Source organism: Lemur catta, chromosome 12, assembly GCF_020740605.2.
Source record: "Lemur catta isolate mLemCat1 chromosome 12, mLemCat1.pri, whole genome shotgun sequence".
Classification (NCBI taxonomy): Eukaryota; Metazoa; Chordata; class Mammalia; order Primates; family Lemuridae; genus Lemur; species Lemur catta.
In genome coordinates, this window is record NC_059139.1 from 61,849,881 (window position 1) to 61,921,969 (window position 72,089).

Below are 72,089 nucleotides of genomic sequence, written 5' to 3' on the forward strand. Positions count from 1 at the left end.
CTATAGTATGGTCACCATGCTGTGCAATAGATCTCAAAAACTTATTCCTCCTCTGTAACTAAAACTTTGTACCCTTTGACCAATGTCTTCCCACCCTGCCCTCCCACCAGCTCTGGTAATCATCATTTACTTTCTATTTCTGTGAGTTCAGATGTTTTAGATTCTACATATAAGTGAGATTTCCCAAATTTTATAATGTGAAAAGCATTGTAGCAGACTAATGGAAGCAATGACAAGCAGTACAGTAATATGTTATTCCTGCTATCATTAAGAAGCCATTTTTACTATTAAAATAAGACTTATGGAAATGAAATGAGAGAAAGAATACAAAAAATATCTTAAAACCATCTAATTGCTTTATTATATGTCAACAGATGATAAAATTTTTAGATATTCATAATAGAAAGAAACAATTATGCAATGGACAAGAAAAGCATCATTATGGACATACTGCTGAGAAAAACAGTGGAAAATAAATCTTGTTGTGGAGAGGTAGTAAGCAGCAGGAAAAGCAATCTAGAGAGAGCACCCTGGGCAATGAGGTGGAAAGACCCATTGTTACCTGGAAGGGCATGGTATGGTTTTGGGGTGGGATAGTTTAGCTGGAGTAGAGAGTTTGCATTGGGAGAAGGTGAGAGTCACAGTGAATTTGGGCAAGACTGTAAAAGGCCTTAAATTCTGGGCTGATGCAAGCTTCAGACTGTTTCATGGGAAGCCTGACTGGCCTGCCAAGTGCTTTTCCAAGTATTAATGGGTGAAAAAAAAATCACTCCTCTTTCAAAGTGACAGTGAGTCATCAATTTATGCCATTCATGGGCAGCTGAAAGTTTCAGTTTGGCCATTCTTGCCAATTTAAAAGTGTCAGCCTAACTTGGTCCTTCCAAACTCACCATGTGATATTTACTTCCCTGAATTCTACAAATTATCCATTAAATATATTTACAGGCATCTTGATTTAATCTAGGACTAGATAGACCTCAAAGAAAGAATTTTTTTCTTCCTTTATAAATATTCACATCTATTTAAAAACTTTATCTGACCACTTTGCTTATTTTTAACATCTTTCCCTGTCCTGATTATTTCTTACATTGTCAAATGTCCTAAGAGTTGTACATGACATTGAAGAAGAACAAAGCAACCCAGTGGTTGGGGAGAAAGCCCAGTATGTGCTGTAATTTTCTGCTCTGAAGAGATAAACTAGTCAATGATATGCTACAGTGATTTTACCAGAAAGCTTGTTTATTGTTTTGGCTTTAGCACATTAAAACTAGCAATGGTTCAATAAGAAGGGGTCATGTTAAGAATTTTCTTGCCAACTATAAAGTTCCTTGTTGGTTGCCTAGATAGTTTTCCCCCCAGGAAATCTGTGCTCAAAAGGGAGATTTTTGAACTCAAGAGAAAACATTCTTTCATTTGAAATACTATGAAGAAGCCCACAACACAGTGAATGAAACATCAAGAAAATGTAAACATCTTTATGGTGGTGGAATTCCCTAAATACAGTGCAAGGCTCTGATACAAAACAGCTGTTTCATGTGTATCTACAACCAGGCACAAGGAGAAATGCTGTTCAGGCACCTTAAGTCATTTTAAATCAGTTTAAAGCATCTTTGGCGCCCTTAAATATTAATGAAAGTCAACAATCAGTGAAGACTTTGCCCTACAGGGACTGTCACTGGTCAGCTCTTTGCTGTTTGTTTCTGAGTTAATCAAATTACTATATCATTGGTGCATTTGTCCCTTCCACCATTAATGATCAGTGTCTTTGAAAAAGAGAGGATGTTCTTGGCATAATGGCACATTAATCCTGTGGGAGAAGGGAGGGGGGAGTAAGCTTTTGCCTAGATTGCCCTCGTGTGCGAGGTAGAGGTGTAGATGAAGATCAGTGGAGGAAATCAAGCTTTAATAAGTCTAAAAGCCACTTCACGTCCCATTATCCCAGCCAGACAGGAAGTACACATGCAAAGAAGAAAAAGAATCTATGAAGAGTGCAATGATGTTAATTTCTTAATATGTTTCCTCTGATGTTGGATCTAGACATTAGTATCATTCTTAATATCTGTGGAAGTCACTTCCAAAAAATCACTCCTGCAGTCGAACTCATTGTTATCAAAATGAAAAATATGTTCTGGGTGATACCGATACTACCTATTTGTACTTGGCAAAACATATCTTTTTTTCCAGCATCAAAATGGTTAAAACGAAGAAGCCAGGTTATTACACATTTCAATTCCAGAGTCAAATATAAAAATTTCTATTATAGGGACAATTAATTACATCTCAAAATGGCAAATGTGCATCCTTGTCAGGTAGAGTGTACTCTAATGGCCTTTCCTCAAACACTGAATGTGGAGATTTGATCTCTTCTAATGGTGCTGAGAAAAGGGTAATTACGCTATGGTCAAAGCTAATTTGCTTTCTGCCAGATGAACTGTTGTATTTTATTGTACGCTGACATTTTAAAGTAATTACGGCACTGTTGACCTTAGACAATTCCAGTTGTATCGCTGTCTACAGCTGCAGCGCTCGGTCTACCTTTGGCTGGCAGACAGTGGCTGTAACGAGGTAATGACACGGACAAAGAGCACCATATGGGGCTCCTTTGAGATACACAAAGCCCAGTGAAAGGAAACAAGAAAATTTTAACATCATCATTACAGTCACACATCTTTACAGCCATAAAGGATCCTGTCCACACGTGCTTGTGCACATGCACGAACATATACAGGCACACAAATAATCTAAACACTTTGCCTGCCTGCCTCTTAGGCATGGGCATGGGTGTGTAGGAGCGTGTGTGTGTCTGTGTGTGTGTGTGTGTGTGTGTGTTTCTTTTGTAAATGGCAGCATGCATCAAGAAGAAAAAGAGGTCAGGTAGAACTGAACGTGACGGACTGGTCTTCCACTGACACGAGTTCAAAGGCTAAAGACTATTGATTGAGATAAAAGCCCAGGTTCTTATCTAATGTTAAAGACACTCCTTGTTGTCTGAAAGCTATGCACATAATTAGGCAGAAAGAAGAGCACTTCAGCCAGAAAATCACTATGAACTGAGCTTCATTAAACTTAGATATTAGTTCATTTAAAGGAAGAAGTTATTATTCATTGATATATTTTAATGAGCTATCTGGCTGTCTTTTCTATGGTAAGAAATAAAAACGTGTTCAGAGTTCGGCCTGGTTAATGTATCCCTGCAAAGATAGCAAAATAGATGAATATCTCTCGAAAAGAATAATGCTTCAACCTCTTCAAGTAAAAATATGTAGGATATTGAACTATGGAATTATTGTCAAGGAGAGGTGAAAGAAAACTGAGATTTACCACCGTGTTAAATATTTTATTTTGTTTATTAGGGTAGGTGAAAAAGCACTATGGAAATGTGAGTTCACTTACAGTAAGCCACGAGTGTTGCCTACATCATGGCTTATGGCCTACTTATGTGACAATTACATGTTACATGACACAAAGGAAAATCAATTTTTTTGAATTACATTTTATCATTCGGAGTATTTTTTAACTCCCTCAGTAATTATTGGAAGGGTGCATGTGTCATTATTTCACTGAGGAAAAAATTTAATACAAATTATGTTACAGAAGTGGTAAAGATTCCTCTAGTGTTCTCAATTTAATTTAAACTGTGAGGTTTCTTTTTCCCCTAAAGTTTGTTTCCTGGGCTTTTTTTTATTTTCATGAATATTTGGAGATCTCTATGCCAATAGTTTTTTGGCTTTTTAAAAAGCAGAGTTGATTTGACAGAGTCACTTAAGAATTCCCATTCAAAATTGGAATTTTATGGAATTAAAATATCTATTAAAATGATCATTTCTGAAATGCTTACCTTAGGTAGTATGTCATTGAAAATTTACTTTGTTTGTAACCCCAGTAAGAAAGAAATTCTATAGTAGATGCACTAATCCCTTTTTAAGTTTCATTTTATTTTACCTTTAAAATTTAGTATAAACTGATTTACCTATACTAATGCTTTAAAATATCCTCCTTTAACTATTAAATTCGAGATGAAATTCCTGTTATGATTAGAATGACTTAACTATTCTGGCACTGTTATTTGGAAATAAATACATCCACTCGCAATCATATATTTGAAAGAAAATATGACCAACATATTTTAGAATGTGGAGGAGTAACAATACGAAAACATTCTAAGTGTATGAAGTAGTACATGAAAAAACTTAAAATCCCAATACTTTTACTCTTTGTAGAGACAAATCTGAGTCCAACAATAGGAAATGTAACTAGAAATATAAGCACCCAGCCTACATGTAATCTAATTTTTTGTTATTAGAGACAATACCTCATATCTAAGAGCTACTTGTCAATCTGTAAATATCCTTGATTTAAAACCAGCACTGTATTTATTAATGAGTAATAGCATGGAAGTCTGTCATTTTATACTTTTGGAAACAAAATATATTTATTTCTTCAGGAGTGTACACAGTGATAGGGAATTGGTATTTTACTCTCTAATTTTATCCACTCTCCAAGTCCTAAAAGGCTGAGAAAGATAAAGAAGAGTTTCTGAGAGATGCATTTAAAGTAAAAAAAAAAGGAAAGGAAGAATCTTGGTCATATTTCTCAAAGAGGAATGGAGTGAGGGAGATACATGAGGCCAGAGTAGTTACAGAAACAGGAAACGAATTCTGATAGATTGAGAGTGAGTGGGAGAAAGAAAGAGAGTGACAAGAAGTAAGAAATCACTTCCTTGAATTAAGAGTGAGCGATGTAGCTGGAGAAGCAGAGAGACAGATATATGGAGTTTCCTGCACAGATAAGGAGAGAGCTACAACACGGAAGCAGGAGACTGTAAAAGCCCATTGCATACTCAAGACGGTGCATTGCATGAAAAATGGAACATCCATGGTGATTTTGGTGACTCCACCCTATCAAAATCCCAATTAGTTTGAAGCTGATAGAATACTAATAAAAATAAATGAATGAAAGAAGCAAAGCAAACAATAACAAAAAGGAAGAAAGACATATATAATGGCTCTGGGTTCTAATCCTCACTACTGATTTTTTACTGTTATTTATACAAATCTCTCAAAATGATATGGCAACATCAATTCTTCCATTCTATTTTGTGAAATGGGATAGACAAGAAAGCTGTGAAACATTCTGAAATAACTGCAAGACAGGGGCTTTAATACAACATCTCATTAATTCTGCTGATTATTTAAAAAATCAGAATTTTTTATACTGATAAAAAGTGACAGAGAGATATTTCTCACCTGTGCAAATGAAGGTTGTAAAACAAAACCAGAATTGGCAAGGAAAAGGACAGCTTTCTGGAAGGTTGAAATTTTAAAGCAGGCACTTAAAAATCTTTGGAAAAGTTTTAGGGATGTGTTGGAAGCAAAATGATTCTCCCAACTCTACTTAAAATGAGCTAGTTTTCCATGCAAAGCTATTTTGAGCTATAAAAAGACAGTAACTCTAATCAAGTATATAGATTCATTAAGGACCATACTAGATCGAGGTCAAATATGTGACCCTCCAATCTGGGTGCACTTAGCTGAGGCAATACTATCTCATCATTACTATCTTGAATTTATTGTCCATGAAATAGGCTGTTGCCTGCTTTTCTATCAAAACAAATATAAAGACTAATCCAGCACGTAAAAATGTAAGTCAGGCTATTGAATCTTTTTAGCTGGACTGGATATACTGCAGAGCAAAAGAAGTCTGCATAACATTTTTTAATATCTTCCATAAAATAATGTATTTTCTCTCCTAAAGATCGATTGCATATAGTGACTTTCATTTTAATTTCAGGAAATGGAAACCAATCTTTGTATATCTGCCTTTCTTTAAATGTCATCTGTGGAGAAAAGTTTTAAACAGTGTCAATTTTTTTGCCTGTCCAGATCAAAATTGGGTCTGAACACAAGGGCACAGGTTTCTGAGGAAAATACAACAGATTAAAACACCAATATTGTCAAAGAGCCTGGGTGCAAAGGTGAATATTAATGGTTTGGAGAAAATTTTTAGCATAGCATAAAAAGAAAAAATATATATTAATTTTCTTATGTTAATTATTAGTTTATAAAGGTTTAGGATGAACAATCCTTTTATCAAGAAGATTTCCTTTAATAAGTGATGACTAAAAATTCGTTTGACACTGCTTTAATTAAAATGCTATCGGTATATATTTAGCATTTTCAGATTCAATGTCTTCACTGGGCATTTATACAAGAATGAAACAGAAAAGCAATTTAAGATTATTAAGAAGTTAATTAAATTAAAACAAATCTTCAATTACTTTTAATTTCCTTTACTTATATGAAGTTTGGCCTTCAGTAAAAACTTTTTGACTTTTCTATCACAGGTGAAATATATCTTGCTGTAATTTGGACTGCTGCAATTTGCAGTTGTGCCAAAAAACTGTTCCTGGGCTGGTTACTCTTAGATAATGTGTTTTACATACATTAGCCTAAATTAAGAGTCAGGAAAAAAAATCTTTCTTTCGTTTTTTTTTTTTTTTTTTTCCTGAATGATGAGTAACTGTCAGTGTGTGGACACCTCTTTTCAAGGAATGTGTGAAGCTGTCACCCTGCTACACCTGCAGGACAATCCAGATGTTACACAATATTATATCTGGATCTCAGCATCATGATGATTGTCAAATGAGAACAGCCTAATTGTATGCCCAGGTCTCAGTAAAATGACAATTTTTGTAGAGTTGAAGGATGCCAATATCTTTTAATAGTTGAAACCAATATATTTCCTCTGTTAAGCTTGCAATATCTTTTTCTAGGGTAATAATAAAAATATTTAAAAATCTACTTTGGAAGAGAATGGGCTATATCTTATGATCAGATTTCATTAGTACTTATAGAGAAAGAAACATTCTTACATTTTAGAGGTTTTCTCTAATCATAGCTATCGAGTCTGAGGAATTTGGATCTGAGGACAATGTACGTGCCACACTGGCATCAGAACCTGTTTATGCAGGTAATGGCTGGTTTAAGATACCTCTGAACTGTCACGTACCATTTGAATTAATGAGGCCATACAGGTCTAAGGTCTCTAAAAAGGCCTCTCTAGATTAGGGTCTATTAAACCTGCCACAAGCTACTTAGTGTTATAAAAGTGACAACAGTGGGTCTTTTGGTTTAGCATTTTGTTCTTTTCTTTTTTCCGTTTTCCTTGTTTCTTAATATTGAAAAATATATTTTCCCATTCTTCAGTAAACACCCTGCTAACTTACCGTGGAGAAATTCCTATAGATTTATTTGACATTCAAAAATCTTTAAAGAATACCAATATTTAAAAAAAAAATCAAAAATAAAGATTAGATAGAAAAACATGTTTAAGAAACTGCATGATGAGTTAATAATTGAGGCAGTTAATATTGTTTTGTTCTGTTTTTAAGATTATTAAATGCAGCTAAATTTTAGAAAATTACAATAATAGAAACTGTAATAAACTGGCCTATTTAATCAAGAATAAGTAGAAACATCATTCATTATCTCTATGTAGGTATAATTCAATGTTTAGTTGAAGGAATAAAATATCATGGTATATTCATATGAAAAGCACAAAATCAACAAATAAAGAATGATAATTAGTATTCTTTAAAGATCACATTTAATATCATTCTCCAACAATAATTTTATTGTCACAATATTGGCTTCAGATTTTGGTGTGCATCCTTTGTTTGCCTCCTATATGTTTATAAAACTCTCAGATGACTGCAGTTTCTTTGGACCATGAATATTACTCCATTAATAGACTTCTGTTTTTGCTTAGAAAATTTTGAGTACAATATCAATTTAACATTCCCAAATCTATTAGGTGCTTAGCCTTTAATTTGCTGCACATTAACATGAAATGGTCAAAATATGAGGTTATTTTTGGAGTGATTATTATGATGGTGATAAGGCCTGACACTTGCGCCACTTCAAACACGCAACCACCAACAGTTCCATTACAACAAAAGAGCTCCCAGCATAACACATTTTAATAGTCAGAAGAGTTGTGAATTCACAGCTTTGCACAGCAGGTGTGGCTGCACATCTTTGCACCCCTAAATACACTTGCTCATCTAATCTGACAGATTAGACAATGGCACAAAACCCCCATCACCGATGTCTAAACAAAGACTTCATTTCGGAAGAGACAAAGCTTTATGCAGACTGTGTTGCCACTAATAACTTTTCTAAGCGGAAAACAATGTATATTTTATTAATGAAAAACAGATTGCAGCAGAGAAGATGAATGTCTTGGCTTTTCTGACATTTTAAATAATTTGCTTCCCCTTCCCTTTTGTGCCTTTAATATTTACCTTCATATCCATCTTTATGCAATTTTGTTAATTAGCTATAGTGCTGACAGCGGAAAAACGGAAGGCGTCACAGTCCAAGACCTTAAAACTCATGTTGCAGGGGGAAAACAATTTTGCTAATTTTTTTTTTGTGTGTGTGAGTACAATATATTAGAAACCATCACCTTTAATTAGAGCCAGAGGTAAGTTGGACTTTGAGGCACCCACACTGTAGTGAAAAGATACTTGGAAAAGGGTTGTAACCTGATTTTCTATGCAACTTCATCACAGCTGAACATTAAAAGTGGGACTGGAGATGTGCATATTTACCATAAGGGAATGGGCTGCACGTTAATGGGCTCGGGAGGCTTATTTGGAGGCAGCTGCACTTATCATGAATCAGGAAGAGGAAATAGCAGCCCTGGTGTGCTGTAGGTCAGTCACAAATGTCGACTTGAGAGATTCATAAATCTCTAGCATGACTTCAGCCAGTGACTTGCAGAACCTCCTTCCAGCGTTTTCCTATAATTTAAAGATTATGTAAGGTATATCGTGTGTTCGATGAAAATATTAATTTAGAGATAAATCCTGTAAGTGCTCTGAAGCAGCAGCTTCTGCCACGCAGTTACACTTCAGACAGGACAGGCTGCTAGTTTTGTCAACAGTAGGAGGTCATGGAAGGCTGCCAAAGAAAACAAACCTTTTTCAGTAAAGCTTTCCATGCTAAGTAGTCACAGAATATTTCTTGTACTATTTTATTACTAACATTTAAACTTTGATATATTGTCTTTTGCTGACAATTTCTTGAATCAGAAATCTTAATCAGGAAATGAATGTGCTACACACACCAGAAAGACAATTAATCACAGCAAACTCTTTTTGGCAAGTTCAAATAATTTTTTGGTGTTTTTGTTTTGGTGCTGGGAGAGGGGAAGCGTGTGTGGCAGAAGGGAGTGGTAAAAGTTACAGTGTAAACTGTGTCTCTGTCTTTTTTGTAGTCATTTCTTGAAAGACCTATGACATACGCTCATAAGGAAATTCCTGAGCCTTTGAGAAAAATGATAGAATTTCTTCAATAAAGGAACAGTTTTCTTAGTGATAATAATAAGGGATCATGTCATTTTCATTTATCAATATGGTATAATTGACCCTAAAATAAAAGTATTCTGCATCTGCTTCTGTGTAATTGGATAAAAAATTTAAAATATGAGAGAAAATGCACAATGATATTTCAATTTGTCATACACTTAATAGCCTAAATTGTAAATTAACACATTTAAAAATATTGCCCAGGTAAGGAATGGTGAAAGTTGATGTAACTGATTTCCAAAACCACCTCTCACCTTTAAGGCAAGCATTCTGCTGAAGAATCAGTTACATTGCATTCTCTGACTCTCTTTGATTTGCAAAGATGCATCTTTTGAAACTAGAAATCCATTAATGACCTTCTATCCTGTGGTTGGAAAATAAAACACACAGTGGCTCTAGTTATAAACACCAAATTCTATTAAATGAATACAGGATACTACCAAGTACATATTCCATTTTCATCCCTGTGATTCATAATGAGATTTTTGTTTGACTTTTTGATTTTTACCTGTATTATTCAATCCCTAAAGATAAATAAGAATACATGCAAATTAAAAATAATATAAATGAGGATTTCACATAATCTTTATGGTATCCTGGAGTTGTAAGATACAATTAGCATCATAGAGTGGCTGGAGTATCCACACAGAAACAAAATGAGAATTTAAGTCTCAGCATCACAAGAGCGTTGATGCAAAATTCACAAGTATCTCTTTCTCTCCGTCTCTCTCTTTCTCTCCCTCACTCCTTATTTTCTCAGAGTATGGTTCAAGTGTTTTAATACTTTTCTTGGTATCTTGACTGGTTTCTAAAGTAACCTGTGCGTGGAGAACTCTGACACCTGCTCCGTGCATTACCAGCACAGTGATATATGTAAGCCATGCATGGCCACATTTATTGTTTTACTGTTTTAAAAGCTATATTCCACTTTAAAATTGCATTAGGAATATAAATTTCAACCTCAAAATTATGATTCTGTACAACAGAGGCAGAATGTATGCTTTGTAGCACAAGATCCCTTTCATTTAATATTAAGCATTCATCCTCTCACATTTTTCTATTTTTGAAAACCATTTGAAATGAATAGACATACACCATAGGATTCTAGACCCTGTAGAATCCTAGGGCCTGTGACAGACTGAAGCCTAGCAGCCTCTTGTACAGACACTGCCTGCAGAATATTTGAAGTTGATGCTGCTTAGGAAGAGGCTGATCTTCACAGAAAAGCCAGAATTTCTAAAAAAAAAAAAAAAAGAAGTTTTTTAAGCCATTTTACCCCTAATCATAGACAAGCATTAAAGATCTTAAAACATGGCTATGATCAGGCAATTTTTTTTTCTGGCATACTTTTTAAGTGAAGACTACTGTCTGCACAATTTAGGATGAAGGCTTGATGTTCTTATACATGATAGTCTCCTTTTGAAAGCTCTCATCTATACGATGTTCCTGAGTACCAGCCTGTCCTATTCGTTAATATGGCGAAAATTAATGGAAACGTACAGAGATTATCCTGAATTGATGTGAAATATGCCTTGGCTCAGCTGTCCTGTGACATGGCTGGGGTTGGCCATCATGTACTCACACTGACCCCTTCATATTAGTCTACATAGAAGAACAATCTCACACTCTTTCTTTTTTTTTTTTCATAGCCATCATTGCTTACTTCTAACCACACACATGAAAAAAAAGTCATCACAAGGTATTATAAGGAAACAGCGACAATGAGAGATAACATTCTTGATCACTGGTTTTCTTTCACTGAGTCAGTTTAGAGTTTTAGCTCAAGTTTTAGCAGTGAATTGACTCTGCTTAGAGTTTTACGGTACAAAGGAATTATTATGTTTCTTATTTGGTTGGCACAAGATACAGAGATCTGATACTCATTACTTAGTATTAAAGGTATTGATTCCACAAATTGAAATCTAATCTGTAACTGTTTACCATTAAGAAATACTATGTGGCTGTGATGGAAAATAGAGTTTGGAAATGAGAATGAAGAAACATTTATGCTACAAGTAGGCTGTTTCTTCTTAGGATATTTTCATTAATACAGCTATAATACCAAAAATCCCCCCTGGAAAGACATTGCAATTATTAATTTGATAGTTCCTTAGTATTCTATGATTGCTATCCCTTGACTGTGTAAATACTGGGCAACAAAGAAAGGGACAGCAGAATGCAGAACTATAGTGTGAGAGTGTGAGGTTATAGTTGGCAGAGTGAGAAAACAAGGAAGTTTATTTGTCTGTTGATGCCCGTGAATAAGAATCAATAATTGCTATTGTCATCTTATGACATAGATCAGCATTTCTGCATACATTAAATAGTTGTAGATCTTAATTAGAGTTGAGGTATTATGTTAATCTGCTGAGGTTACTGAGCTAAGATATGTAGTCCTTGCATTTAAGAGAAACCACAGTTTAACAGGAAAATTCACGGCATTTGTGACCCTGTGTAGTCATGGCTGGCGATCTCAGTGAGGTCCACACGGCTGCCTGGTAGCTCTTTGATTTTTCTGCTCGGCTCTCTCACCCATTGTTCACAACCATTTCCAACTCAGTCTCCTCTCTCCAAACCATTCACCCTAACCTCAATCCTTCACTCTCAGGAAATAACCTTTTCTCCCACTCAGTAGGGAAAATAGAAGTCATCAAGAGCCAGCTCCCTCAACTTGCAGACCAGATACCTTTCCCAAGGCTTCTATCCCCACTCTCTTGCCACTCTCATTACTCTACCAAAATTGCTGCCACCAGGCTGCGCATGGGTAAGTTTCAGTCTTTCTCTTATTTGACCCCTGCATAAGTTGACACTAGCAAGAACTCCACTGCTATTGAAAAGTGTTCTGCCCCCTGCCACCTCCTTTCTCCCAGGCTTGTCTAAATACTACACTTTTTTCAAACTGCTTTGATCATTCTTTCTCTGGGAATTTTGGAATTTTGCCTGGTTGTTTCCTTTGCTTGTCTCTTAAATACAGATTTTTAATGTGTTTCTATCTTTAAAATATATGTAAGAATTATTATTAATATAATGCCTGGCATAGCAAAAGTGATTAAGATTTTTGTTTATTTTGCTCTTAATGAACAAACAGATAAAAAAAAATCTTGTCACCTTGTCTCGTGTTTTTCACTGTATTTCAATTTCTTTCATAGTCAACCACAATATTCAATTAATGTCCATTGTATACAAAATGTCAAACTATAGAAGAAAGTTACACAGACTTTCAGCTCTGTCTACCAGATTAACTCTATTCTGTGCACTGAGGCTCACACTAAGCCTTTGCAATCATTACCAGCATGTAGGAGTTCCCACCTGTTGTGCAGCACATAACTTTTGATTTAGAACAATTGTGGATCATAGTTTGTGCTTTCTCCGTAAACTTTTTCACAAACTCTCCCAAGTTTTATGACATGGGTACATCCACTACCTCAAGAATTTCTGTAGACTCTTTCAAAACTATTAACTCCTAGTGTTTTTATAAAAACTAAAAGATAACATAATGACACTAATTAAGCTCATTTCAACTGCAAAAGTGGGTTAGCCTGAAAAATACATTAAGTATGTGTTACATGACCAGGCTTTTTATATGTTTGGCCCTTTTCCTCAGGTGCAATATTAAATATGCCACTTCAGTGCTTCATATTGAGGCTATACTGTAGAGGCCATTGGAACTGGCATAAAATCCTATAGCACAGAAACTAGCATAAAAGCTTTAATGAGAAGGTGTGCATAATGGATTATGAAGTATCCTAAGTCGTCATTGGATTTTTACTTCACTCATGAAGATAGGAGTTTCTTATAGAAAAACAAACAAAACAAAACACCCTCACCTGCACCTTAAAAATTAAGACAAGGAAATGCAGATTTTCAGTAACTTAATAACTGTATGCTGAGAGCATCCATGGCACCCAGGGCGGTTTGCTAAATAAATAGGTTTTACTCTTGTACTCTGGGGACTTTCTCAATAGATTCATCATCAGAGTTATTTATGCTGCTCTGTGACAGCAAAATATTGAACCGTCAGTGTTAGTGGAAAGAACATATGTCGGAGAGATCACAAAAGTGATGGCTGTTCTTTTGCAGAACTGATGTTCTTGTGAATTGTTTCTCTTAAGCAAAATAAGGGTGGAACTATTTTCTATTAATAAATTAAGGATGAAAAAATACAATTAAATTAAAAATGAATTTGGGATTTCATCTTCTGAAAATTTTTTAGAAATGGAAGATTCACCCACTTGTACATGGTCCTCTCTAGTTGATGAAGGAAGGTCTTAGAATCGCATGCCGTGACGATGGAGAGAAAAGGAGACTCAACTAAAATCCCTCTACTCAATCACTCTACCCTTTTACAGCCAGTACCTATGTTTTACTCTCATTCACCAGGGCCTGACAGCAGAGGATGGAGCTGGGGAGGTGGGGGGCAAGGGAGAAGTAAAGAGATAACCTGCTGGAATGGAGGTATAGACATTAGAGAATGTGTTTTCCTGTCTGTAGTGACATTTGACAGAGAAATTAGAGCAGGCACCATCTTCACTTTTATCTTTCCCCTCAAATAACCTCTTGTCACACTATCTTCACAGGGTATGGGGACAGAATAAAGAGGATGCAGGATGGTAGTGATGGGGGTTGGACGGGATTTTGCTAGAGCTCCAGATATCAGCTTCACAGATCTTGCTGCTTTGCCCCCTTTGAAGATCTCTATTGTACAAAAGGCTTGTCAGTATCCCTGATAACTACCAGGTTGATCATTTAACCTTCTTATCACTTAAGAGCTATCTCTTCCTTCATTGTTGAATCATCACAGTGAGCAAGGATGAAACATGCCATGTACATGGAAAGAGGACACAATAAATATGATGTTTAGAGGGAGCCCCTTAGAAAATAGGCAGTTTTTATTGATCTGTAGACTTAGAAATATAGACCTGAAAGAAAGAAAAAAACAGGGACAAGGGAACTTTATTTTAATTGCTACAAAAATTGAAATGTGGTTAGAGGCTGAACAAGTTACATTGTGAGTAGAGAAATCTACTGTCTCAGAAAGAGATTTTTAGGCATAATTTGGCAAATAAACAGCACTCTGGATAATTTAGGTGTTTATAAATTTAAATTATAGAGTGTTAGAAATGATGTAACTGGGTTCATTATACAAATAAGAAAACTGACACGAAGGGAACAAAGTCCTCTGACAATCCAATGCTAGAGTTGAAGATACTTTCTTCACAGAGCACCATGTCACAACACCTATTTCGAAACCTCAGTCAGGTGCTGTCTGGATTGGACCAAAATAATAACCTTTCTTTAGGAATAGATGCATAACCATAACACCTTTTACATAGGGTAGCAATAAATCATTTCATTTTGATATTATTTTTTATCTTTTGATGAATTACTGTCCTACAGTTGAATGCCTTCAGAAAGTGGTTTTGTAGAGGCATAAAAACTCTAATCCACCTTTAAAGTTAAAGAAATAACTAGAAATAATTTACTCTTTTGTACAGAGTACTATGTTGTGAGGAGCTATGAGAGTTTGGAAAAAATATGAGGTCCCATTTTAAAAATACTCCGTCTGCAGCATAAGTGTAGTATAGCAATTTAGAGAAAACTGTGGGGGGTACCTTATTGCTATAGTTATCACATAATATTATTGAAAATGTCATGTTTTCAACTAAAATAATTGGGAGGCATGCAAAGAAACAGGAAAGTGTGGCTCAGGAAGTAAAAAAGTAATCAATAGAAACTGTCCCTCAAGAAGCCCAGACATTGGACTTACTAGATAAAGACTTTAAAGAAGCTACCTTAAATATTTGAACATTCAAAGACTTACTGGAAACTATGTCTGAGCATTAAATAAAGGTAGGAGAATGAGATATCACCAAGTAAAGAATATAAAAAGATATATATAAAATAGTTATGTATTATATATAGAAATAATAATATATAAAGAAAATAACCAGTGTTGGTGCGTATGTGAAGTTATAACCACATGCATTGCTGGTGGGAATGTAAAGTGGTGCAGCTATGGAAAACAGTTTGGCAATTCCTGAAAAAGTTAAACACAGAGTTACCATATGTCACAGCTTTTCTACCTCTATGTATATACCCAAGATAATTGAAAATACACCCCATTCATACAACAATGAGTGCACAATTGCTCATAGAAGCATTATTCCCAATATGCAAAGTGGAAACAACCCAAATTTCTATCAGCTAATTAATCAATAAATAAAATCTGATATATCTATATATAAAATATTATTTGGCCTAAAGGAATATAGTACTGATACTTACTAAGACATGGAGAAACCTTGAAAATATTATACTAAGTGAAAGAAGGCAGTCATGAAAGACTACCTACTTTATGATTCCATTTATGTGAAATGTCCAGAATAAGCAAATCCATAGAGACAGAAAGCAGGAAAGTGTTTGAGAGGAGAAAGGGAGAAGAGAAATTGGGAGTCACTGTTAAAGGATATAGTGTTTCTTTTAGGGGTGTTGGGATTAGTGGTGATAGTTGCACAACATTGCAAATATACTTAATTGTACTCTTTAAAATGGTGAATTTCATGTTATATGAATTTTATCTAATTAAAAAATTTTTTCTAAGATGAATTATGGAACCTCCATCCACCTGGATTCCCAAGTGACTATGAGAAGCAAAATCTTCCTGCCAACCACATGTAGAATAAGGGAGAAATGAACTTTGTTTTGAGCCACTGAAATTTGAGATTGTTGTGTAACCACAGCACAAACTATTCTAGCTTACCATTGCAGCCCATAAATAGGAAATGTTTTTTTAGATTTGTATTAGCCTACAAATTAATTTAGAATGTCCTTGTTTGACTGTAGATCATAAACCCCTATTCCAGAGAGGGCCCTCTCCCCACCCGGAAGGAAGTAACGCATGCTCAGAGGCCAAGAAAAATTTCAGTTTATTAGTGCTATATCATAACCTTTTGTTCAATCATATTTCTACACAGCTATCTATACTTTATTGAACCAAAGTATAAAAATGAACAATTTCTCCTGTATCTTTGGGTCTTCATTCTGAAAGCTCCCATTAAAATAGTTATGCCTTTTTTTCTATTAAAAAAAAAAAGAAGGTCCATGCCTTCTTAAAATCTCTAGACAAAGTTCAATCATCTGACCTATATCTGATTATAGATTTCTTAGCCTTTTGGAAGGGAATCTTCGTTTGAAATACATCTCTATATGTCACCAAACATAACTATTTAAAAATGCCATGGAACTTAGTGACGACCTCAAAACTTAAAAATAGTCAGAAAATATATGGAAAATAAATTTATAACCAAATATTTGTTAGATATTTCCAAACTTTTATTACATTTTTCCCCCTATGATTTTACTTTCATCATCACCTTAGAGGGCCAAAGCAGAAAGATTAGATATTAGGTAATTACATTCTTTTACATCAGAAACTTTCCTTTTGCAATATTGAAAATTTAACCTCCTTCAAATAATTCTAATATCCTTAATATTGATATATAAATGTCACCATATCACATTTAAAGTGAATAAAAATTGGTACAAAGTGAAATTGCAGAAGATTTATTGTACATGCATCTGCCAAACTTCAATTTTTGAAAATCACTTCATGATTTCAAAATACATCCCTTTTTTTTCTATTTTCAAAATATTTACCTATCAAAAAAATACTATCATCACACTATTTATTTAAATTTTTCTAGAAATTATCATACATGCAAATGTGTTTATGTTAATTATGTAAGATTTACGTGTGATTCATTTCATGTCTTAATTTTCCTTTCAAAGCTCACAGGAAGATTTCTCCTAAAATTGTATGTATGTAAATGAGGATCCTGTGGCTAGAGAAGATCAAAATTATATCCCAGATTTCTAATATGTCCTTGAAATGGCTCTGCCAGTAGCACAATTTTCATGCCCAATAGAGTAGAATTTTCAATATCTTCCATTAGTATCCTAAATTAGTATTATTGTCGTAGTTCTTTGTTTGCCAAAGCAACTATAAGGGCATATTTATTTATTTATTTATTTATTTATTTTTTTTTTTTGAGACAGAGTGTCGCTTTGTTGCCCTGGCTAGAGTGAGTGCCGTGGTGTCAGCCTAGCTCACAGCAACCTCAAACTCCTGGGCTTAAGCTATCCTCCTGCCTCAGCCTCCCGAGTAGCTGGGACTACAGGCATGTGCCAACACACCCGGCTAATTTTTTCTATATATATTTTTAGTTGTCCAGATAGTTTCTTTCTATTTTTAGTAGAGACAGTGTCTCGCTCAGGCTGGTCTCGAACTCCTGACCTCGAGCGATCCACCCGCCTCGGCCTCCCAGAGTGCTAGGATTACAGGCGTGAGCCACTGTGCCAGGTCTATAAGGGCATATTTAAATACAAAGGTGCAAAGAATTCCACTTGCATTACTTTTTTCCTAAAAACACTTCAGTATGCTTAGACTTATTTCCACAAAGCTTAACATGGTTTACTCAAACCTACATGTTCTGGTCTCTGCTTGTACTTCTGATTTGACCTTCTCCTGAATCGTGAGCTCATTCAAACCTGAGGGCCATCCCTTGCCAGTCCAGATTTCACGGTACTGGCTTCTCTTCATCTTTGTGATCTCACAAATATCACCTCTTCAGAGAGGACTTTTTCTAACAACCAGAGCAAAAATAGTCACATCACTTTAAATGACATTATCCTGTTTTATCAGCTTTATAATTAGTTCATTTGTTTATTTTTGGTATTATGCCTCTAGAATAGATGCTCCATGAGAGCAGACGACGTATACTCAGTACCTACAAGAGTGCTAAAGTTGTGGAATGAATAAAAAAAATGAATAATGCCTTAGTTAAATTTGACATGCCATGTTATAAATGATGTTTGATGTTTCCCATCCCCCTACCCAATACATGCACATCTTTGCACACAACTTTCTCCAAGTGTTTCAACTTCTTTGCCAAAATTAATCTTGGACATTCTCAGATTAAAGGAACTTCTGCAATCAGTCACTTCTAACATATATTAATAATCATTCATTTGTACCATTCATTATTGTGCAAATAGTGACAGAAGCCTGATTTGGGGCCATGGGTTGCATGACATGTGCTTGTTTCCCTCGACCTCAGTGAGTATTCTCTGTGTTTGTCTAAGGGCAGGATTTGGCCATGTGTGGTTAGTTGATTACAACAAACATATGGGGAAAATGGCTGAGAATGCTCAAATATTGAAACCATATGTTACTGCATGGGAAACTATGCCTTATTAAAAAACAAAACAAAAACTGAGAATCCAGCTAGAAACATACAGTTCAGAGCTTTTGCTTTCAGAGCTTAACAACACTCAATTTATTAGACTAGACTTTCTCTTAGATTGAACACAATCTTCACATCTCAGACCTGCTACTTGTTAAAAATATTTCTTTTGACTACAGAAGGTTATAAAGTTCAAAGATTTTGCAAAATTTAAAAAATCGTCTAACAGTGTCTCCAATCTTGTAAGATTTTTTAAATTGTATTTTAAATGTCACGAGGACTTCATAGAATTTATATATACTATTTATATAAATGGATGTTTTAATTCTCAGTTAGTATCATGCCATCTTTATAGGGGAATGGTGCAGAGTAGGAACTTAAATTTTACACTTATATTAGTCTTATAATTAAAGACTAAGAAAATTCAGATCAGGATAGCATTTGTATCAGTGTATTTGTATTTGCCAGCCATCAGTGAAAGACCTTAGACTCACACATATTTTCTTCTGATTCTCAAATGAACCTCACTTATTGTCTTTCACCAAATCCGAGGTGCCATCAATTATAAGATACACCACCACTAAGAAATAAAAATGCTGCCGATTTAACTATAATGTAATGCTAAAATATATTTTTTGAAGAGTTTACAATGTGAAAACATATGCATGTTCAAATTCAAATAATATATGGTATTTATACAAAGTTGAATTTTGCTTTAATGTCCTACAATAAAGTATCAAATCTAAATCACTTTAAGAAATCCAAGAAATTTCTTGTTTGTGGCAGTAAACTCACGTTTCCTTTTACATTTTGGTGCCTTGTTTCCTTAGTAAGGAGCTCAATGATGTTGCTTTGCCCCCTCCACCCAACACACACACACACACACACACACACACACACACACACACACAAACACACAGACACACGGCCCTGCCAGCAGGTAGTCCTTTGTGAACTTTGCATTCCAGGTAGAGCCAATACTCAAGACTTTTCCATCCAACTTCTTCCCTCTTTCTTATCACTGTTATATATTGATCTGATAGATTTCTTTGGGCTAGGAAATTTGATAGTCAAAGATGTTATAATTTTAGCAATATTGCGTTTTAACTTTGGACTCCTAGATTCACAAATTGTAGCCCAAATAAATCAGTGTCTTACAGTGGATGTTGAACTATAATTACAGGCCATATTTTGAAATATAAATAGACAATCCACGCAAATTATATCCTGATTTCTATTCATATATAAAGGGAGGCAATATATGGTGGTAGAAAAAGTATTATCTTTGGGATTCACTAAGACCTTATTCTAATACCCCTGTGTGATCTAGAGCTGCTTACTGTATCTTAATTTCATTTTCCTCATTGACAAAATTAAAATAGTAATAAATACATTTCATAAATTTTATAACCATTAACAAGATATAAATTGTGTAGGTTATTTTCTAGTATATAATTACACTCCAAAATGTGATATAATATATAGTTATATAATTATCTGTTATAATATATAAACATGTATATCAAATATACATGTTTATATGTATACTATATACATATGTTATAGATAAATATATCTTTTTATGCATATATATGGTTGCTTACTTTTGAAACCTCCATCAAATTGTCAAATTAGGCCTAAGTAACATTAAGCACCCAACCTATACTAACTCTACTGTAAACCACTAGCTGTCATTCTTGATGGTTTCCTTTCTAACTTTGCATGTATTGTGTAGATATTCTTGTGTACACATTAAAATCTTTACCTAAGGATCTAGGCAGCTATCGAATTATTTTATATCATGCCATTTAAAAAATATTTTTTTTGTTTTCATATAAATGAAATTAATACCATATATCACTAAGTATTTTTTAAGATTTGGTTATGATATTTCTCTATGTAATTTTCTTTTTTGTTATAATTAAAAACTGTATCACTTTAGTAATAGCACAGACTTACAATTAGACTGGCAGACCTTTTATGTTTGTTGGTTTGTACATTTCTGATTATTCACATCTTTCCTGAACTGCCATTTTTCCCTTTCCCCTTAATTGTATACATCTTCTGTTTAATTTTATCTTTTCCTAAAATTAGAACTCTCTTCTTGCATTATCATCACTGCTCTTCAAGCTCCTAAAGTTTCTTCTCTTGCTCCAATCAGATGGTAAATCCAATAAACATGTACTTATTTCCAGCTTGAATTTTTTCAAGATAGGAATGAAAATGCACTTATTGATTAAAAATTAATTTATGATCCTCTCCATACTTACTTGAATCTTTGTTGATTATTTAAAAGGTTCTATAAATATATTATTTTTCAGTACATTTAAGTTCTCTGACTTCAAAATTTTTCAATCAAGTACAAACTCTAAACATTTTTAAAAACGCAGAAGGTCAACTCTAGCAAAATTCGATTGCATAGAAATCCTGCTATCCACTGAACAGGTTATCAGACACAGACAAAAGGGAATCACTGAAAATGAGGGCGGTTGATTTTGACCAGAGATCACAATCAGAGTTCTCCCAACAAAGCTGTTGCTTAATCACTATCTTTGGAGTTGGACACAGTCAGAAGAAAGCACAGGTTTAGAGTACAATTTGACGGACATTCTAGCAGATATGGAGATGATGTGACATTTAAAACAACTAAAAGCACCAACAGAAAAATGTGAGTATACATGTAAATGTGTGTTTATCCTCAGGTTTTACCATCCCGCTTTCCTAAAGTACCACTGATAATGTCAGCCTCAAACTAGTAAAACAGGCTAACTAATAAAAAAGAAAAATAGCTGGGTATATTTTATGTATGTTCCTTAATCTAGATAGATAAATAAAATGTTTTAGTTTCCATTGTATCCAAAACAATATTTGCTAGATTATTAGATATTTAAAAACACCTCTGGAGAAAAGTATAAGTCAGAGCTTATTCTTCTAAGTGACATCAGACTCTGTTTGGGAAGACAGGACATATCATTCTTTAAACATTGTATTTTAAAATGTTGAAATTAATATATTTTCAGTAAATTCCAATATATGCACATAACAAGCAGATAGTGATGTATTACCAGAGCTGGAGTAACAAGAAGACAAAAAACAATTTATGTAGGTTAGGGGGACATATGCCTAGTGTTGAAATTCAAAGTCATGAGGTTGTATGAAGTTTTTAAAGGCAAGAGACTGCAGAAGGATTAACAGGGAGCTGGCAACAGAATTTTGAGGATAATTTACAATTGAGGGAAAAAACATAAGAGAAAAAATAAAACAGTTCAGAGAAAAATAAAAATTATAAAGATAGTATAAACAAAAATCAGGCTTTGTTAAGTAACATTGGAAAGAACAAAGCAAGAAAAATATAAAGAAAAAAGTAGTGCTCATGGTCTCAGATTCTACTGAGAAGTCCAGGAGAATGAAGATTGAAAAAACATAAATTTATTTGTGATTGGTGACCTTGGAGAATTCAATTTCAGTACAATGGTTGAGGTAAGATAATATGCTTAGGAAGTAAAGGAATGGAGGAAAAGAGAAATAAGATGGAGAAAGACTTGATAGTAAAATAAAATCATTTTTAAAAACTGGACAATATTTGAGAACTGTATAGACAGCGTTAAATGTGCCAGTGGACAGGGAGGACTTCAACATTTCAGAAGGAAGAGGGTAATTGATGGAGGAGAAAGGACAAAATTATGGACTTGACAGTCAGTTTAAATGTTAATGGAGAGTTCCTGAGTGTGTAGGAGCAGCTGCTGACAGGAACTCAGGATATGTCAGTTTTAACTATCACCCCTAGGCAGATGAGTCCCAAATACTGTCTCTTGACTTGACCTCTCCCCTGAACTCCAGTTGGGTGGGTGGGCTTGTCACTCAGGGAAACACCACAAATGCAGTAGCTATGTTCCCATCCAACTCATTCTGCTATTATTAGTCTACAGACACACATCTATTTCTGTCTGCCAATTTGTCTCTGTTAGCTTCACCATACCCCTACTTTTCTTTTCCCACTTGCCTTCCAAAAATACACTACTTAATACATTGACACTGTCACTACATGTGATTTGAGACCTAGAACCTAGAAAAGAAAAAATGTTGAATGGATGAATGAACAAATGGACAGATAGATGGATGGAATGAATGCATGGGTGGATGGGTGGGTGGGTGGATAGACGACTGAATTTATTGATCACTTATTATCTGCTAAGTACTATTCTAATCCCTTCTTATACAGAAGTGAAGAAGAAGCAGATTTTCTGCCTTCACTGCAAGATACAGACAATACAAATATATCGTATGTCCATTTGTAATAAGTACTGAGAAGATAAATACAGCCTAATGATAGCACTGAGAATAGTGGACTTCAGGAATCATTTTTGACTGGTTAATCAGGAGAGGCCTCTATGAATATTTTCTGAGATTTGGGCAGAAAACTAAATGAAATAGGAGAACAAACCAGTAAGATATTTGGGGAAAGAGTTTTCCAGGTACAAGGAAGAGCAAGCTCAAAGGTCCTATACTAAGAATATATGTAGCCTGTTTGAAAAGCAGTGAAAGTTCATGGTAGTTTGATTGAAAGGAGTGAGGTGAGGAGGAAGATGAGGCCAGGGAGACAATAGGAGTTGTTTCTCCCATGAGGCATCTTTTTGACCATGGTGCAGGTTTGCTAGATTTATCAAATAAAGATACAGATACCCAGTTAAATTTGAATTTTAGTTAAACAAACAGCAAATATTTTCAATATATGTATATGCCAAATATTGCATAGGACATACATATCTTTTAAAAAAATATTGTTCATTTGAAATTTATATTTAACTAGATAGCCCATATTTATCTGGAAATGCTACCATGGTGAAATCTTTGTATTTTACTCTGAGTGACAAGGAAAGGTGCTGGAGTGTTTTGAACAAAGAAGTAAAATAATTTGTTTTATGGAAAATTAGTCATCGAGTGGTAAGGACAAATGCATAAAGACTGGCTATGGGGCTATTGTTACAGTCGAAGCAAGAGCTGATGGTGGCCAGAGTGGCAGTGGGGAAGGAGGTCAGCTGGACTAGGTGGTGGGAAGTAAGTTACTAGTAGTAGAAGGGACAGATTAGATTTTTAATGAAAAAGAAAGGAGTCAAAAATGATTCCAAGGTTTATTGCCTAAGTAACTGGTAAAACAGAGCTGATGTTTCCTCAAATGGGAGGGACTAGAGGAGAAAAAATTTTGAGGTGTATAGGAGTCAGAGTTTTTTTTTTAAACAACTTCATGGAAGTATACTTTCCCTACTATAAATTCCATCCATTTTAAGGGTGCAATTTAACAATTTTTAGTAAATTTAGAGTTGTGCAAACATCAATCCAATCTAATTTCAGAACATTTCCATCAACCCCCCAAAGACTCATTGTGCCCATTTGCAGTGACTCCTTATTTCCAACCCAACCTCCTGGCACCCATTAAACTATTTTCTGTCCCTATAAATTCACTTTTTCTGAACATTTCATATAAATGGAATCACCCATTGTGTGGTTTTTTGTATGTGGTTTCTTTCACTTACATAATATTATGTTTGAGGTTCATCCATGTTGTAGATTGTGTTAGTTCTTCATTTCTTTTTATCACAGAATTGTATTTCATCGTACAGATACATTGTCAGTCAGATTGTTTCCAGTTTGGGGCCTTGAATATTCACGTGCAAGTCTGTGTGTAGAAATATGTCTTTATTTCTCCCGGGTAGATACTTTGGAGGAAAATTGCTGGGTTGTATGATATATTTATATCAAGAGTTTAGTTTTTAAATAATATCCAACAGAGATATTGAGTAGGTACGTGATACATGTTATCTAGACTTTGGGAAATAGGTGAATGTAAAATTGAAGTTTAACATAATAAACATGATTTTAGTCATTGGAGTGAGTGAAGTCACATAAGTATTAAATGCAGTTAGAAAAGATACAAGGCCTGAGGATTTGCTCCTGGGACACACCAGTTTAAAGGTTCAGAAAATGAAGAGGATTGATGAAAAGAGAATAAGACAGAGCAAGCAGAGAAAAGGTCAAAGCAGATACTTTTTGTGTTCCACGTGTCATATCCCCTTGACCAATCCTTGGGCTAAGCTGAACTGTGGAGACAGTTCCAACACATGCTAGCAATATACCAAGTTTTTCTGCTTAACTGCCTCAAGATTTCTTCCAAAGTGGAAAAACTCCCTCAGCCTTGGGTGGTGTACGGAATCAAGGGCCACACAGGTAATTCTCAGTAAGAAGATGAGACGTGGGATTTTAAGCGCCCCGGTCTCGTATCCTTTGGAAAGTTAATTCTGAGATTAGTTTGACACATGGTCATTATTGGTGATTTTGCTGCAAGCAATTTCAGGAAAAAAAAAAAAAAAGTCTTAAGGGAGTTGACTCAAGGGAAAATAAAAGAAAAGGGAGGAAATCAAGATGTATCTAGGATCTGTTTCTAGGAGTTTTGTTGCAAGGCAGAATAGAGAAGTGGAGTGTAAGTAGACAAAGATAGGCAGTGAAAAGAGCTCAAGGGAGGGATTTGCGTTAAAGATGGGGGATGGCATGCTGTGTTGGTACAGCAGACAGGATGGTCATGGTGCAGGAGAGGGAGGGAGACTTGCAGGAGCAATATCTTTGAGCCAATGAGCGGAGATGTGATTAGGGCACAAATGCAGGGTTTTACCTTATGTGTGCAGGTTTTCATCTGTTTTTAACAGGGGAAGGTAACACTTTTGGATACAGATGTTAATACATTGGTACCTTTAATACTGGAAACATGTGTTTGCTCTTTAACTTGATGAATAAATTCCCTCCAGAACATCTGGATAATGGATAGGCCATCTTGCACTTGAACCTACCAACAACATTGAATTTTTAGATTTTAAAATAGCCCATTCTATTTCAAACAGTCTTGGGGTACCACAGTATCTTCTCCATGATATTGAGCCAATGAGTGTAGAGTGGAATTATAAAGTCTTGGGTACAGGTGGGAGAGGCACATCTGCTGCAAAATAAGGAGTATTTTCAGCGGATGAGGAGGGTAGGGTGAATATCCTAATCTATCATCTAAGACTAAGATGAGGATGAACATAGGTAGGAAAACAAAACCCTGGTGAAAAAGTTTTTGCAGTCACAAGTGTTAACAGACAAATTTAGGTACGAAGCAAGGTACAATGTAAGTTGTTCAGCATAGATATATCAATTTTATTTTATTTTGCATTTGAAATTCTTCTATTATTTATTCTTTTTTGAGTTGGGCACTAAGATAAAGCTCTTGACACACAAATCTTATTGGAAAGGAGTCCCAAATAAAATCACACAGTAGATACAGTGTTACGATAAAGATTGGGAAATCGGTCAATTTTGTTTGATTTCTGCCCACATCAAGCTGTATAATAATTTTTGTCCAGTCTAATGAAAATAATGAACTATGTTAACATTTAATGGGCACGTGCTATGGTCAGATGCTTGTAGGTTCTGAAGACAAAAATGAGTTAAATAGTCTCTGCCGCCATGAAAAACATGAACAATTTCAGCAGAATATGATTTAAAAACTCTAAGAAAAGGTATGTGACAACAAAATAGTATATGATGACTTTATCTAGGAGGAGTCAGTAAGGTCATAACAGAGGAGTCCCAGGAAAAGGATTTTAAAGTATGAAGAAGTTGACTAAGGAAAAACATTTTAGACAAGGAGCCAAAGTGCCTTCACTTCTTGTGGGCTTGCTTTGTGTCTGTATAGTTGGGCTATTATTAGGGCTTTTTAAACTCTATTCATAGAGTCATTCATAAGCCATAGTAGCTGGAAAGAATATAGGAGAGAAAAAAATCAAGAGAAAGAGTAAAGGCTTTTAACCTCTCACTTCTACTTCAACCAGAGATATCTTTAGAAAATTAAAGCAGTTCTATTAATTGTTCCAGAGCTAACATTCCATGGAAGAATCTATGAGTCTTCCTGTATCTATTGCTGTTACTTTATTAACTTCTAGAAGAGAAAACATGTCCTGGGCACTGCAACATAGCTGCCAATTTTGATGGCAAATAGTGGGAAAAGGGTGAAAAAGGAAGTGGTAGTCCTTGTAAGGGGTAAAATGGACAAATAAAAGCATTGATGAGGGTGACATAATCTGCTGAATCATAAGGCAGAAAGGGAGTGAAAATATATTACAGACAAAATGTCTAAGATCAAATTTTGCCTCTAAAATGCCAATTCAAATATTCGAATAAAAGACTATGAAGTTATAATTATAAAATATGTAAACATATATACAGATATTCATATATTTATGTGTGCATTTTATACAGGCATCCATGATTTATAAAATTCTAATAGGAGAGAATAGTGAAAACATATGTAAATGTGTTTACCCATGCCCTCTAAAAGTGATCCACAAAAAAGATAAGAAAAATTATTGTTGATACAATACACTTTATAAAACATATCTAGAAGAATTATTATTAGGGGGTTCTTCTAGTATTCCTTTTATCCAATATTTAATCCAATTTGAAAAGTCAAACCTATCCAATAAACACCTAATATCCCCCATGCCCAGAGTAGTAAACTTCATTATAAGTTGCTTTTCTATTGGTCATGAATTCTCCTTCAAAAAAGTTAGCATTTTATTTAATATCTAATGCAATTCCCAAAGTTGTAAATAATATCACAAGAAAGAAAAGTTATGAAAGCCTCTTTTCTTAAAAATAGGCAAACAACTTTCAGATAAGCCTGAGAGTATGATGTAGGTTTTGCATTGTGTAAACAAATGCCTTAATGTTCTATGGTCTTCTTGTCCAGTTTCTATTTTTGATGCTAAAGCCCACACAGTCTCTTTTACATTAATCAATAAAAAAAAAAAAAAAAGGCCGGGCTCAGTGGCTCACGCTTGTAATCCTAGCACTCTGGGAGCCCGAGGCGGGTGGATCGTTTGAATTTAGGCGTTCAAGACCAGCCTGAGCCAGAGCAAGACCCCATCTCTATGAAAAATAGAAAGAAGTTATATGGACAACTAAAAATATATGTAGAAAAACTTAGCCAAGCATGGTGGCGCATGCCTGTAGTCCCAGCTACCCGGGAGGCTGAGGCAGTAGGATCGCTTAAGCCCAGGAGTTTGAGGTTGCTGTGAGCTAGGCTGATGCCACAGCACTCACTCTAGCCTGGGAAACACAGTCAGACTCTGTCTCAAAAAAAAAAAAAAAAAAAAAAGTAAATTTTTAATGTATTTTTTTAAATCTTATACTTTAGCCTGCTTTGCCTAAATCCAACTGGCATTACTGTATTTTGCAGCAAGGCTAACTTTGTGACTTTGAAAAGTGTTCTTCACATTGCTTTTTATATGACATCAATTTCACCATGCACCAGAGGTGACTGAGAAACATATTTTGTTGGTTAAAAATATTACAGTAAGTGACTGTCCTCCGTGCAATTTTCAAATAAGAATCAATCAAATCTTGTGTGGCCATGTGCAAATTTTTAGTCAATTTTAACTGGTTTGGCTCTTCCGAAGGTTAAGGTAGTTTAATGGTTGAAAGCACATCGAAGTGCAGCTAGCTGCAAAAGTCAAAGGGGAGAGGATGAGGATTTTATTTCCTTTTAGCTGTTGCCGTGTCTGTTTTCTGTCCAATCTGCCTCTTGCTGCCGTTTAACCCATGCTTTTAAAGACAAGAGGGGTTGAGAACTCGAGGGCCTCTGGCTTCATTTTAACAAGGCGTCGCTAGCACTTTGGTACATAATTTGTCATAAATGTCAGAGGTCACCGGGTGTTCGAAACCTACAGCCAGCAGATGGTCATTATGACAGCAGTTATGTTTCAAAGGCAAAGGATGTTTTGTGGTATTTACTTTAGTGTGCTAGTGTTATACCTCAAAGTATATCTGAGAAGATTCTCGTTTAAATCAAGTCATCCTTGTGGTTGACTTCTTAAGAGTCAGTAACAAAAAACGGGTGAATTTTCAAAAGATATTCTACTTTGTTATTCTGATATAAAATGTACACTACATATATATATATATATTGCTTTTTTTCCTCATGCTCAACTACTGAATTTCCCAGTTTCACACTTCTGAGAAGAGCTATAAAAGAAAATTAAGAAGCAAATTATTAAAAGGTGCTAATGCGAGTTTCTGTATCTAGCCAGATCATTGAAAATGTCTCAGATTATAAGAGCTATAGATGAATCTCTGTGCTATAGCTAAATATCATTATCTAATAGCATCATCAGATAGGGCAAATAAAAAGTAATAGATTAGATTGTACTATGCTTCTAAATGTGTTTATTAGTTTAAATTTTAATAATTTGTTCATGATTTTGTCCCATTTTTTTACTTATACCATCTCATACTAAACAATTTTTGACAGGTCCTGACACAATTGAAAAGCAAGACTTAAACACCATCATATTTTTATTAAATAATCCCAGCAAAATTGGTGAAGAAATGTGTTTATGTTAAATAAAGAGGGCCGTGATTTCTCAAAACTAGATTTTAAGAGTATGATTTTTAGCAACAAGAAGCCTTGGCTGTAAACCAGTCAGGTGTGTGTTTCTATTATGTATTTATGATAATGAAGATAGAAACGTTCTTGAGACTGGTTGAAAATAACAAGTGAGAGAACACTAGTGCTGCCATGGTAGACGTACACTGCTGACTGTCTGAGCCTACAGAGAATGTGAACGATGATTTCCTAATACCGGTGATAAAACAGTCCTGGAGAAAGATGCTGATGGCAGCTGTGGGGCCTTGATCTAGCCATATAGCTGGGGGAACATCAACTCTGTTAAAACCTGAACTTCCTGCGAGATTCTTCACTAATGTTGCTGACAATTTTATCTCGCAAAAAATAGAAGGAGCATCAAGAATTGTTACTCCAAACTTCACTTTGATCCATAAGGAAGACTTGTTTAATGGTCTAGAAGTGGCAGCAAGCTTGAGAGAAATTAAGACATTATATAGTTAGAATTAAGTTTAGCTGCTTGCAATACACAACTCAAATTAACTGGTTTAGTGCATGGGATTTGATTCTCTGCTGAAAATGACCAGAGGTCAGCTCTGCAGGGTTACTATAGCGATATCACAAGTTAGTGCTGGTCTCAGCCTCCTTCAGCTTTGCATTCAGAATAGAACAGGTTAAGAGCACAGATAAAGAGTCCGACTTCACCACTTCCTAGTTATTTAATCTTTGATGAGTCACTTCATCTCTCTCTGCCTCCATTTCTATATCTGTAAATAGATTTATAATCACTAACTATAAATTACTTTAATGGAAATTGTTAATTGGAATTGTGGATAGTAATTTGTAATAACTACTCAAAAGTCACAGTAGCTAACATTCAATGAGTGCTTCTCGTGGCAGGATGCTATTCTTAACTCTTCACTTGCTAAGTACAGACTGTAAAATGCAGCACCACACCAGCCGGCCAATGTAGCTACATGATCTCTGCCCTCAAATACTATTTAGAGATGAGGAAACTGAGATCCACAACTCCTGTGATTGTTGTGAAGCATGCATAGGTCAATATGTGCAAAGTTTAAAAAAATAATTCCTACTGCATAGTAAGTGCTACATACACTGCTGGCTGTTAGTCTTAATTGCCTTCTTTTCTGCTACTGCATTTCTGATACGACCCTCTTCAGCCTAGTCCAAGATGGCTTCTAGAGCTCCAGTCATTTCATCCTCATAAAGGAGAAGCTTATGTCACCCTCCTTTAAGGACACTTTTTACATACACATAATCTCTAGTCATATCCATTTGGCCATAGTTTAGGCACTTGAACATGCGTTGACACAAGAGGCTGAAAATGTGTTCTTTATTCTGTACCCTGGTAAAATTTGTGTGGTTTAATCACTTAGGAAAGAAAAGGAAATTAAATATTGGAGAGACACAACTAACAGTTTCTCTGATGTCATCTAAGAGTTTATAAAAGTGTAAAAATTGTCTACTGGAAATTGTCAGACAGATATGTAGCTTAGATGTTTAGGAAAGGATTTATACAAAAATGTGAGAGAGAAAAGTGTAGGCATGACCTGACATCATGTCCTTCACCGCTTACTCCTCACAAAATATTTTAAGGGCAGAACAGTTAAGCAAAACAAAAATTAAAACAAAACCTATGAATAAAGAGGGAATATCTAAAAGAATAAATAAAGAATATCTAAAGAAATCTTAGTGATGGTTCTGATGAGCTCATACTTAGAAATGAAAGGTAATGTCAGCGATCTCTATGGCTAACACTAAGAGGTGAAAGTCAAAGAAGAGATAACGTTTTAGGGATAATACCGAAAACTGTGCTTGGTATACAAAGATGAACAAAAAGGAGAATCATTTTGTGTGGGGAGATGAAAGTGAAACACAGAACTACCCATCTCTTATTCTTTACTTTCAACCTCCAATATAAAGACCCTTCATCTTTAGAAGAGTCTAACAAATATCGTTAAGACAGTCACCTCCACCTGCTGTGTCTTTCCTGCATTGTGCTTTGCATATAGTGTTTCTACTGTTTGGAATATCTTTCCTATCTTCTTCAGTCAGACACTCCCACAAAATCTCCAAGATACTGTTCAAACAATCCTAGAAAGCCCAGAGAGAGTGGGAACATTTCAAGAAGACACATCTGTCAGATGATAGCCAAGATCCTTTTTACACGGGGGCAGGGTAAGGCCAGCTTAGGTTAGCCGGACGGGTCAGACTCAGAATTTTAGTTCCGAATGCCACAGCTCCTCCTAAGCTAGAGGGCCAGTTACAAATAGCACCAGCGCATGAGTAAATGCCAAAATGGAGACAAAATGGGAAACAAAGTCACACATCCAGTCCAACGAGCTGAAAACAGGCCATACGTAACTCTTTACATTGGGAGGAAATACTACAAAAAGAGAGAAATTGGATAATAATTCTGACATCTGACCTTTAGTCGTTTCCACAAATGCCTTCAGATGTCTTTAAAATGTCTTTGGATATCTTAAGTTGTCTTTTCTATTTGTCAGCTTTAGCTCTCTCAGCTGTAAAGGGACTTTCAGGACAAGTTATGACAATTAAGTAAGGTGATGCCTATAAAGCACTCTGCTTTGTTGCTGGCACAAAGTACTGTTCAATACTATGTAGCTTAAAAAATCATGAATGAATTGAGTACCTTTCCTAAAATAAAGAGCAGGAATGCATCAACAGTGTCCTAATTTTTAAAAGGAAAATGGCTTTATCTTCATTTGAATAACTTAAATACCCAAAGTTGAAATAACTGTGCTTCCTCTCACCTAACTCCCAAACAAGGTCTTCCCTCTGACCTCTCTGTCTCTGTCAACGTTTTCACCTTTCTGGGTTACACAGGCTCATATATTTGAAGTCCTATTTGATTCTTGCTACCTCATCCTTGCATTTATTCACTTTTCAAGGTATGTAGATTCTAAATGGTCCATGTCACTCACACTCATTCCCATTAACAGAGTTCAAGTCCTCATTTCTTCTTTCCTGAACTGTTTAAAACCATCCTACCTGCTCTTTCACCTTTTCTGCCTCCCCCAGAACAATGCATCCTCCAGAATTCTTACTGTTGAATTTCACCTCATTTACTTTAACTCATCATTTCAACCTGTCAGTATCATTCAAAATCCTACTTCTGTCATTTACAACTTATTATTCCTTCCTCAGTGGATCTCCCACCCTTGCTTTCTATATCATTTTCCAAATCATATAATTAAAAAGATATGTAATAAGGTGAAGTAAAGAGCTCTCCCCACACAATTTGAAACCACTTTCAAGGTTAATATCAATTCAAACCAATTTAACAAAATAAATATTTTTTTACTTCCTTCCTTCTACAAGGGAGTACAGCAGGTAAAAGTATTTTACAGTCTTGTCAGGAATACAGTCCTGTTTTGAGATTCTATATTTTCATTTAGTAGTAACTTGGAAAGATATTAATATTTTATGTCCACTGAGTAGGGCAAAATGGTAATATTAATGTCTAAATTATGTTTTAATGTTAATAAAACTATCAGTAAAGGCAATCTAGCTCAGTGTCTAGAATATAATGAGTGTTTAATACATTACATTTTTTTAAAAATCAACCATCATGCTAAATCTGCAGAGATACAATACAAAGAGTGAAACATAGCTCCTGTTGTCAGAAAACTTACAGCCCAGTTGAGAGATATTACAGATGTGATAAGTAAAATGCACTAATATTAATACAAAAAAACTGAGCGTGATAAGTCTCAGTAAAAAGCAATTGGATTCAAAGTAGGAAGAGGTTACACCAGTCTTAAGGATAGGCACTAGTTGATTGTTCTTGAAACTGATTTAAGGGTAATTGATTTGAGGGAAATCAGTGAAAGTTTTTGAAGAGGGACTTAACTGACTAGAGCTAGACTTTAATAAGGCTCAACAGAGAGAAACACATAGGTTATATTATAGGTTTAGGGAGAGAAAGCCAGTTGAAAATATATTATTAATAAAATTGCTTTCCTAGCTTACTTGATTCTTATGTTGCATTTGAAACTATTGACCACTACTTCTTTCTTGATCTTTTCTTTCTCTTCTTTTTACTTCCATTTATCTCTCTCTCAAGTTCTTGTCCAAAATCTTTGGTTATATTTCAATCTTATTTCTGACTCCTTTTTCTCTACTCCTGTCTTAACCACTGATGTTTCCAAAGTTCTGACGTAAGTCTCTTTTCATATCATTCCATTTACACTCACTCTTCATGAATTTGTCCAGATTCAGGGTTTCAAATCTTGCCTTTCTTAGCAATTCCCAACACTAAATTTCTTTGCAGAATGCTCTTTTGAACTAGAAATTTTTATTAACATGGCTCCTAAACTTCCACAATTATATATTCAGACACTTCTACCTCAAGTCAAGTTAGTCACTGTTTTTAAAATGAATTCTCATTCACTCATTTATTATAGGCTCAAATAATTTTTACACCTATAATATGTACCAGGTATAGCTTCTAGCATTTGGGCTTCACCAATGAGCATAAATACCGGTCCTCGCAGAACTGACATCACATTGGAATTCACCCTGGCCAGGGATTTTCAGTGTTGTAATTCTGAGCTTGACTCCCCTCTACCAGCTTTTTTCTACTCCTTCAGTTACTCTCCAGTGTCTTCAGGATAAAATCCATGGTTCTCAGAACAACACTGAAAAACAAGACACATTAGTGATCTAGCCCAGGCTTGCCTACTAGGATCATCTTTTGCATATACATTTTGCAATTTATATAATTTGCAATTCATCATTGCAGAGCTCCAGCTCACTCTTAACCATCATCCTTGCTATTTTCTCTATCTGCTTTCTTCTCCTCACCTCTGCCCAGTCTAACTAACGCCTACTCATTCTCTGAAATTCAGCCCAAGTGTCAGCTCATCCATTGTCATTCTTTCATTTCCTTAATCTGGATTAAGTGCCCTTCTCTATATTCTTGTGAACATTTTCTGTTTAGTTACCTTACTATTACTATAAATACTTGCTTTTTTATCTCAATGCAAGTAGTTTCAGAGATAATGGAAAGTGAGTATTTTGTTGTTATTTTTTGATTCCCTATGCCAGTTATCACGTTATTGCTTCATAGTTCCTAATCTATTCTTCTTCTCTCTGCTTTGTAATACTATAGCTGGACCATGTAGGCATTTCTCCCTTACTAGTTGACTTGATGTTAGTCTTGTTAGTAGAGATGTTCAGAGGGACATAGTAAAGGAAAAACATAGACTTTTCTTAGGGACCAGTCTATCCATATCCTCTGACAGTTGTCTTGGGCACTTGTTAAGCCTTTTGTGGGGACCAGGTCTGGCCTGACTCTAGCCTCTAACAAGTTTCTCAATGAGTGGGATATTCCTGAGGCTAAGGGACAACCTGCCTCACCCTTGAGTATTAGCTCCTTTGTGGGTCACTTTTCCCTTCCCTAAGTTTCTTGACCACCAGCAGACCATGAGTTTCCATGGCAGGCATGCTTTCTCCCATAGATCTGAGTCTCAGCCTTTGGGAAAATTCCTCTTCTAAGTTTTCAGTTCCTTCTTGTTCACTCTCCCTTGGCCCTAGATATAATAGCTGCTTTCTTTATTTGCTATTTCATTAGAATTGGAGTCTTTTTTTAATTCTATTTAATAACAATTCTTTTTTTTTATGTCAGCTCATTATGGGGGGGAGGGATGGGTGCATACCTACGTGATGAGTGCGATGTGCACTGTCTAGGGAATGGACACGCTTGAAGCTCAGACTCTGGGGAGATGGGGGGGCATGGGCAATAACAATTCTTTATATTAAATTTTCCCTGTTCAAATGACTAGTGTGGTCTCTGTCCACTGGCTGGACTCCGACTAATGCCAGGTAAGTATTGAGAACCAGATAAATTGTGGTTGGTTTGCTTACATGATGATCAATGAAACAGGCTAAAGGTCTAAACTGCTAAATCAGTTAGAGGGCTAGATGTGAGAACTCTTGGCTGGAGCTTCTGTACCTGACTGCAGATGGGAGAAAGAAAAATGGTTAGATTCAAATACCTGTGGCATGTTCAGGCAGAAAAGAAAAAGAAGAAAGAAAAGCCCATACCTCTGCAGCCTTTTGGGATTATATCAAATATCTACATTTGTGTGAAGTAATCCCAAGTGCTATCACTATACAATGAGATATGTGAGAAATCAACAAAGTCTTCCTTTCTTTTTAAGAGATAGGATTTTTTGGTTAGGGCTTATCATTTGGGATTATGTGTGAAATTAATTAAGTAGATTGCCCTTAAAATAATGGCTCCGTGTGGAGATAGCCAGATATATAACTTAGAAGAGTTAGCTTCTCTGAAGAAATGGGTCCTACTGACAAGGAGCACTCAACTTGTGGATGGCCACCTTGCAACAATCCTTTCCATCATTTCAAGAGAAAAGTCACCTGGTCAAAACTTTATCTCAAATATAACAATAATAACACTTATTGAAACTTCACTATGTGTCATACCATGTCATGAGTGAAATACACGGATTATTTTACTTAAGCCTCACAACTGCCATGAGAAATACTGTTTTAGTCCTCATTATGACAGTTGAAACTGCACGTTTTTCAATGTTGGGAACAGATATAACCTCAAATCTGTATTCCTCTTGAGCCCCTTTTTTTTTTCTCCACTTAATGCCTTGTTCCACTGTAGCTTGTAGAGACTGTCTAGGAGAGTTACCACTTGGGGACAAATTGTAGGGGGAAAAAATGTCACTATTTTTTCTCTTGAGAACATGCTTTTGGTTTTGCAAGTAAGAATGCAAAATTAATTCCCAAAAGATATAAATAAAAGTTTGTATGCTATATTACTATTATAAATATAGAAGTATTTTATAGAATGAGATCTGATGAATATTTTACACATAAATAAAAATAATAATAGCTGATAGCTATAAGGTATTTACATAGCTTCCCTTTGAATTTAGAATTACATCCAAACTCTCTAAGGAATTTTCCTGTATAACATGGCTCTGGAGCCACATCTCCAAATTAATTTTGAGCTGTTTTCCCATTTGTTTATTGTGCTTTGGTTATAGTGATTTTTTGGGAATATTTTTTCTTCAGATTCTAGAATATTACAAGCTCTTTTCTATTTCAGGGACTTACCATATAGCTGCTCTTTCTTCCTAGACAGGTCACTCTTTTCATTCCCTTCCCTGCTCTTTCCTGTATTTCAGGTCTGACTTAAATTTTGCTTCTGAAGAGAAATTTTTCCTGAACACTTGACCTGGAGAATCTCTTAAGTTGCCTCATAGTATTTATCACAATTTATTGTAATAAATTTATTTTGTATGTTTACTTATTTACTTAAGTCCCTACCCTTAATTCCATCTTATATTTATTCATTCAACAAACCTAGTTAAAGAAAGGATAAGATAATCATTAGAGAGACCTGAAAAGTCACATATTTTAACATATGTAAAAAAATTTTGAACATGTTTGCTCCAGTTTGTTCTAGCTATATAATGTTTTGTAATGACTTGTCTCACAATTTGGTGGCTGAACAAAAAAGCCACTTTATTATATACCTCATAGGTCAGGAATTTGGATGACTCTTGACTGGGTGAATCCATTTTTTCCATGTGGCATGGTTGGCAGTCACTTGGTAGCATTCTGCTGGTCATTGTGTGGGTCTGTGAGGTCCAAAATGGCTCTACTTACATTTACCCCCTTGTTGGGGATGGAAGAATGGAAGGCAGGGCTCATCTGGGCATCTTGACTGGATCCTCTTTAACATGGAGGTCTCTGGCTAGTCATACGTTTTTAATATGTAGCTCAAGGCTCCAAGAAAAGTGTTCCCACAAACAAGAGAGATGTGTGGTGGCCCTTTAGCCTTGGAAGTCCTAAGTATCATTTCTAGTGTGCCTAATTGCTCATAGTAGTTGAAAGCCCACCCAGATTGAAAGAGAGGGGAAAGTGACTCCACCACTCCACTAAGAAGTGTTAAAGGATTTGCAACCATGTATTAAAACCTTGATAATATTCCCACTCTCAAATATGATATTAATTGAGTTCTAGATAAACAAGGATCAGGAATTATAGTCTTGCCCCTAAGAGGTATACAAGAATAATGGGAAATTATTCTATAACAGTTACAGTTCAAGGAAAAAATATGTTCCATATAGTGTACATTATCACATGGATATCTGGAACATTAGAAAAAGAACATCTCTTTCCCTGTCTTGTTTACTCATAAAATCTTATCCATATTTTAGGTTCAAGATTAAATTTCAATCTTGTAATTTAATTAAATAATCAATCCAGATTAAATATAAACACTTTTAATTTGAAATCTTCCCCAAATCCACCAGTCAGAACAAATCTACCTTTCTACTGTTCTCCTAGAATACTACGAAAGTATATTTACTATGTGATTTATCATCATATATTAAATAATTCCATGCTTCTTCTGCTAGACTATGTGTTCCTGATAATCATGGTGCCATATTTTGATGTGGCACAGAGTACACACTCAATAAGTGGATATTGAATACCAATTACTTCATAAAACATGAAACAGCAGATTTGATACATGAGTTTAGCACAGAAAACCCGAATCATCAGTTCAACAGATTTTTGTGTACTGGGAACTATATTTATAATAGCATTTCTGTGTGGAAATCCATTTCAAGTTCTAAATTAACAAGTTGGAAACAAACATTTTGAGCTATATCATTGTTTAATTCATATTCTATTATATTTTATCCAGAGGAATTAGGAGGGCCACAATAATTTGTATCCTCTTAGGGGCTTTCAGGAAACCTACAAAGTATTTTAATCTCAAATAGAGGACAAAAGCATGGATCCTAGAGTCAGTCTGCCTTCATTCAAATGTTTTGTTTTGGCCCAGGCTGGATTTGAACTCCTAGACTCAAATGGTCCTCTTGCCTCATCCTACGGAGTAGCTGAGACTATAGGTGCATACCACTGGGCCTGGCTCGTAACCTCATCTTTTTTACTTCACTGCAGTCTTAGTTTCTCTACCTGAAAGTGCAAATAATGGTAACTATTTCATAGGGCTGTTGTGAAAAATAAATGAGAGTAATCAGGTAAAACCCTTAGAGCAATAACTGGCATATGGTAAGCATTTATCAAATGTACTCTATAGTTCTTTGTATTTCAATCAGAACAACTGGCACACTTACATATGAATATGTTTAACTTCTTTCCTTCTATATTTTGAGATCTTGTAGTTAAGTAAATTTATCTCATGAAAATGGCTTTTATAACATTTTAACAATATTTTATAATAACAATTTGTATTTTGGTTTACAGAGTTCTTTCGTGTTTATCATTTATACTGTTTTCATTTCAATGACCTCTGAACTTTTTATTGGCCTCTTGCTCCCCTCTGCTCCTGCCACCTCAATGCCTCAGAACTCTGGTGTTGTTACTCTCAGACACCACTTCGCCGTCTACCTTCCTGTGGGTGGTGGTCTTTTGGCTGGTTTGCATGAAGTTGCTGCTATTGAAGGCATCACTGAGATTGAAGTTCTCCCAGTCTTCCAGCAGACGGCAATAGGTGGCAATCTCAGCCTCCTGCTTGACCTTGATAGTCATCAGGGCCTTGTAATTCTGGGCCTGGCACTGCCTCTCTGCCAGTGTCTGTGCCAGCTCTGACTCCAGGTGCAACAAGACCCCATTGAGCTGCTCCATCTGCATAGCCTCCACCTCCCTCAGGCTGTTCCAAGCTAGCCTTCAGATTTCTCATGGAGTCTAGGTCTAACTTCAAGGACATCTAGGTTCCCATGAGCATCATCTCAGCAGCTCCTATCACAGGGCAATGCGAGGTGACCACCGTGGTCTCTCCTCAGTCTGCTGGGACCAGTACCTGTCCATCTCCTCTTGGCTCTTCTGAGCTAGCTTGTCATACTGGGCCTGATGACTGCCATGATCTTTCTGAGGTCCTGGGATTTGGGGGCATCTACCTCCACAGTCAACCCAACACTGGCAATCTGGGCTTATAGGCCTTTTATTTCCTCATCATGGTCCTTCTTCAGGAAGAGCATCTCCTCTTTGGGAGCCTTGATCTCTGTGTCTAGCTGTGGGCAAGCAACATCAGTGTCATCAGTGACCTTGAGGAACCCAAGGATGTCGCTTTCCACAGGCTGGTGCATGGCCAGCTCTGTCTTGTACTTGACTCTAAAGTCAGCAGGAGCAAGACGGGCAGTGTTAGCTGCAGAATGGTGCAGGCATTGCCCAAAGAATTTCTAAAGATCTGAGCCCTCGGGTCCTCTATGGTCTTGAAGTAATGCCCCTTGTCTTTGACCTAGGGTCCCCTCTTTTCTAGATGTTCCCAGATTTTGCTCTCCCATCTTCGATTATCAGTCTCCAGGCTTCTCATTCTGTCCAGGTAAAAGGCCAGGCAGTAGTTTGGGTCTTGCATGGTTTCCTTCTTGATCTTGTCAGGGTTGATTTTTTTGAGGGGTGGTGCCCCGGTTCTTTGGCTCCTGGCTTGGAAGAATCACAAACTGGGACAGTGCAATGGAGAAATGACAGGAGCAACTCACACAAGCAGCTTCTATTGCAGGCTTTTCAGCATAGAATAGAAAGTGAAAGGATGTTTCCTGAGGGGAAATGGGTCTATCTCCAGGAGTGGAGAAGATGCTGGGGACTTACCACACTTTTACTTTTATGTCTGTACCTTATGATATGCTAAATGGTAGGTGTGATATTCATTATTTCTCTGGGAAAAGGGTGGAAGGTTCTTAGAGCTAAGGGCCTTCCTCAATTTTATCCTTATAGTGTAAATTCCAGCAGTTGCCATGACAATTGTAAACTGTCAAAGTGCTGTTGGGTGTGATTTTTATTATGCTAATGTATGTTAATAGAAAAAGGTTACCTTTGGACATGAGCTTCTGGTTTCTGCATGCTCCTGGCAGGAATAGTCCCTAACCTCAAGTTCCTGCTGTTGGGGATTTGATTCTAAATGCTCATTGGCCTCCTCATTTTTGCCCCACTCCTCTTTTCCTGTGGTTATCGCTGCCAATCTGCCCCTCTCCCAGCCGTCTGGATGCCTACTATTCCTGCTAGGACCTACTATTCCTCCCTAGATCCCCGGCCAGGCCCCTGGAACCACAGCCTCCCCAGAAGCTGGTGGAGACGGACACACAGAGATCCGGGAGCGTAAATCCCCGGCACCTGCATAGAGGCTGGCCAAGTTGCTGGCAGGGCAGATGCTGTGACTGAACACCTGGGAGGAGCCAGGGACCAGTAACTGGAGGAGAAGGTGGTGGAGCAAGGAGAGAAAAGCAAGAGGACGGACTCAGGTTCAGGCCCCATTTATACTCTTTTTTTTTTTTTTTTCTTAGCACTTTTTTTTTAATTTCAAAATACTAAGGGGGTATAAATATTTTTTGTCACATGGATACCTTTTATAAAACTTAAATGAGGGCTTTTAGTGTGCCCATCATCCTAATAGTGTTCATTGCACCTGGTAGGTAGGTTTTTACTCCTCCTCTCCTTCCCCACACTTCCTGACTTCCAATGACCTTCACATCTCTTTGTGCCCACTTATTAGCTCCCAATTATTAGAGAGAACACATGGTGTTTGTTTTTCCATTCCTGAGATTCTTCATTGGCATAATGGGCTCCAGTTCATCCAAGTTGCTACAAAAGACATTACTTCATTCCTTTTTCAGGCTGAATAGTACTCCATGGTGTGTGTGTTAACATTTTGTTAATCCACTCATGAATTGATGGACACTTAGGTTGATTCCACATCTTTGCTATTGTGAATTGTGCTGTAATAAACAGTTGAGTGCATGAATCTTTTTGATAAAATGACTTCTTTTCTTCTGAGTAGATACTCAGTAGTGGGATTGCTGGGTCAAATGATAAGTTTATATTTATTTCCTTGAGGAATTTCCATACCATTTATACCCTTTTAAAAGATGCCTAAAGGAGTGTTCAGAGGTTTGTACCCTCTCAAGATTAGAGTATAAAAGTATCCACTCAAAAAAGAAAAATCTTTTGGGAAATCTATATTGAACAATTTCTAAAGTAATTTCTGAAATTCTGTGATTCTGGGAATTATATAAAAATTTGAATAGGATAGTCATTGAAATAAAATATATATCCTAAAAAAGTCACAAATAACAAATGTCACCTTGATTAATTTTTGCAATTTGAACACAGCTGTGCAACCATAACCTATATTGCACATTGATGAAATTATTATATATATTAAAAGATTTATTTATATGATCACATCTTCTCAAGTGTAAAATTATCTTTGTTTTGGTATTTTATTTTAAAGTCAAAGACAAATGCTCTTCAAAAAATAAAAAGAATTAAATTACTAAAATGGTAAGTGTATCTGCGCTTTCAGTCTTGCCATATGCATAACTAGTGAAGGTGTTTTGTCTTAAAAAATGAACCACTTTTCTTCAAACTTAATTAAACAGCATCAAGTTCCAGCCATAGCTTTTAGCTAGGGATTTCAGAATGTGTCTTGCAGAAAGTACTAGAGAAAGAGAGCACACAGAAAAATTCAGGAATGGTAGGTAGGTAGCCACTAATTAATGAAAAAAAAGCCCTAAATAACTCTAAATATTTGGGCTTGATAATTTCAATGTGCTTACAGAGGTGGCTATTAGCCTGTTTGAAAGATGGCTGGTTCATTCAGGGGACAATGCAGGTCCCTCAGAGGCACTGCTGTGAAGGGGAACAAAGAACTGGGGCAGCCTCACCCTAACCCATTCTCTACTGCAACACCCCTTGTTCACAAAGCCCCTTTCAGCTGTCCTTTATTCTAGATGTTTACTTTTTCTGATGCAGGTCTCTTTTTGCTATCTCATGCGTTGCATTCTCAACCTTCCAGCAAGCTGCACCCCACACACAACCTGCCCACGAAGCCTGCCATAGAAGAAAACAGACCTCAAGCCAAAGATTCAATAATTTTGTATAAATGCTTTGTGAGTTTTCACTTTTCATGAAACAGTAACCAAAGGTACCCTTGTGCAAACTAAAATAAAGTTCTGGGACAGAAACATACTGTAATAACAAAGGGAAAGTTTCATATAAGCATTTAGAGGATTTTTTTCATTGATATTGCAAATAATCAAGCATAGGCAAATACTAACACCCGAGTAATATAAGAATGGCAGAATCAATATCTGTTGTGTTATGAAATTGGCGTGTTTGGTTTTAAATTGGAATTTTTTAGGGTTTTTTGGTAATTCAGAAATTTTCAAATCCTTGAATGTGAGATAAGTGCATATGTATGTGCTATTCCTGTATGACATTATTTATATATATAATATTTCCTGATGATATGTGGTTACACTTAAAAAGTTATACCTGAAAAGGGGTGAGATGGGACTTTTAAATTAAACCTTTTCTAAGTTATTAATCAAAAAAAGAAAAAATTCAATAAATTTCTTTTTTTAAAAAATATCATCATAATAAGGTCAAGAAAATATTTACACTGATATCACCATTTACAGTTGGAAATGTCAAACTTGTGAAGGCTTATTACACAATTCTCTGTGTCATTTGTATGAAATGGAATAGATTCTGTTCATTCTCAACATTTGAGCAGGAACTACAGTATAATTTAAAAGACCCATTACATAATAAAAAACTAAGTAGTAGTAAAATCTATGAGAAAACTTTATTTTTAATTTGGATTAAATTCCAGGTCATTAACTCTAATAAAAAGTACAGATTTCCTATTCCTTGGTTTTATTTTATTAAAAAATTGTTTTGTGTCAATTTGTTTTTAAATGAAAGGCATATTTAAAGCTCTATAAGAATCCATATCATAGTAATCAACATTAATAATAGCATTATACAACTTTAATGTTATGGGGTTTTTCAGATCCTTTGATGTAAAAGTTAAAATAATTTTCTTGTATCAAAGAGAAGTGTTAATACTTCCCATACTGCCACCTTTACTTTAGAAACATGCTTACACTCAATCTATTATTTAAGCTTTTGTTTTCACACCATTTAATTACATAAGATTTTATCTCCTTAATTAGTAATAAAAGAGTTACATAAACACATTTGCAAATTTCACACATTTCCTTTCAGCGTGTAGCTCATGTATGTATTTTTAATTGGGACAATCCTGCTCCTCCAAAATCTCAAATACTTGCAATAAAGCGCATGTGCATGCGAGCAATGATGACCCTTAAAAGCAGTCATAAATTTAGTCGCTGGGAAATGAGAAGGCTTCACAGATGACTTAATTTGCTGTGGGAACCTTCGCTTCCTCCGTGCGTAACCTCTGCATTTTGCTGCCCGTGACCTTCAGCAACATCCACCTGCTGGAAGCCATGTTTGATTCTCTGACCAGGGAAACGCCTGCTTGACAGCAGAATGGTATCATAGGACAGTGTGATGGAATTTTTCTTTCTCTGTCATCATTAAGGGGGTTCCCCCTATGGTGAGGGGAATGAAAAGTACGATTTAATGTTCTCTGGAGAGTGGCGGGGGGAAGAAAGGCTCAAAGCTTCACATGCTGCTTTCGGAGTGGGTCATTTCAGTGCTTGTGGCGAATGGGATGTCCCAGTGGAATGTGCCATAGACTGCTCTGAAAAGAAAGGGATTAAGACCCTTTTAAGGATGGAAATGTAACAAAAGGACCACTTTTATGATGTAGCAGCATAAAATAAGGGCTCTATTGTACAACTGATTGCTAAAGATCTTTGAATTGGGTAGCCTAGCCTGGTAGGCCCTGTTTCCTGTGGGTTTAGAGGCTTGTACAGAATGATATGTCTACACTAGAATCAGAGTTCTGCTCTCATTTAGGGGAAAGTAAGAGATTATCAGTTTGTTCCTACATGACTTTTTTCCACACCTACCGAAAAGTGGCCTGTAGGGAGATTATACTCTAGTGAAAGTTGCTGCTAATTAAAACAAGTAATTAGTGTTCCTCCAGGCTTTGCGGTTTCACTCACTTTTGCCCGCCAGACAGCATTAGTTTAAAAGCAATCCAATTTCTAGCAATAACAGACTGTAAAAAAGTCATTTAACATGTATATAAGTGTAAGGTTACAGTTCAGGCGTTGATTTATCTCTTCTGGGCTATTTAGAAATACTGTAGCAAAGTTGAAGAGAAAAATGTTAAATGGTTTTTTTTTACAAAAAAATTTAACATTGAGACATTAAGAATAGAAAAAAGACCACATGCCTCAGTCCATTTACAAAAAAAAAGAAAAGAAAAGACAACAAAAACTGGGAGCATATAAGACTTCCTAAATTGCATTAGGAAACCAAAATTGGATTTAATGCTGTTTTCTCATAGAACCCTCACTTAGCATTTTGTAAACAGATCATTTCATTAAGTCCTTTTGTTTCTTCTCCCGCCTTTGCTGAAACAGGGACTTTTTATTGACTGATTCTCATTGAAATGAATTGGAGCAGTAGAGTTGAACACAACACGCTATTACCTCTTTTTTTTCACAATTCCAAAATGACTAGCATGGCTTTATTTTGCATATCTTGTGGGAGGATTTAGTTAAAATAGAGAAATCTTGAAAGAGATTAAAATATTTTATTATAAAAATATATAACAGAAATTAATATAAAAAACCATACCTACACTGAATCATGCCCTGCTAAAATTCTTGTCTAATTGCTCAGTTTTTGTAACCTGACATCCTTCTATAATTGCTGCCTTTGCTGCTTAATATGATCTATTTCTGAGGTTGATATCACCAAAGACATGCGTGCTATTGTGCAAGCAATTCAATATAGCTCATCATTAAAATCAGCTGTAACTCTACTTTCCCTCTAAAAAATGAATTCATAATACTTTAATTAATGCAAAAGTTTCAGATTTGTGGGTTTTCTAATGCTATATTTTTTAAAAGAATGATGATTATTTCTCTATAAGACAAAAAACTATGCTATGCATTTAATATAGTGCTACTCATACAAATAATATTGTATATATGAAGAGCCATTTAATATGAACTGCTAATACCACAAAAACATTAGCTTTTATCTCACGTTCAACTAGTGGATTCTGAATTTAGTCATCTTTTTAAATGGATAACAAGTAATGAAGTATTAAGTAGCCTGAATTTGGTCATTTCAGGCTAAAATTAGACTATAGGCCTATCACATGTTAGATGTTAATTTTTAGAATATGAAGATGTATTTTATAAAGTCTGTCAAGTTATTTAAATTAATGAAATAAATTTACATCATGTAAATTATTGAACTCTTAAATATATTTTAGACTTTCAGTATATACTTTTCCTTTCCTTAAATTTATTTTGTGTGATTATTTAAAAAATAAGAGTTTGACCATAAAGCTTAAAAGAAGAAATTTTGCATGTAGCATAGAGTCAATAAGTAGACTTTATCTGAATCTGTGCTTAACTTTTAAAAATATCTATGAGAAGAAAAATTATACTTGTAATAGCTTTGTTTTTTCTAAGAAGGAATGTGTGAAATAATGAAGACTGGTTTCATTACTAAGTGTATTTATCGTATGGATCATTTTTCCAACAGAAACTCTTATCTCTCCAGAAATTCTAAAACAATTCATAATCTTTGCAGAAAGTTAACTGTGGTATATTGAAAATATTTCCTACATATCATGCCTTTTCCCTATTAATCAGAACTATGCTCAATTGGCATTTTGAGATAGTTTTTTTTATGGGGGCGGGTTGTTTTTGTTTAATGGTAGAAAGACTTCTTTCAAAGTCAGTCTTTGATAGTATTTGATTCTCTGAAATTGATTTAAGGCTGTATCTATCAAGTCTCCTTCCTTTTGAGCTAAGAATTTGCTTTTTATTTTGTACCTGAAGAGTTGGAGAATGTGACTTTGGCAGCACAGGCCTACGGCACCAGAGGGCAGACTGTACAGAGACCTTAAGGATGGTCTGAACTCTTTGTGGATCATGATTGGAACTATAAGGAACGCCATAATAGTGCTCATTGTATGTATTAAGCCACATTTGCAGAACAATTCCATTATAATACAAAGATAATCTTTAGAAGTAATTTTAAAACAGCAAATGTATAAATGCTGAGTCTCAAGTAAAAGAAAACAATTTTCCTAAGCCAAATGTCTTTCATAAGACATTTCAATGGTCATTTGATTCTATTTTAAAGATAATTTGACCTTATGATTCACCCATTTCTTAAATGCACGTCTCAAATGTAATTGTTTTCATTTGGAGTTGAAGTTTAAAAAATAAAAGCAGTAAAATAACCCTTTGTGATTTGTTCTGCTTTCCAGTGTGTTTGTCTAACCACAAGAAACTCTAAGCACACAAATATTAGTATTAAAACTGATATCTCCATGAGTTCAATATCAATTTTGTTTTAAAAAGAATACATACTGGAAATAATGGCAATCCATGTCCTTTTTACATTTTTTATATGTTCTTTGCAGTTTAGCTATTTAACCTAAGTTCACATAGCTGGACCATCCAGTCTTTTGAAGACAAGGATGATATGATGTAATGTAATAGACATCAATAGTGTATATGAAATTTAATAGGATTAAATTTCTTTGACATTGTTATCAATGCTTTACTGAAGATACAGTGGTAAATGGCAAACTTTCATTGTAACAATCATTTAGGAGTTTCTATAAGACTCAAAATATGTAAAAGATTGTGCAATCTACTGAATCATGGTATTTGAGGAAAACCAGTCCTGTGTATCCATACCAGGATACACCTGTACACAGCAGCACTGGACAGAAAGAGTAGAATTAGCGTTTATGAAAAGCTACAATATGCCAGGCATCAGACCAAGCACTTTACATATACTGTCTCATTAATTATCACAATTTTAGATGTGAACACTCAGGAGCTAAGAGAGATTAAGTAGCACACCCCACGAAAGTAAAGTGAAAGGGATTTATTTTAAAAATCAGTGTATTTACTGAGAAGTATTTATGGCATATCTACAATGTGCCAGTCACTGTGCTAAGCACATTGTAGTAGCTTTAGACAAGCCACATGAGCATCCTGCTGCCTAGAAACATACATTATAGTAAGGGAAGAGATATATACACATATAGACAAATAGGTAAATAAATACACAATATAATGTTAGATAATGATAAGTACGTAGAGGAAATAAATATAATTTTCAATAATTCATAAACAAATTTGTCCCCAAGGTAATGATGAATTTTTCCATATTACTTTGACTTTTTGATCCTAACTGCAGACCTTTACCTTTATTTCGATTATATTGAGTTCTGTAAATTTTAGTCAGTTTTCCTCAGACTTTACCTTCTTTTGATTCCTGATATTTTTATTCTGTGAAACCTTATGGCCACACAGACCATACACTCACGCCATGCAGAATAAGTAGATTTTTTTTTTTTTTAGCCAAATTGTACTCAACTTTTCTAGGTTCTTTTTATTCTTAAGAAATTTTGAAAGCTACTTTAACATTCTCTCTAGAGAGAATTGACTTTTTGGTCTCAACTGGTTACACTGACCTTTGTCCCATGCTGTCTTGACTTGCTCCCTTCTCTTTGATGTTATTTGTCTGATCCTATATCTTTTATGATGGAACCATTTGGTTACTTGCATTTCTTCACCTTCAACACAATAGCTACCCTTCATTAAATGCCTACTATGTCCCCACCACTATTATAAATATACTTCTTTTTGCAGTTGCATCGTGCATAATCCTCCAATTGACACATAAAAGAAAGCATTGCTGTTATACCATTTTACAAATTAGGAGAATGAGGTGCAAGGAGACTATGAGTAAGTGACAAAGCCAGGATCTTTAGAAGAAGGCAGGTCAGTGATGTTACTTTTAATTTCATGTTTCAGAGTCCTTATAACACTCTGTCCATCTTCCATTTTATAATAGATGTCCATAGAATCAAGCCTCTTTTCCCTTCAACATTTTAAAGATGTCTTCCTAAAGTCTAGGATATAGGTTAAATTGTGTTCAATGTTTCTTTCCATAATTGTTATAAATTCTAGGTTAATACATCACACCCTCCTAGGTTTCTTCTCCAAATCATTTTTCAATAGAAGGGAGAATCGCAGCGTAGAAAGGGCGTTGGCTGTGTGTTTAGCCAGGGTTTAATTCAAATCCAGCTCTTCTGTTTACAAGCTGTGTCACTTTGGGCAATATATTTAATTTCCCTTAGGCTAGATTACTTTTTCTTCTCATTGAAGATAATATCTGTCTTGGAGAGTTGCCATGGGAATCAACTTAATATAAGTAAAATGGTTTGACACATGCTCTACACTCAATAATTTTGGCTTTATTTTTATTTGGAATTAAGATTGAACTGGCAATTGTTTTCATTATTCCTTAGAAATTTGAGAGAGAAAATTTCCCAAAAGTTGAGTCAAGTTTTATCAAATGCTCTTTCTCCTCAGTTTGATGACGTACCATGGTCTGCATAAAGTCTGCCGCACATTCATTCATTCACTCATTTATTTAGCAAGCAAGGCAGCAATCAAGCATTTGTAATAGCACTATTATGCCAGGCTCTGTGCTAAACAACAGGGATTGAGAGGTACCTGAGAGATGGCTCCCACAATCAAGAAGTGCACATTCCTATGGTGTGACAGAGGTATGAGAGAAGTAAACAAAGGTGCTAAGGTTATGTTAAAGTCTGTGTTGAGACAGCATTACTCACATCTTCTTTGTGGGAAGGTGGTCTGTACTCAACAGTTCCCTACTGTTTGGTTTCATCTTTAAAGTTAAGAAGTTTATACAAATATCCTTCTAAGGTTTATTTCATGTCTGAAATGCTATGCCTCTATAATCACATCACGGTTGATTCTTTATCTTTTAATTTTAACTTAAATGCCATTGACCATATTTCCACTCTAAGATTTATGGAATGTACTGGGAAAAGCATGCCTCATTTGCAACCAGTATCACTTTGCACCCTTTCTATTATGTCAGATTTGTACATAATATTATGTTTTTAAGTGCTGTCCAATTTACCTGATATCTAGCTGAAAGTGTAAATTTTGTAGCAAATCATTTGCCCTGTTTTTCCTAATGATTTCTGAGGATCTCCTATACTCTATACCTCCCTTATTTTCTTTCTTCATTATTCCCATTGTTTCTCAAAGTATCTTGTTTTATAGTATGATATTATCTGGGTATTTTCCCCCTCTCAAGTTTTATTAAAGTAATAATTTTTGCTACACATTATGTTGCCCTGAATATGCCTGAATGTACGTAGCAGAATACTCAAGCAGTTGCCATGCGAGAGCTTCAACACACACTTGAAGACACATTAGAACTTCAATCCATGATATCCTGGGATTGAGCCTCTAGAAAGAGTTAAGGAAGGACAACTTGACATACTGTTGTTTGTAAGGAATAATACTGCATAAGCAAATTCAGAACCTCACTGACAAACTACAGTAGTCCAACATATATGTGACATGAGGAGGCTTAAAGTATTGACCTTTTCTAGTGTTCTCCACCTCTCACTTTCTGTTTCTCTTTTCCTCCATTGCATTTATGACACATTTATTTGTTGGTTTATCAACTGCCTCTTATCCTAGTATGCAAATTTCATGAAGAAAAGAAAGTTCAATTACTACTATGCTATCATGATGTTCCTCAAATATTCAGTGAATGAATGACATGACATAGATAATGTAACACTGAAATTATAATGAGATTAAAATGCTTGAATTACTATCGTATGGTATTTGGCGAGACAATTTCTAAAAGAGATGTAATATTGACATTCTAGTACAAAGCAGTTTTACAATTATTGCATGATTTTAGAGTTGGAGGCAAGAGTCCTAATTGCCATGTGTGGCTCCAATTTGGAATACAACATTTTGCCTTGAAAAAAATATCTACTATCATGGAATCTTTATTGCTTTAGTTGCAAAATAATGTGTAACCTATAGAATGAAGACTGGGACACCAAAGGTTTTTGTTATCATAATCTTTATACCAATTATTTCATTCATGAAACAATTTTCTATTGAATAACTTCACTGAGAACAAAGCTGTGGATACAAAACTGAATAAGGTATAATCGCTGCTCTTGAGCACTTTCTGGCCAAATATGATGAAGAAACCTACACGTGCAGAATGTGGAAAGGGCAAGTATCTAACTAGCTATATATAGCACAGAATTACGCTCCTAGTAAAGATTGGAGCAAGGAAGGACTGAGGAATCAAATGGAGACAATTAATGAATTGAGTTTTTAAAAACTAAATAGAAGTAATGCGAGATGCTCAAAATGAAATTGTAACATGCCCACAATAACTCTTTTACCACATGGACTAGCTAGCAGTTTCCATTAACTAAAGTTGATTTGAAGCAATTTGATTCATGTTAATGTATATGTTCTTTGCTCCTATACTAAAGAACAACCTGTAATTCATGAACTATGTTTTAAATGTAAATGTAAACAATACTCGTTTTTTATTTAGTTCATGTAAACATTTCAGCAGCACAATGAAGACAATGAACCATATTTTGAAGCTGCTGCTCCCTACAGGTAAAGGTTCCTGTCTTTATTTCCTTACTGACTTCAAACTCCAGAATGTCATCCATACTCCTTATGACCATTTTCTTTTGATTAAAATCACGTTCTTATTTAAACTACTTTCAACATCACCACCAAAATCTTCCTCAAAAGAGATTCAATATTCCTCCTTTATATTTTTCTGTTTTTAGGACTTCTTTCACTGCCACAGACGCATTTGACCACACTCTCCTTACGGACAATTTTTCTATCCTTATCTTTATAAAGGTCCTTGTTTTCCTAATATGGGGTTTTCTAATGGGGTTCCACTAGAATTTAAGCTCTATGACAGCAGGGTGTTTGTCTGTTTTATTTACTGGTGTATCCCAAACTTTGAGAACAGTGTCAGATACGTACAGGCACTCAATAAATACTTGAATAAATAAATCATTCATTTTTTAGTAGTCACTCCTGGTTTTCACACTTCCATGCTTTCTTTCTGTCCTTTTCACTCGATATCAAATTCTTTTTTTAAATGACATAATGCAAGAAAGAATATTTAAAACTAGGAAAATAATACATGTTCATTGCAGAAAGTTTAGAAAATGAAACATGTATAATCTCACTCTACCAAGATATAACTAGTATTACATTTTTCTTATTTTAATTAATTTATTTACATATAACTGAAAGTGATGTTAGAGTACATAAGTTATTTACATTTTAATATATATACTTTCAGGTTTTTCCTATCCATATAGACCAGATTAATATTAATTAGACCACAAATATATAGCTCGGAACATGATAGAATAAACTTGGTGAAAACATAAAAATCCAACTGAGATGAAAAAGAGATACTTTTTCACATGCTAAGTGAGATGAGAAAAGATCAATTTTTACCTTGTTATTTAAGATTGTAAAGATATTAAAAATCTGATTATTTTACCTAACTTTCCTGGTGGGAAGTATGGCCTCATTAATCATTTTAGGAATCTGAAAATTGATTTGACAGGCTGTCTCAGGAAGGTTGTCTTAGTCAGTCCAGGCTACTATAACTAATTACCATAGATCGGGTGGCTTAAACAACAATTTATTTCTCACAGTTCTGGAGGCTGGAAGACTGAGATTGAGTCATTGTCATGATCCAGTTCCAGGGATTGCTCTGTGTAGACAACTTCACCTTCAATCATCATTCTAGCTGTCTGGTCTCTTCTTACAAGGGCACTGATCCCATTCATGAGTGCTGCATCCTTATGACCTAATTACTTCCCATAGGCCTTACCTCCAATATCATCACTGGGTGTTAGATTTCAACACACGAATTTTGGGGGACACATTTAATCTATTGCAAAAATGAAGCAAAACCTTAATTTATCCTAAGCCCACTTAGAACGATAGGGCCAACACAGAAAATAATGCTGTTATGCTACTGCTTTTTAAAAATTTCTTTCTAACTTGCTGTTAGAGTTAAAGAAAACATTAAACAGTTTACTCTTATCATCATTGGAATTGTTTTTGCTTAATCAATGAATACGTAATTTCTTCTGAAACTAAATGAGCTGACTTGACCAAAGTAATCACCATAATTTATAAGAACTGTTTTTATGAATTTGCTAGGCCTACAACAATGGATTTATTGTAGAGACATAGCTATTTAGTGAGTAAGATACCTTCATATCTTTTTTTCCGATATATTTGTTTATAAGAAGTATATGGCCTTTATTTAAGCATCATTTTGATCTTAAATTCCTAGTCTCAATAACAAACTGTATCTTACTAGTTGATATTTTTGTGAAGGTAAAAATCCAGGTCATGAATTATAAGACTGTAACAAGTACACTTTCTGCCCCCATCAGACATTTAACTTTCCTCCTGTCTAAATATTTACTATCTTCTCAAATAACTCACATCTACTCCAAACTTTCCAATGATGTCTTCTTTATACTATTTCTATGAAAACTCTCCTAGTTACCTTCAGGGTATGACTGAAGATTACTTGGTAAAACGAGCACCGAAATTGAAACCCAAAGACTAAGATCCAATGCCTTCTTCTCTGTTTTGTAGCCATATGACATTGAGCAAACAACTCATTTTTCTATTTCCCTGGGCCTGAGGCTTGACAAATGAGAAAAGTAAATGAGACTATCTCTAAGTTCTCCTATGGTTCTTATATTTTATAATCCCATCATAAATCACTCCAAATTACAAAGATCCTTAGGGTTCTTTGTACTTAAATGTATTATGTACTTTTATTTTTGTTGCTGTCCTTATTTTCCTTTGTATGTTTTCTACAACTACTTTGATTGACAGGAGCTCCTTCATTTGTCCTTTGTAATGCTGCATAATCTTTAGCAATTAAATTTATCAAGCTGATATAATTCATGAGCTCCTTCATACTAGAAATTTTGAGGTAAAACTTGTAAAACTAGAAACCCAGGCTATGAAAATTTCATAAAATTCAATTTTCCCATCATAAATGGCATTCTATTTGCTTTAGAATTTTTCTAATGGTTTGGACTTTGCCTGAACCAATGGTTTAGAGCACCATCTTAAAAAAAATGAAAAAAGTGGTATTTATATTTGTGCTGACCTCCAATTCATGCTGGGTATCTCATAATGCATCCTAGCATGAGACATGTGATTGAAGGATACTCCTGTCAAACAACTGCTCAGAGAGGAGTATGTGTGATCTCAGTCCGGTTCAGAAAAGAGAGTTGTCCACCTGGAAAAGCCCTGAGCCCAGTGGAAATAGTCATCCTATGTGTTGTCAGTGCCATGCAAGGATCTCAAAACTGAATGGACACACAGACTGTATTAGTTCTTTGAACCTTCAAAGGGTCCCCTGCTGTTTAAAGACAGGCTCTAGTCACCTGGTCCCATTAGTTCATGAATGATGACCTTTTTAACAAGACCCTTAAGTCAGCTTTGAGAGAGAGCACTAAAATGGGATTTAATAAAACACAGAAGCAAGAAAATTGAAAACAGGAAAAACTGAAGGACTTGAAGGCAATATTCTTCTGCTGCTATATTGAGCAATCTAGTTTTAAAGGACCCAGTAAAGTATAAAATAACAGCAAAAAAGTAATGAATATTATAAAAGAATAGCTTACTTTACTTTAGAAAATATTTTGAGATCTGTATTAGACCAAAACAGAATAATTCAATTTCAATACCATAACAAAATATTCATTGGGTTCCTCCAGGATGTAGGTTTATATAAATTGTAGGTACTTAATATAAGCTTAGTGATAATGATTAGGATAGTGATAATTTTGATTATGAGGGAACGTGAAAACAGAACACTTTAAAGGAAGTTTCTCCCTTGCATTAAGATAGTTATACTTATCACATTTTTAAAAATCTTAGTATTGTCTTTAAGAAATATATGTTAACTTAGAACACCAGAATAAAACTAACCAATTGTGTTTTCAGAATCACTAATATTTTAAAAAAATTAATTAAGGACTTATTTTTCCCCAAAATTCAGAGGATTAAAGCCAATGGTAATTTAAAATGGTCATATTATTTCCAAGCTGAATTTTAAGTGAATTATATGATCATTTCAAGACATATTCAATTCTTTGGAATGAACTTGGAAATGATTACTTAGATTCTGTGTGCCTTCTTTGAAGAATTCGGTGTATATCCCCCCCCCTTTTTTTATTTTAAAATGATGTACTATGATGAAAAATAAATAAATAAAGCTTCCAGATTTTAGTTTGGTAACCTAACCAACTGTGGAGTTTAACTTCTCAAAACTACTTCAGATTTTTGTTTGTTTTGTTTTTCCTTCTTTTGCTCTTTCTTTCTTTCTTTCTTCTTTCTCTTACTTTCAATTGCATGATAAATTCTGAGTTATATCTCAGTGAAACTTCAACACCATATTTAATGAAGTTGTTGAACTTTTAACCTTTGCGCCCAACACACTTTAAAACTATCACCAATATCTATTGCACTTTTTTCTGTAGTCCTGTATCAGATAGTCTGCGGGTCTTTTAGTGCATGGGACCTTATATATCCAGGCACTTTGTAAAAGTTAATGGAAGGGATTTAATTTTTTTACTGTTTTTTTTCAAAATTCTGGAAAAAAAAAATCCTGGAGTACTGTAGCACGCCCTCCCCATCCTGTTCTTCTATTGGTAATTTGTCTGCAAATAAAGAGCTCTGGGTGTCAGCTTCCCATGAAAAGTCATTTATACATAACCAGGCATCAAACTTTCCAACAGAAAAAGTTGTTTTTAACCAGGTTATCTTATATCTTCCAAACTCATCCTATCTATTCAGGCATACATTCTGTCTGCAAGGCAGCACAAGCAGCATTTCTTAGAGTTCCACCAGCCAAACATTTGGGATGCTTTTAAGGAGATCAAAAAGAAGGAACAATTTTTTTTAATGTAGCATTCATACTTAATTTTTCCTCTTTGTGCCATAAATGGTTATAAATGTCAGTTCAAGCTCTATCCTTCTATGGGAAACCAAAAAAACAGGCAGCTTTCTGTCTTAGTTGTTGGAGGAATAATTTGATGAACAGTGAACACTAGAGGGGGAGCTTACCCGTTCAGGAGAGTGAAAGCTTCAGACCCTCTGGGAAAGGATCAGAGGGATGCTAGAGCTACTGACTTAAACAAGGCAAGCTCAGATTTGGTCAGTAGTGGTTCAGAAGTCAAAAGGTCAAGAATGGTAGGTAGCCAATTTATTTTCGTTTTCCAAAAAAGCAAGAAATCATAGTGGAATTGAGAAGTTTAGCTGCTGCTCAGGCCATGATATGGAATATTTTTAAAACCTCTCTGGAGGCAGTTTTAACATGAGGAGTAGGATTACAGAGGCTTTTTCCCCCTTTGCTAGGACTGTCTGTCATTTAAATGTCTAAGGAATGATGGAATGAATTATCATAAAATTTTGACAAATTTGATGGCTCAAGCAAAAAGGGGAAATAGGCATTCCAATTATTAGGTTCTAATAAGACATGACATTTAAAATGAGTTTACATGGCAGCTAGACCTTTGCATTTTTCCCTCGATTTAAAAACACTGGGATCCTTTTGTTTGAAAGGAAATAACTTATTTCAGTTTCTCTTCTCTCTAGTTTAATGATTACATGTCTTATTAGATCAATTATACATTTCCATCCCTTGTAACCATAATCTAATTGCTTTCTACAATTTGCCTAAATTCAGGAAAATTTAAAATGTAACTTGAAAGCCAGTAGAATATTTAAGTAGAAATATTTAGTATAATTTTAGTAGAAAAATGTAAGCTGCTCTTTTATTTATTAGTCTATGTCTTCTTTATCATCTTACAACACAATAGATAAGATGCCTTGATTTAAAAGAACAAATTGTACTTTCCAGAAAGAAAAACAATAAGGGATTAGCCAAAGCACTGCAAAACAAAATTGATTTTTTCTGACGCCACTTGTTCCTGCTTTACCAATCAGATAACAAGTTCTCTTTTTAATAAACTATTTCATGAATCCACATGAGTGATGTTTTAGGATGTTTATAATATTTACTTACTAAAAATTTTTGGTTTTAAAAAATGATAATTCCATCACAATTAGCGTGACCTTTGGAAACATCCTGAACTTTTAGTTTAAAACTAAAATAATCTGTGGCATGCTTAAGCTATGTTCCTACTAACACTATTAGGAAATGGGTAATTCTGTAAAAAAATAAATAAATAAGAAGGACTTTAAGAAACACTTTTAGAATGATATTAACTTTGTCAGACTTCAATAACTAAAAGCGAAAGGGAAAAAAGGCACTTGATTTTAGTAATTAAACTCTATGTGGATGATGTGGTAACTAGTCAACTCTGACTTTACCTAAAATTATTTTATACAAACAGAAATATGTGGTTTAATGGATTTTTCCCAGCAATAAAAGACAATGTAGGTTTTCTTTGCTTTTCAGGGGATTTCCTAGAACTGTGATGACTAGATCTTTAAAATTCTCTTCGATTCTACTAGTGCTATCCCCAGAGGTTTGTCAAAAGCTATTAGTCATCTCCCACAGACCTGGATAGCAACACTAATTTAGACATTTTTTTATTTACATAACTAAATAATAGAGCAGAGGGAGTGTGAATTAAATATATTTATTCTAAGTTTCTAGAGTTTCATATTATGGAAGCCAAAAGTTGAGCTACTCAGTAAAATCTATCTTGAGGCTGCTAATCCAGCCCTCTGCTGCCTCCTTTATGCTTGCCAACAGGTGTGGTGCATATTGTGTTGGTAGAAAAGCAGCAGAGGCAGGCCTTGAGCCTGGAGTATGAAGATTTTGGGTTAAGCAATTTGAAGAGAGCATGAGTTGGCCAAGTAAATGTAACTTTTTCCTTGTACCATCAGGACTAGAGCCAATTTGTTCACTCAATAGAAATGTCTGGCTAATCATTTTAGTACCATTACAGAAAAAAAAATGCTGTGTGTAAGAAAATACTTCTAAGTCATCTGTGAATATCAATTAAGTTTTACTGGAACATTTCAATTCCCCCAACTAAGTCCAAAAGTGGAGGCAAAGAGAAAGGGGACTGAGCCTGTGAGTAAACATAATATGCTTAGAAATTGTAGCCAAATGAATCAGGTTTTTCCTGAGTCCCTCAACCTGTTCAGTGCTTGAAATCTTTCTGACAAAGTATATTTTTTAATATGTTCTTCATTTATATTTCAAGTGGCTTATTTAATGCCTGGAATTCTTTTTTCTTTTAATTTTTAAAATTAACTTGTCCTGAATTTAAATATTTTCCCTAATTCTAACTTTATGCTTAGTAAAATACATAGATTTGTTCCTATTAACTTTCATTTCCTCCATTTCCATTTTATTTTAGGAATTTGAAAATAATAAAAATTAAAAGTTGAGATATCTGGGATATTCATATTTATTGTATGAGTTTCATTTATCATATTATGTTCCTCTTATAAGCTTTATTGTGCCACAATTACAGAGATGAAAATATTACAACCAAACCATTAGTTACATGTCTAAAAATCATTTCAGACTCATAAAATAAGGTAGAAAACTAGAAGGATGAAAGGAAGAAGATAAAGTATGATGAATGTTCTTAGAAATAAAAAATTAGTTGAGTATTATGTTCACTTGACAATGAAAAAATAAATTTTTATACAGTTTTAAAAATTTTTATTTACAACAATGCATCAATGTAAATCTCTCTGCTAATAAATATTCATGCAGAATAGGAATCCATGTCAACATTCTTCCTTCAAGATTTTTGGAATATCATTCCTAACATTTCATAGAAATGGTCTGCTGTTTTTTTTTCTCCTTGTGGCCCCCTGATGACATATTTTACTGTAAAACATGGTATGAGAGAGAGAGAGGGAGGAAGGAAGGGATGAGGACATATCTATAAAGGAGAAAAATGACAAAAAAACCAAAAACAATTACTGAATATTTGAAATCAAATGACAACTTTGTTTTTAAGGAACTTCATTTAATTAAAGCCAATTCTGTACATAGAATTGTGTTAGGAAATGTGATTTTGTTAGAGGTATTATAATAGGAGACTAGGAGACAGAGCTGAGACTGGATGCAGGAGCTTAAAGATCAGATGCAGGTGTTAAAGTAAACAACACTTAAGCAGAAACTAACTAGAGGGGCTGATGACTGAAGACAAAAACCTGCTTCAACAGACTCATGAGCTGTCTCTGCCATCTTACATGAACTTTGGCTAATTACAATATCATTTACATTGTGATTTTAAAGTTTCTCCACCCTTGAAATCACCATGACAGTTCCAAACAACCATATAAATTATGAATATGGAAGTGAACCACATTCTAGGCATTGCTACCCAAATTCTTAGTAAAAGCCAACCCTTTACCTTTGTATGTTTCTCCCCTCAATTAGTAAGATGACAAAAGATCTAAGACCACTTCCTTTCAGTGTACCTGCTCTTTGTTGAGCCTGCCTGCTCTCATACCTGGGAGTATTCTTTCACTTTCAATAAAGCTTTCCCTTGCTTGGCTTATGTGGTGTATCCTGAAATTCCTTTCCACAAGGAACACCAAGAACTTGCAAAAATCTCCACTGAGAGGCTGGTAACAGTTTACGAGATGGAAATGTCTATGTCTCTAATATCAAATTTTTATCACAGAGGTCAATACATATTTCATTTGTTGATTGATTTCATAAATAAATAAATAGATAAATATTGAACACCTACTATATACCAGCACTATATTTAAGTTTGGTTTATTGTAATGAACAAGACAAGAGAGGTGAATAATTTTATTAAGCTTACAATATAGTAGTGGTTCAGAAAAATAAAGGGACAAGTTAAATGGACAAGACAAATAAATGGACAAGGGCAGCTTACTACTGCATATAGGAGGGACCCCTTACCCAGATTTCATTAATCCTGGCAGGTATTCAGGAGAAGTGAAAAAAACGGCCTGAATGGATGAGAGATAATTAAATTAATCCAGAAGAGAAGGGGAGGGGTTGAAAAGAAAGACTGTTGAAGGGAAATGAACAAGAGAGTGCAAAGAAAAATGATTGGAGTGAAAGTGATAGACCAGTAAGGGCCATAATATAAAGGAAGTTGTCAGCATGAGTTTGTGACTTTTTCTAGGAGTACTAGAGAGCTATCAAATGGTTTTAAGCATAAAAGTGATCAAACTGGATTTGCATTTTAGAAAGCTTACTCTTACAACCATGTAGGGAATGGATAAAGAGGGACAAAATTTGAGGCAAAGAGTTCATGTAGGAGAAATGCCTGTGGTCTAAACTAATCCAGTGGCAGTGGTTGTAGAGAGAAGCAGCCCTATCTGATGGCTATTTGGAAGGTAGAATGGGCACAGGTTAGTCTTGGCTTGGATGTGATAGAAAAGGGAAAAGATGCAGTCAGGGATATAAGCAATTTATTAGTCATGCCAAGTCATACCAAATTATTTCAATACTACACTTAATTATATGTGCCAACCCACTATGTTCCTATATATTAACATAAAGAAATGATACCATAATGAAGAACATAGCATAAACAAAACTTATCCATCTAAATACTCTCTATAACCTTAAACTTCATGATGATATTTCAATATGCAATCAGTTTTTCTTATTTAACTGAAATATGACTTTTTTTTCTTATTTTTATAGGTATTTCCCAAGTTTAAAGAAAATTACAATATTTTAAGTAAAATTACATAGAACAAAAATGTCTGAATATAAGAAAAATTGTGTCCTAATTAGTATAATAAATACTTGCCAACTGATGACTTCAAGAGAAAATACTCAATAACTTACAATCTTTTCTCCAATTTTATTTTATTTTTTTTATGTCAGCATATTACAGGGGTACAAACGTTTAGGTTATGTATATTGCCTTTGCCCCACCCAATTCAGAGCTTCAAGCGTGTCCATCCCCCAGACGGTGCACACTGCACCCATTAGGTGTGAATATACCCAACCCCTCCTCCACCCTCCCATCTGCCCAACATTCAGTGAATGTTATTACTATATGTGCACTTAAGTGTTGATCAGTTAATACCAATTTGATGGTGAGTCCATGTGGTGTTTGTTTTTCCATTCTTGTGACACTTCGTTTAGTAGAATGGGCTCCAGCTCTATCCAGGACAATACAAGAGGTGCTAGATCACCATTGTTTTTTGCGGATGAGTAGCGGCAGTGTTAAACAAGAAAAGCACTCTATGGAGAAATAGTAAAATATTTACAAACTTGTATCTGTATAATTATTTATATAAGTTTATATAAAACTATACACATTAATATTTTAATTTGGTTCTATTTGTTTATTGACTCACTTAATAAATTGTCATTTTACAAAATACATACAAATATTTATGCAATTTTTATAGTATAAAATTATATAAAATTATAAAATTATAAAAATATAAAATTATATATACATAAAAATCAAGGTGATTAGATGGCTGTACAAGATTCCCTCATTCCAGGTTTATTATGTTTAAACATCATTGCAGAAAGAGAAAGTGAGAAAGAGAGAGAGAAACAATTTAGTTCGCACCAACTAATTCACCTGTATTCTGAAACACTGGCCTATGAAAAAGGTGAGAGTAACCAGGCAATAGCAAAAGTAGAGGTTTTCCTAGAACATTTGATCCTAGAATTTACAGTTTTGACAGCAGTATATCCTTGGATCCTTGAGAAGAAAAGTGGGGGTAGAATTCTCTGATCTACCAGTTTCTTTGGTTCCATAATAAATGTCTCCAGTGGTCTAGGGAAAAAAGTAGAAGAAGGTATGAGTAGAGCATAGGAGAGGATGTGGAGTGTGGAATTTTGTTAGTTTCCTGCTATTTATTTTGATGCTTAACACTCATTTTTCTCATTAAGAAAATATTTTTAGTTCCCTGAAATCAGAGCAAAATAGTACTCCTTGAACCACTTATGTCACCCTAGTTCTTTTAGGACTCAAGGCAAATATTGGGGTGGGGTGCAACATGGATTTGTGAGTTGCTAACATTTTCTTAGGACTCTCAAATGCAATTAATTTTAATTGCTAAGAAATCTATAAAACATAGAGCCAAATATCTTAAGAGTGCTGGTAGAAACAAAGCTGACTAGAGAATACTGGATATGCAAAATATAATAAGTAAAATTTGTTTTGTGGAAGAATTACCATCCCAACATTTACTAAGACAACTTCTATATTGCATAAAGTTCCCTATAAGTAGGATATTACATGCCCTAGTTTTCCCAGTATACTTCACATTATGCTTGTTTCTTGGCCTTATTAATAATAATGATCTTTCATTCTTAAATAGTCTAAATTTGGATGATAAAATCCATGGTTACCCTAGAACTTTAAGTTCACAGATGCTTGGACAACATTGGCATATAGTGTTCCAGGAAAAATCTCATGTTTCAGACATGAAGATGATGAAGGGATATAGGGTTCAGTATTAAACAGCAATGTCATATGTTTTGATATTCCACTGCTTCTAAGAAAGATATTATCAAAGAGAAGAAAATCACAAAATAATACAAAGTGATATAAAATTGTATAAATAAGACACTAAGTATGCTTGCTTTGTGTAACTGGTAAAAACAACACCCTAGACTGCTTAACCTTTATTGGCTATTTTCATGATTGCATTATTTTGGAAAAAAATATAAGAAAGTAAGATCCAAAAGTATCTCTGACTCAAATCTTCATGAATGGTGAATGTTGGGGGTTTCTAGCATCTCTAGTAAAGGGTAAGATTAATGTTTGCCCATTAGCACACTATCTTTTATCATTCAGCACAAAATTTTAAACTTTAGAGTATCATTGTACGCTAGTAACCCACTGAGAGGTTCTAGTCACATTATCCTTAGCTCATCCAAAGAGCTCACTTGGTTAAATGGTGTGAATTAGGAAACACATTTTAGGAAATTTGAAAATCTTAAGTAAAATTAATAAAGAAGAGAATGAAGGTGCCCAGCAAAAGATCTAGTAAAATCAGTGGCTTGCAATGTGTTAAATGTGTTTATTTGCATTTTCAAAGTTCAGATTTCCTCATACATTTTCATACTGATGGAGATAAAATGCTAAAGTCTTAAATCCCTCTATGCCATGCTGAGTTGCTAAGGGCTGTTGAGTTTTTGTTATTTCTCCTCTCGAGTTAGCTCTGATTATGCCTGCTGAGTGAAAAATTTGTATTTGCCGACAGAAATAGGAACCACCCCACGTGCACTTGCACTCAGCAAATGCTCCAATACATCACAAAGATTTGCTCAACCCACCTTCAGAGGCCAAATCGAGCATGTTATTTTCTGTTTAGATCTGATTCTGGACCCTATCAGTCAGGAGTGTTTTCCAATCTCTGATTAAAGCAAGGCCTACAAAGCTGGAAGTGTTCACACACAGTCTCATTAGAGCACTGGATAGAGTGACCCAGGCCTTCTAGCACAAAGCTCCGAGTGAACTTCAAATATGAGAGTGCATCAATCAAATCCAAGCAAGGCTTTTATGTCATTTTTCTACTTTGCCTTTAAAGTCCTATAGGAATGCCCTTTCCAGCTGTACAGCCGAAACACATTCAATAGAAACAAAAAAGCAAAGCCCCCCAACCTCCTGCCCCCTCTAAATGGGTATGGTTTTACATCCCCTACCAAGCATTAGAGAGTCTTTCCTGCATTTTAAATTATTTAGCATGTTCAACAATACGACAGAGAATATATTCGCATCACTCAGTGGCTCTGTATTAATTTTTAGTGCCCGTTCGAAAGGGAAACCAGTAAGGTCAAAGGCAGTGAGACTGCATATTGTATGTTTTAAATAAAGGTAGCTGAGAGATCGGGGGATAATAGGGCAATGCTTATGGATCTTTTCAATGCCCTGCACCCAACTCTCACTCTCAACTTTAATTCTTGCTTTCTTGTATATTGGCTTATACTGTTAAGAAAACAAAAAAGTAAAAGAGTAAAATGATGAAAAAGCACCAAGAATCTTGGCAGTAAAGATGATAAGGCATAAGTCTGAGAAAGAGGAGTCAGGCATTTGTTAATGTTTGTTCTACACACTGCTCAGGGCACTAGAGTCATTTTCAAAAATACATTTTCAAAAGATACACATAAAGCAAAACAATATAAATTTGCCCACTAATATCATTAGAGGAAAATGCATGCACGCAGTTAGTAGTGATTATTAAATTTAGGTACTTTTGTTTCAAACATCAGGCCAAAAAACATTATAACACAACTAACATCAGTATGAATTAAATGAAATGAGCTTTCGAATCCTGGAAAACAAAATAATTTAAAAGAAGAAGATAAATCTTTACTGCAGTGTAGATAAAGTTTCCCGAATTTTATACCTGTTTTTAAACAAGTGAATGATTCAACTACTCAAGATAACTTATGTTGATCCAATTAGGAAAAGCAATATATCAAAAATATAGTGTGCATCACAATATTGCGTGGATATATTGTTTATTCAAGGGAATTCCCTGTATGTGTACATTTGTTTCCATTGCTAGTATTTCTAGGCAAATACTAACCACAAATAGCACTTCACCCACTCAAATATATTGCAGCAAGTAAAAAAGTGTTTGAATTTAGAGCAATATATATTTTTTAATTTAGCATGTGTTTCTTTACAGGGCTTCAGATGTTTGGAAGAATTATGCAGATTTCATAAATGAGTACTAGAGCATTATGCTACTTGATAGTGTCCCATCTGTGCTTCCCCTGTAGTGTTTGACGGGGCATCTGTGTAAATTGCTTTTTTTTTTTTTTTTTTTAGTTAATTAGTTTATTGCATAAAACTTAATGCGCTACCTGATAAAAACTTTTGTTCATTTCAACACTTTTCCCCTCTGGAGCTGATGTTCATGTTCATTTCTAGTTAGGCTTACCTTCTTCATCTGTAGATTCCTAAACTGAAATCACGAAATGATGCTTTTTCTCTCTCTTTCAGGGCATATTAGACTCTGCTTGTGTGATAGTAAATACCAAGACTGTAAGTAATAATTAAAGTTGATTACTCCACCATTTCACATATTTTAATGTAGATACCCAGCCAAAATATCTTCTAAGGTATTTTAAAGGATATTTGAAGAAAGATCATTTTTAAAAAAACAACTTCCTAGGGAACAAATAAATGTAGTCATAAAGTGTGCACAACCTAGCCTTTTCTCTTGAGGGCATTCTTGCTTCCATTTAAGTTGTTTAACTTATGTCATCATAGGACCAAAAACCTTGTTGAAATGTAATAAACAACAAAACCAAAACACATTGTGAAATCAATTTGTTATTTGCCAGTATCTTGTTTGGGAAAAATACAGAAATCTTAAATGATCAACTACATTTTTCGCTTTCATCTCAATATTTGTCCTGTGGAGAAGCAATGCAAACTGAATGAAATGGGCTTCCAGGACAGAGAAGAGAAATACTGAACAAGTTTATAGGGAATATATAGATCATTGGTTAAGGGGATAAGTTCTGGATGCAACTTATATGAGCTATGTAACCCTGCGAAATTTTTTCTACAGCTCTATACCCCACTTTCCTTAACTTGGAAATGATCTCATAAAGGTGTTTACTACATAGCACTCTTCTGAGTATGAAATGAGTTTATCCTTGTCAGTGCATAAAAGTGTCTGGCATGTAATAATTGTTCAAAAAGTGTTAGCTATAACCATGTCGTTTTGGTGAGAACAGCTATTTTGTTACAAACATAGGTCACAATAGTTAACTCAATATATTTAAACGAAGTAACTATTATTTTTTTCAAAAATTAAGATACGTGTTTCAGTGTAAAACTACATATTTAATTGAAGAAGACTAATCTTAGATATTTTGTAATATATATCCTTTTTACAAATAACCGAAAGGGCAATGATGTACGGATAAATCTTATTTTATATACATCTTTCAAATTGAAGACTTGGCACACAGTCTACAAGTTTTAAATTATGTCATAACTTGGGTTTAAAGCTATTTATTTACTTTTCTGTAAAAATTATAGGTGAGATCTCTAAATTTTAAATAGCATATTAGGTAGACATTTTTGCACTTAGAAAGCCATATAAATTATTTGTCCAGTGATGTTAACTATTTATTTAGTGGACACCAATATTATAATTGATCTATTACACAATATAGTAATATTTGTGCTCCAGTGTGCACTAGGTCAAATAGGTTTTTTTTTAAAAAAAAGAAGATAGATTTAAAATATAGATTTGAATTTGAGCTTGAATTTACCTTACCTTAAAATTTGGAAAGCCTGACAATGAGGTGTGCTCTTGTTCATCTAAAAAAGTCAGTGCAAATGAACCAGCTAGAAAGCAGAATTTGGAACAACATTTCAATATGTGAAAATCAAAATCAAAATGTCAACTGCTCTGACTTGGAGCAAATTGAGTTATGAACTAAACCCTCACACTATATAAATGTATAAGAACTCAGTAAGCTCCAAGAGTGTTCTTAGAATCACATATGATATCTATTCTGTCCAATAGTATAAAAAGTTTAAAAGTTACTCTGTAGGATAAAAATACTTATATGCATCTTGCCTCAAGGTTTAAAATATAAAGGGCTCTAACAGTTGCTTAACACCCAAGGGGAAAAAAGAAATACGGTTTGACACCAGTCATAAAAACTATTGAAGAAAGAATATTTTGTAGTCATAGTTTGCCTTTCCCATGTGGAAGATGATACTTAATAAAATCTTAGTTGAGAAGCAATAGTGATTTTTATACATTAAGTGTACCAGGTATTTCAAAATTTGTCTCTATATTTTCTCTTCTTAGTATGTTCATCTTAACAAAGATCAGAAAATGAAAATATTTCACACACACACACACACACACACACACATCCCATTCTGAATTGTTAAAATCAAATAAAATGCTCCTAAAATTCTCAAGCCTAGTTTGGGGAGATTTAAGTAATAAGAAATATTTTACAAAAATCAAATCTATATATGACTTCACAGCCGTTGATGATTCTTAATGACATGGGAGATTGAGAATTACTCAGTTTTCCCTTGATAGAATAAAAACAGTAAAAACAGTTATCAATCACATACCTTTGCTTGGTATTCCATATTGTGCTATAAGAGCTAGTTGAAGATGTCTGGATTCCATCCTTACATTATACGTATTACAAACAAATACTGTTTTTGGTAAGTTGGACCAGCTTAATTTTTCTGAGCTTTATTTTATCTACTTGGCAGGATGTTCAAGCTCCTTGGTAAATACGTTAAAGTTAATATCCTCTTCTCTAAGAGCAAAATAAGTCATAATCACAGGTCTGAGATCACTTCCATGTATGAGCCAACCTTATTAACTGCTCTTTCTTTAATTAAATTCCATCATCATTTAATTTTTAGTTTTCTTAACATTTTTTAAGATGGCACACCTTTTCTAAAGTAATACTCCTTAATTTTGTATTTATAAAAATACATAATTCTGTGTCTATCTCCAGTATTATCACTATGAACCCTTTTATTCAAGAAGGGGAAAGAGAGACTAATTTTTCAAAAACAGAAATTCTTATAGAGTAATTGGAAGTGGTCAAATGAGAAATCAAATATACACATGACCAGTAGCACTGACAAAGCAAAAAGTATCCGGCCAAACTTAAAGAATTTCCTAAATTTGCTAATCATTATTTTTAAGACCAAGTTTCCGCCCACCTACCCCCACCATTATATCAGGTTGAAGAGTCTAAAAGAAGATAGACCCAAAAGAGCAGTTTATAATGCTTTAATTTTTTTTAATGTGATACTGTTCTTTTTAAGGGTTCTTTCATATGTGATCAGTCAGAGATACTGACTTTTGTGAGTTAACACAAAAGTGAAATAGCACTTTTAAGTGCTGTCTCTCTTTGGAGATTTAATGTGCTTTGTAATATCTCTGAGATCAGTCAGGGAGAGACGAGAAGAAAGAAATTTGATTTTGAGTCTGGACCAAAGCTCGGTGACTTGAGAGGCACCTAAACATAATGAAAAGGAAGAAGTTTCAAAGAGAAAGTTGGCAGCTATGACCAGAATCCACAGGGCTAGCAGGACTGACATCAACCAGAGGCAGATTTAGAGGGGTACCCTATGATCTCTCTTGATACCATTGACACTTCAAGACCCAGTTTCATTGGGGAACAGTCCGGTAAAAGAACATCTCCAAAGAACACAGCATGGTTGCAGTATTGAGAAAGACATGAAAATGCAGGCTCCAAGGGCCTAACGCTGTCCTTTTCTCCTCCAAAGATCACATACATCTGGGGAAAGCAAAAGTCAACATCTGAAACATGCTTTTTTCAAGCTTGACTTGAATGATATAAAGTTGGCCGTATAATAGCTAGATGCTTACCTTTGTGACCTAGGTTCAGTCTAATCTAAGAACAAGTTATTAGCTGATTCCTGGTAGTCTTTGCTTACCTCCTGGTGAATAACTTTCTACCCCAGCTTTGCCTTTTATTAAATTTTTTTTAATGGAAGTAACCATCAGCTAACTATGTGTCAAATATTGAAAATCAGCACAGAACGTCCCCATTGCTTTGTTTGTTTCCAATGTTTTCAATGATCTACAGATTTCTAATAATTCTGAAGGTTGCAATATATGTCAAATAGCTATGTATGGAATGTAAATTCTAAACTTACTATAAATAGTATCTAAACAAACAATAACAATAATAGTGATCAGTGAATTGAAGAAATCATACAGATATTTTAAGTTAGAATGTATGTGTTGACTAAAGGGGTGGGCACACAAGTTCCGTAGGCAGTAACTTAGACCTCCATTTCATTTACAAGGTATAAGAAAATAAAACCTCTAGGACAATTTATGTTAACCATGTATGGGATTTGAAAATTATAGACCAAGTAGATTCATTATCATGATATCTGTTCTAAAATGGCATCTCTCCTCAATTATGTGGACTAAATTACAATTGAATTGTGGCTACTTAAAGTTTTACAAATTTGCTTACGTGAGAATTATATACAAAAGAAATAAAAGAATTGAGCTACTTTTCAAAATAACCAAGGTAAAAATACCATGTTTAGCTTAGATGCTTCAACAATTGAGGAAAAGAGCTAATAATTATCATTTCAATTTTTAGGATATATCTTCATAACATCAAAATATCTAGTCAATTTGACATAAAGAATTAGTTAAATTTAGTGAAAAAAATTAGTCTAAAGTCTTCTTTCATAGAACATTAATTGAAACTTTATGTTTTAGGAGACTATGCTAGAATTTTGTAGGTATTTTCAAAGTTCTTTAACTGGAGCACAATTTTAAAAAACTGAAAACTTCCATACAGAAAAGTCAATATTCTACCTGTATTTTTATCTAATGTATCTATTTTGTAAAATCAATTCTAGAGAAATTCTTGAGCAGCCTGTATTTTTTGAGGTAAAAAAAAAATTGTTTTCTTGTAATTATAAAATGAGGTGAGATAAGAATACGTGATTTTAGTCCCAGCATTAAACTGAATGTATGGTATTTTTTCCTACTGTAAAAGTTCAAACAAGATTATCTTATGGTGTTCCAAATACTGCTAAGAATATATAATTATATCAAAAACCATAAGAAATTTATCTATTAGAAAGGTATTTATTAGTACAGGGTCTGCAGTTATTTATAAATAAATGTTAAATATCAAAGATCTAATTAGTGAACTAAAACTCTAGAAGTATTCGCTTGTGTATAACAAGTATCAAAATCAATTTTTATTTCATAGTGTCCCCAAACCTTTCTATCCCTTTAGGGATTTCTTTTCCCTCTTCAAATTTAAATAAGTATTTTATGCTCACCTGGAGTACCTAGACTAAATGTAATCTTTGGTTATATTTTGAAAAGGCTATATTTTGATCTATATAGAACTAACACACCCAGAGGCCACATACCCTAGAAATGAGTCTATAATATTGTGCATGCACTATTATTGGCCAACTCAAATTCTATTGAAAATAAACATGTTCTTGCTAGCGTTGGGTATGTCTTTTCTATTCCCTACTTTACTGTTCAAATAGGTAGTTATAATTTTAATATTCTGTGAGTTTCCTATAAATAATGTCTTTATTTTCTTTGTAAAAATTTTATAAAATCCTCCATATATGCTAACAAACATAAACTAAGAGGAGGAAACATAATCCTATGGCAAACATCAGAAGTAATAAATGTCTTTTTTCTATTCTTATATGTAATGGCTATTTTTATAAATGTGTCTATATGAATTTTGATGCCAACTATTTCATTCCAAAAACATTTGTTCAGCACCTACTACATACATACCAGACTCTGAGGAGCCAGAAATGAGCAAAACAGAGGAAGTTCCTATTCTCATAGAGCATACAACCTAGTGGGAGGAGAAAAATATTAAAAATATAAGCAAATGACTATAATATGTAACTTATTGATAAATGCTGTGAATAAAATGAAGGCAGAACACAAAAATAGCAAGAGACTGGGTGTATCCATCCTTTATTTTATGATCCAACTAATACTATATCATAGTCTTTCTCTTGTTGAGTTTCCTCTCATGACATGCCTTTAGCTCAATAAGAGTAAATTTTTCTTTTTTCTTTTTTGTCTAGAATATAAAGTATAAGGAAATAACAAGGGAAGTTTAGCCAGGGAAACTGATTGATGATCTATCAGTTTTATAAGCCTTCTAATGGCCTCAAATAGTCCATAATGATAAAACATTGAGAATTGAATTCAACTAATACATATTGGACAGAATTATGTGAAGTGATTTAATTTACATATGAGGTCTGTCTGGAAAGCATCCAGCCATGTAATATGCAAAACAGAGACATTTATTGAAGAAGATACAAGAAACATTGCACATAGGACAATGATGCCTGAGCCTCAGTCCCTTTCAAAGTAGGCATCTTGGTACCTCACACGGTTCTCCCAACATCTCTTAACCTAACCCCATACACATTCAACATTCTCAGGCATTCTGCTTGTTGCAGACCTTCCAGAATGTGGATCACTTTCAACAGAGTCTCAACCATCTTTGAAACATTTTCACCACACTTTTATTTGTGCTGCACTCATTGCATCATCCCAGAAAAGGCTTCTGAATTATCCAAATAGTTTCTGCGGAGGAATGTTCAAGCTTAATGCAAAATCTGATGCAGATTCATTGCTCTACTTACTTGCTCAGTCATTATGAATGCCTAGCCACACAGTACACATGCTCACTCAACAGCGCCTAGTGTCCCCCCATCTAGGACGGTGAAGTCGACATTGTTCACACATGCACATTACAGTCCACTCTCCTTGGCTGCCAGGTTACTTTGATGTCACCCAAACTGTTCTCATTGTATCAACCATGGCTACATACTTTCTGGACAGCCCTCATGTGCATTTGTCATTACTGAAAGTTTGCCTAGTCATTTTGGTGCCTATTATTATATAAGTAATTGTGACTTATACTGTACAAAACATTATGTAAGAAAACAAGTTAATATTCTAGTCCTTGAATCTCTTTTATTGCTATTATTGTTGAATACACCATTACAAGGCAATGCAATTATTAGAATGGAGTTGATCCATGTGCTCTTTTTAGTTTAGCGATTACTAAAACTATTTAAAAAATATGCTTTTCATGCTTTAAAAATGCCCTATGAAGAATTTATTTCTGAATGTTGGTTACTTTAATATCGTTAGCTTTATCTCACATTTCTACCTTTTATATGACCCATTGTTTCAAAATAACCACGGTTCCCAAAATATTATTGTCTTGTGGATTTCACAAGATAAATTTTTTTTAACTAATATATGGAAGAGGGTGATAAAAATATTCTGGGAATTAAATTATATTAAATTGTCTCCAACATAATCCACCAAAAGGAAAATGTTTGATATATGAGGGGATTCACTGTCACCAATTTCTTTTAAATTCATACTTCTTACATAGTTTACATAGTTAAATTACATGATTTGTAATCCCTGCCTTCAAAATACACAGATACGTTTTCATAAGCTAAGTTAGTAAGTTCCTAACTTCTTAAGAAGCTCTTTAAAACAATTCAATGAGGACTACTGGAAAAAGAAGCAAATGTGGCAAGAACAGCTGCTCCATAAATAAATGAGGGCCAGTTTTTGTAGGTAAATAAGTTAAGGTGGAAACATTTCCTAAAATCTTTATCTCTTACCCAATAAATCTGCATTCATGAGCTCCATATCCGATAAGTGATGGTTGTCATAAAACCTGTTTGAAATTTTAATAACAATTATATTTAGTACAGGATTCATAAATGCACTGAAAGCACATCACACATACCATCTCATTAATCGTCCCTGTAATCTTTAAAACCATTTTAAACATAGGTTTTGAAGAGCCATGAAGCCCTGAATCATCAGCACCTTCAGGAGACATTTGAGAAGGCATAGAAGAGGGTTTATTTCAATCTGTAAGCCCACAATACTCCTATTGTACCATACTGGAAAGAAATTGATATAATTTCTCAAATGATAGTTCTAAAACTTTGAGCTATAGGCCCAATTTAATTCTAACTTCATTGATATCTTAAATCAGCTTTTATTATGAAAATTATGTTTATAGGTATGTATGAATTGGTTTTTCTGTATTTTTACTGTCTCAGAGGACAAAAAGCATACTCCACAATCTTATTTAGAGGAAGACATGAGCCAAGGCTCACATGTCAAAAATTATGCATATCTTGACCACATTGAATGCAGAAATTTCTAAACTATTTATTTTTGTTTTGTAAAAACATTTACATTGCATAAAAGGAGCCATAGATGGTGACAGATTTTGTGTCACCAGAGATGTATCATCTACTATTTGAGGCCAAGAAATGAGTAGTTTCCATAATTACTCAGGGAAATTGAATAATTGGACTGTGGTTGGTTTATGAGGAAGTTTTTTTTTTTTTTCCTCTAAGAAGGAAAACCATATAATCTGTAAGTCCCAGTCAAGTGGGTTTACTTGATTTATTCTTTTAAGCACACAATTATCTCATGCTCGTTTAACATACGCTACAAAATAAATATTCAAGCATAGAATTTTTTCATTCTCTTCCACCAGAAAATCCACACAATAGTTTCCTAATTGACTTAGAGTTTTCTTTGAATAAAAATATATCGTGTGTTTAAATTTAACATAAATTTAGAGCAAGGGTAAGAAAAATGAAAAGTGCCCCGCTAATAAATTT

The 72,089-nt window shown here is 34.6% G+C and overlaps 1 pseudogene; it reads right to left on the reverse strand.

Moving 5' to 3' along the window:
- Positions 1 to 38,437: 38,437 nt before the first annotated feature.
- LOC123648172 lies at positions 38,438 to 43,355 on the reverse strand (annotated as a pseudogene).
- Between the last annotated feature and the right edge of the window lie 28,734 nt (positions 43,356 to 72,089).